The sequence below is a fragment of the Ipomoea nil genome, unplaced genomic scaffold, assembly GCF_001879475.1.
Source record: "Ipomoea nil cultivar Tokyo-kokei standard unplaced genomic scaffold, Asagao_1.1 scaffold0415, whole genome shotgun sequence".
In the NCBI taxonomy this organism is placed as follows: Eukaryota; Viridiplantae; Streptophyta; class Magnoliopsida; order Solanales; family Convolvulaceae; genus Ipomoea; species Ipomoea nil.
This window is the reverse complement of record NW_017616843.1, coordinates 3,064,186-3,135,719: the sequence shown is the minus strand read 5'-3', so window position 1 is coordinate 3,135,719 and position 71,534 is coordinate 3,064,186. Positions and strand designations below refer to the sequence as shown.

Genomic DNA, 71,534 nt, shown 5'->3' with positions numbered 1-71,534 from the left:
TATACCCTGTATGTTGGGTTAATTTATGTCTTTTTATTGTCATTCATATTTCATGTTTTTGAGTTAGATTAGTAAATTGTTGTAATGTTATCAAAGTTTTTGAGTTGTAATAATTACTTTATTTTAGAATTCTGACTATTAAAATATATAAATTTAATTAAGAGTTTGAGTAGATAAATAAAGAGATCTTAGCATTGCGGGTTTAGCTACCCGAAATCGAAGCAAATTGTTATTATCTTGGTTTGGGATTTGGGTACTAAAATTCATAACTTGAAAATTTCGGGTACTTGAAATTACTATAAAATCGAATCCGAACCCAACCCCTACCCACCCATAGGGACAATTAACTAACATAGTTGGGAAGAATTAACTAGCATAGTGATTTTTTTTTTTTTTTTTGAATACAGTGATTTTTCTTTTTAAGAATAAAGAAAATTGCAAATGTTTTTTTTTTTTTTTTGAATACAGTGATTTTTCTTTTTAAGAATAAAGAAAATTGCAAATGTTTTTTTTTTTTTTTTTTTTTTGAATACAGTGATTTTTCTTTTTAAGAATAAAGAAAATTGCAAATGTTTTTTTTTTTTTTTTTTGAATACAGTGATTTTTCTTTTTAAGAATAAAGAAAATTGCAAATGTTTTTTTTTTTTTCAAAATAATGTGTATAATTATAAATTATAATGTCAAGTAATCAATTACTGAATCTTTTCTTAAAATTGATTCAAATGAAATTCACAATACCAAAAAAAACAAAACAAACAAAGAAAATACCAACAAATTTAGTAATATATTAAATATCCACAACTTAAATACCTATAAATTTTAGTGCGTTACCAATAAAAATTCTTTGGTAAATTAAATATTTGCAGATTTTAGCAACCGACTTTTATAGTGTCATACTCAGGATCAAGATTCTAGTGTCATACTCATGATCAAGGTTCTAGTTAGCCTCAAGACTTTCACAATTTCACCAGTTAAAGATTTTTTTTTAATAATCATTTTATTTACAAATTAAAATTCACACATCCTATAATCTCATATAATTCCTTTACCTAAGCTACACTTGATGTTCAAAATAAAATGTATACCGATAAAGATGGAGCATTTTGACAACACAATAAAAAAATCAACGTTATTGTCAATTTGTTGTGTGTAGGGTGGTGTGGCCGTGTGGGCGTGGATTATTAAGCACGCCTTGTCTACAATAACATACAAAACCCATTGAAATATAAAAAGCTAACATCTTCAAAATTTATCCAAAAACTGGACCAACTCCAACAAAAATAGTTTGTATTGAATGAATGCATGATATACTTTCGTAAGTCTTGTCATTTTCACGTTTATTAATATATATATATATATATATATATATATATATATATATATATATATATATATATATAGAGAGAGAGAGAGAGAATCGCACTCTGGTGCGAATGCTTCGCCCAGGCGCGAAATAGGAATGAATTCTGTTCGTCCACGTGTCCAGATCTAATGGATGAGAAACACTGATTTTTAAAAAAAAAGCGGTGGCATTTTCGTAAATAATTGAACATCGAAGTGCAAGTAAAATGTATTACAAGTGCATGTAAAATGTATTATAGGTGCAAGTAAAAATTTAAACTGAGCATCAATACTTAGTTGCACCAATAGTTCTAAGTAGTTGCACTTATAGTTCTAAGTAGTTGCACACATAGTTATAAGTGGTTGCACCTAGGTGTATGAATGCTTGCGAGTGGTTTTCAGGGGTATTACTACCCGCTGAACTCAGATCAATGAATGTTAACAAGGCAAACTTACATGCACTTATAGGTGAAAGTAGGTGCACCTATAGTTATAAGTAGTTGCACCTATAGTTATAAATAGTTGCACAGATAGTTATAAGCACACCCAGGTGCATGAATGTTTGCGGAAAGTGAATGCTAACAAGGCAAAATTACATGCACTTATAGGTGAAAGTAGGCACACCTATAGTTATAAGTAGTTGCACCTATATTTATAAATAGTTGCACATGTAGTTATAAGCACACCCAAGTGCATGAATGTTTGCGGAAAGTGAATGCTAACAAGGCTGGTAGGGAATACCCCGACCGGCATAATGTTATCCCGACCCTCGTGCCTTTGTTCTTGTCTTATTGTTTTTGCAGGTTACAGGTCAGGTTTCTGGTGATGAACCCGGTCGGTTCCCGATCGGGTAGTGCCCGAATGGCGTTGCTGATCACCGAGCGGTAGCCCTTTAGCGAGAGAGCTGGTGAGAAACATGTGGCGACTCTACGCGTTGACAGGCAGGGCACCCGGGAAGGTGACACGTGGTTGCTACGTGGGATGCATGTCAGACGGCCGGACTCGTGTCTCCGGCCCAGCGGCTATAAATACCCACAGCAGCTACAGTGTGGGGGACTTTTGGACGATCGATAGGTTGTTGTTAGAGAATCCCGACCTCAGTCAGTCGGTACTCAGAGCAACCAAGTAGATTGTACTTAGGGCTTTCATTGTGATCAATAAGAGTTATTTATTTGCTTTAATTGGTCTCATATTTATTTAACTACCGCATTACGTGGCAATTAACACTATCATTTTGGCGCCGTCTGTGGGGTCCCGTGCAAGAAAGCTAACGTCTTGACGAGCACCCGGTCTTTTATTAACCATGTATCCGTGGGCATACAACAATTTCGCTGATGATCAGGCAGATGCGGCTAGTTCATCCGACCACCAGCCAACCCAGCAACAAGGTCAGACAATGGACCTTAATCTCAATCTCTCACCACCTCACCCATCTACTACATACCCGGCCGCCCAACAGCCGGTGAACTACATTCAACCGGGATATCCTCCACTCGGTCAGCAATACCAGCAGCAGCAGATGCAGTATCCCGGGCAGTATCCATACCCTGTCCCACCTCTTCCATACGGGTATTGGCCCGGTCAACCGATGTATTACACACCACCGGTTGGATATCCACCATATACGCCTGCGTACACGGCTCCAGCCGCCGCCCCTCCAATATAACTGCTCAGGCAGAGCCGCAGCATCAGCCCACTTCCCGGGCTCGACGCTCGGCTCGTTCGCGGTTGGGGTCGGGGGGTGCTGTTGCGATGGAGGTACCACAGCAGGTCCCTGAAGCACAGCCGGAGGCTCCGGTCCAAGCGGAGGACCCCGAAGATATCAACCGGGCAGCGGCCTTCCAGCGTCTCCGACCGGCGATGCGACAACGCTTGGGACCCCAAGACCCGAGCTGGCAGCCGGAAGATGTACAGATGCAGGAGGCCAGCCAGGAGGCTTCATCTGGGCATAGCGGGTCGAGATCTCACCGTCGACGACGCGCTCGGGAATCAGCCCAAGCCGCCCAGACGGTCGAGCTCAACGAGACCCGAGGATTGCTCTACAACCTCCAGGCGGAGTTCGCTCAGTTCCGGAACGAGCACCCAGTGGCACCCCCGGTCGACCAATCATCCTTGTTGAGGACACCCTTTATGGCGGAGGTGATGGCTCAACCGTACCAGCTCGATTTGAAGGTCTCCGGGGAGAGAAGTTATGATGGCCGTATGGACCCTGAGGTCCATGTTAATGACTTTTACGGCAACATGATGATGAAGGGCGTATCAGACGCCGTAATGTGCAGGACTTTTTATTTCACGCTCACCGGTCCGGCAGCGGAATGGTTCCGAACTTTGCAGCCGGGTTCAATTGCTGATTTCAACACCCTGGCGATCAAGTTCGTGAGAAAGTTCATCATCTCTAAGGTGGTGAGAAAGCCTTACATGTATCAGGAAAAGGCCAAGCAGCTCGAAGGGGAGAGCTTGACCGATTTCCTCATCAAATGGAAGGCGGCGGTCGGGGAAGTAGAGCCAATGGACGACGCCACCGCCACCCACATGCTCCACATTTCCCTCCGGGCGGGTTACTTATACCAGGATTTCATTCTACACCCCCCGGCCACGTATGAAGAGGCCCTTCGAAGGGTCACAAATTATGCCAACGCCGGCGAGGCGAACGCCATGAAACGCTCGCAGGAGGTCGGGTCCCGTAAACCGGCCGGCCGGGCGGAACATCGATCGGGTAACGACCATCCTCGATCCCGCACCAGGCCTGGTGAGTTTACGGCCTTGAACCGATCCGCAGCAGAGGCCATGCAGTACGCCCAGTCCTGCAATCTCATCAAACTCCCCCATCCCGATCAAGATGGCCCGGACAAGAGTAAGCACTGTGCTTACCATCGTTGTGCTGGGCATGATACTGAGGAGTGTACCCACTTGCGCCAACTCTTGGAAGATCTTCTCAGCCGTGGGAAGTTGGACAAGTGTGTGGGGAAGAGAGAAGACACCAAGAAGAATACCGATCGGAGAGATCATCGGTGTTCTCATCACCGCTCTGATCGCTCTGATCGGGAGGGACGTGCTGATCGGTCGAGTCAAGACCGAAGGGATGATCGTGGGGATGATCGTCGAAGCGATCGACGAGGTTCTGACCCCCCGTCAAGCAGCCGACCATCCACGTAATCTTTGGTGGATTGGATGATGCTTCTCGACCGAGGGAGAATTGCCCGGTCGCTATAGTGGATTCTCGAGACACCGGGAAGAAGCAGAAAATGGAGCCCATAACCTTCACTCTCGAGGATCAACCTAGCAGTGGTGATCACGGCATGGAAGCACTCGTGGTCACCATCGATGTAAACGGGACGGACGTCCAGAGGGTTATGGTAGACATTGGGAGCAGTGTCAACGTCCTTTATTTAGACGTGTTTGAGAAGCTTGGGCTCGACAAGAGGGAGCTGACTTCGGTCGGTGTACCATTGTCGGGATTTACCGGGGCTCTTATCCACCCCGAAGGAAAGATTACGCTCCCAGTGGAGATCGGCACCCCACCAAAGTCGATCAAGACCGAGATGGAGTTTGTTGTGGTAAACTTGCATTGCGTCCACAACATCATCTTGGGCCGACCCGCGATCATGAAGATTGGTGGGATTATTTCAATGCCCCACCTGTGTATGAAATTCCCCACTCCTAACGGGGTCGGTGTTGTCCGTGGCGACGTTCAATCCGCCCGGAAGTGTTACACCCGAGTGGTTAATAGGCGTGATTCTGGTACATCTTCCCGGGTGAACACGATCGTTAAGGAGGCTTCCCACGATCGGAAGGAGTAACCCGAGCCCTCCGAGGAGATAGAGGAAGTTCCCCTGTCCGAGGACCGACCAGACAGGAAAATAAAGATTGGTCGGGCCGTCACCCCCGAGCTCCGAACAGAAATTTTAGCGACCCTCCGGGAGTTTGCTTACATTTTCGCCTGGGGGCCCGAAGATATGCCAGGGATCGACCGGACGGTGATTTGTCATAAGCTAGCCGTCGATCCTGCAGCAAAGCCGGTCGTACAGAAGACCCGGCACCTTTCATCCGATCGCCGCGAGTTCGTCAGAGAAGAGGTCAAGAAGATGGCGGCGATCGAGCACATCCGACCGGTGATTTATCCCGAGTGGGTGGCTAATATTGTTCTTGTTCCTAAGCCCCCAGCTTGGAGGATGTGCATTGATTTCACCGACCTCAATAAGGCTTGTCCGCTTGACCCGTATCCACTACCGAGCATCCACCAGATGGTCGACGAGACGGCTGGGGCCGAGTTGATGAACTTCATGGATGCATTTAAAGGGTACCATCAAATAATGATGCACCATGAAGATGAGAGCAAAACAGTCTTCGTGACCCCAGACGGGCTGTATCGCTACCGAGTGATGCCGTTCGGCCTCCGCAATGCGGGGGCGACCTATCAGAGGATGGTTAATATGCTCTTCACCGATCTTCTAGGTCGAACGATGGAAGCATATATTGATGATATGCTGGTCAAGAGTCGGGACCGATCCGACCTCACTCGGGATCTCCAGGAGTGCTTCCAGATCATGAGGAAGTACCAGTTGAGGCTGAACCCAACCAAGTGCACATTTGCGGTCCAGACAGGGAAGTTCCTCGGCTACATGATGACCAAGAGGGGAATCGAGCCCAACCCGGCCAAGGTCAAGGCAATTCTGGACATGCAACCACCTTCTACCGTTCAGGAAGTCCAGTAATTGACCGGTGGGTTGGCAGCTCTCAGCCGGTTCCTCTCCAAGTTAGCCGAGCGCGCTTTGCCTTTCTTCAAGGTATTGCGTAAATTCAATGGTTTCGTCTGGGATGACGAGTGCCGAGCGGCTTTCGACGAGTTGAAGGAATATCTCATGTCACCAATTGTGCTGTCGAAGCCCGAGCTCAGGGAAGAGCTAGATGTGTACCTCGCCGTATCCGATAGAGCAGTAAGTGCAGTATTGTGCCGAACCGATCCGGAAGGAGTCCAGTGACCGGTGTACTATGTAAGCCACGCGCTACATGGTCCCTAGCTCCGGTACTCCCGGTTAGAGAAGGTAGTCTACGCCTTGTATATTGCTGCGTAGAAGTTGGCTCCCTACTTCCAAGGTCGAGCAATTCGCGTTTTGACCGATCAGCCGATCGGGCCAGTCCTCCGAACTGCTTCATCATCCAGTCGCCTAGTTAAGTGGGCGTTAATGCTGACCCAGTACGCGATAGAATACCGACCAAGACCCGTTATCAAAGGTCAAGCCCTTGCAGATTTCTTGGTCGAGTGCACCGCCCGGGATACCCGACCCCCGAGGTCGCGGATCCCGAGGCTGAGTGGTGGACGTTAGCTAATGATGGGTCGAGCAGCAAGAAAGGGGCAGGAGGAGGAGTGGTTGTCACGAGCCCGGAGGGATTCAAGGTCTACTTTGCGCTTATGTATCAGTTCCATCCGACCAACAATGAAGCCGAGTACGAAGCCTTTGTCAATGGCTTATAGTGTGCTCGGGACTTGGGAGCTGAATACATTTGAGCTCAGACGGATTCCGCGCTCGTGGTCGGGCAGGTCCTCGGTGATTATGAAGTGAATGGAGAACGACTGCAATTATACCGAGACCTAGCCATGGAGAAGTTAGCCCAGTTCCGGAGATATACCGTCCGGCACATACCCCGATTGGATAATGCCGATGCGGACATCTTGTCCAAATTGGCCCAAGACGCCCCGGAACACATGTCGAAGATCGCTTGGATTTTGGTGATCCCGAAGCACAGCATCGACCGGTTGCCGGTTAATCCTATCCAACCGGTAGAAGATAATTGGATCACCGATCTGAAAGAATACCTCGAGCACGGTCGACTTCCAGACGACCCCCAGCGTGCTCGGAAGGCCAAGCTTAGAGCCCCGATGTTCCAAGTCTTGGATGGTCGTCTCTATAGGCGATCGTATGGAGGTCCTCTTATGCGTTGCTTGACCGCATTTGAGGCCGATCTTGTAATGAAGGAATTGCACTCGGGCATCTGTTCGTCACATCAAGGAGGCCGATCTCTAGCTCGTCGAATCATGCTGATCGGGTACTATTGGCCGTCCCTCCAGCAAGATTGTGAGAAGCTAGCTCGGGAATGTGAGACGTGCCAATTGTTTGCCCGGATGCCTGGACGACCGGCCACTTTCTATCAACCGGTCACGACTGCAATTCCCTTCGCAAGATGGGGGGTGGATATCTTAGGCCCCTTCCCTCAGCTCTCCGGTCGGAGAAAGTTTGTTATTGTCGCCATTGATTACTTCTCCAAGTGATTGAAGCCGAGCTGTTAGCTACGATCACCTCTTAGCAGTGTGCTCGGTTTTTATGGCGCAATGTGATTTCCCGCTTTGGTGTGCCCGTGCATCTCATCAGCGACAACGGCCGCCAATTCATAAGCCAATATTTCCAGAATTTCTTGGCCACGATCGGGACGACCCACGTCCGGTCGTCGGTGGCTTACCCGCAGGAAAATGGACAAGTGGAGAATGTCAATCGAACAATTCTAGAGGGTCTAAAGAAGAAGCTACACTCTGGTGGTCGTAGTTGGGCTGATGAGTTGCCCTACGTTTTGTGGACTTATCGGACGACCCCGAGGGAGGCTACTTTGGAGACTCCTTTCGCCCTTGTCTACGGAGCAGAAGCCCGACTCCCGATCGAGGCATGGATCCCGACCGACCGAGAAAGAACCTACAATGCAGAGGAGAATGAACATTCGATGGTCGTAGATCTCGATGGGGTCGAGGAAAAGAGAGAGTTAGCCGCTCGGCGTATGACCGAGTATCAGAAAAGAGTTAAGAGTTCAAAGGACGTTTGGGTCAACCCTCGATATTTCCAGGTGGGAGATTACGTTCTACGTCGACGGGAGGCCAGTCAACCTTTGGAAGGCGGAAAGCTAGCTCAGAATTGGGAAGGGCCGTACATCATCGGCGCAGTAGTGCGGCCGGGAACATACCAACTGGAGACAACAACCGGTCAGGTGGTTGAGGGGACTTGGAATTCCGAGCACCTCGTTATGTTTAGGCATTAGCCTATTTTCTATTATTTTAGACGAAGTGGGGGCTCGGCCTGCGAGTCGGCCTCGTTCGTCATTTATTTGTAAATTACGAATATTATCTTAACCGCCTACGAGCGGGAAAATTCAATGTATATACGATCGTTGATTGTTCGACCGTTTGCACACGGCGGCACGATCGGTTTGTTCCTTATCTTCGTTAAATGTAGATTGGTTCATCACCACGTTACCTCGACCGGGCGGGTACGTCGACCGGTCAAACGCGCTTCTCTTCGGCGGACATTTGGGTCACGCCACCGATCGGGAAAGCCAGAGCTTCAGCATAATTCCCTGATCCGTCCAACTTCTTTCCACTATTGCACCCACTCGTGCCTCGAGCGCACAATAGTGTAGGGGCTAGGATTCAGGAAGTGCTACAGGTCCGTCGCTCGGGAATGCCCCGATCGAAGAGGCTTGATAATTTTCAAAAGTCGACAAGGCCAGGAGATCGGGTAAACCTGATCGTGCCGCGAGATTGAGCAATAGACTGATCGAATGATGCACGACCGGGCCATGAGGCCGCAAGGTCGGGCAATGAGTGGGCCGAAAAATGCATGACCAGGCCATAAGGCCGTTAGGTTGAGCATTAAGTGTTCGGCGCATGTGTAATTGAAGATGAAAGTGCAAATGAGGATGAGTGATACAAGTTGAACAAAAAGCTAATTTCATTAATATAAAAGGTGCCCGGTACAACTCAGGACCGGGCTCCCAATTAGGTCCATTTACAAAAAGAAGAGCCTATAACTATTTCTTCGAAGGCTCTGCCTGGCTCGGGTAGGCCGCAGCGGACCCGCATGGTTCGGCCGTCCTCGGCTTCGGATCAAAAGGTGCTGGCCCGGGGTCGGGAAGATCTGGAGGAAGTGTGGTCAGGACCAGCTGAAGGTCTTCCCCTTCGAGCGCCTGCTCCATGATTTTCTGGGTCTTCTCGCGCATCTTCCTTTAGCCGCTCTTGAAGGCCCACCGGCCGAACGACCAAATCAGCTCGTCCTCGGCCGTGGTACCCCGGACCGCTGTAAGGAACTGAGCACCTGATTCGTTGTCCCGGAAAAGGAACCGGGCCAGCTAGTCCGGGTTGTTCAACCGAGCCTTCAGCGCTGCGATCTCCCCGGTCGCCTGTTGGGCCGCTGTCTTCAACTCGGCGACCTCCCCGATCGCCTGTTGCGCGAGCTTCTCAGACAGCTCCCGGTCCTCCCGGCTCTTCTTCAGGTCCTCCTTCGCTTTCTTGAGACCCGCTTCGAGGTCCCGGATCTCCTGTAATCGCCGGTTGGCGACCTTCTTCAAGGCCTCGGCCTCATTGACCTGCAGAGCCCGTTGTTGAAGGAATTGGCCCGCTCGGGAGATCTACAATGCATACATACGATCGGGTTAGCCCGAGTGAGGATACTTGCATAAAAAAGATAAAGGAAGGAAACGTTTACCTCGGCCAGGTCGTAGCCAATCTTCTCGGCCACCTGGGTCGGGGTCAGCCTGCCCAGGTCTTCTTTGGCGGGCCCGGCATTGCCGATCCGGGCGAGAATGGACGAGCCGTCTTTGCTTCCCCCGGTCGAGGGGTTTGGGCTGCGTTGTTCCCGTCGGCGCTTCAGGCCGCCACTCCCGGCCACGCCCTTCTCAGGCACCTTCTCTTTGCCCTTGGCAACGGCCACCCGGGCAACCAATACATCCAACGCGTCGGCTACATACCCTTTGGGCGTAGTGACGGTCGAGGTGCCCACTGGTCGGGAAACCGAAATCTCCTTTTCCCCGGCCGGCTTGGTCTTCAGTTTCTTCTTGCCAAGTGAGATCTTGGCCACCGGGGGTAGAGGGGCATCATTATCTCCAAAACCAGCCATCTCTGCAAAGAAATAAAAGGTGGTTAGATCGGGATAAGAAGATGTTCGGGATGTTAAGATCGGGGAGAATTGGTTAATGTTAGACCTTTTCCCTTTCGCTTGCCCCGAGCGGGCATCCTTGCAATTGTTACGCCCGCCGACATGGGCTTGTATTTCTCGGTCAGATCGTAGACTGGCTCGGGTAGTTTGGCTGCCTCGTAGCTCTCGGGCGTCTTGAAGATCTGGTATTCATAGATCTCGCACGAGATCTTGGTGACCGCATCCTTGAGGGCCTGTGTCTCGACCAGAATAACTTGTTTCCGGAAGCGCTGTCTCCACACTCCCTCGACCGGGAGGATCCACGGATCGTATTTAACTGAGAAGATCTGGTTCTTCCACCCCCGGTTATTCCCGGGCAAGCCTTCGATCGAGCACATATCTGCTCGGGATTGGGTCATTAGGAACCCGCCCCCATATGTGGCCGCCAATACCTTTACCTGGTAGACGAATTTGAACAGTTCCATGGTGCAGGACAAGTTGTGCCGGCTGCAAATCTGGGGGAAGCACGCGATCATCCGATGCGCGTTCGGGCAGATCTGACCGGGCATGACCTGGTAGTAACCCAGGAACGCGGTGAGGAGGCCCGAGAAGGGGAAAGTGATCGGGGCCATAAGGGAGTCATAATGCATCCCGAGCCACTTTCCCCGATTCCGCTCGATGATATTCCCGAGCTGGCGGCTGGTGTTGAACTCGACCCGACCAACGAGTGTTGCCGTAATTCTGGCTGCCTCTCCTTTCGTCAGGAGGCTCATCTGGATTTCGATGCTCTCGCTGTTGAGGAACTCGAACCCGTCCCCGCCCGGCGCCGCCTGCTCGGCCGGGTCTTCCTCGACCGGTTCCGCGTCGTTTGCTCGATCGCCCTCTTGGGGCTCGGCTCGAGGGTAATCCCCAATTACCCTCGTAGGCGTTTTCCGAACGCCTTCGGCCGGGGAATTCCGTCCGCTCGTGGACGTTTCCCCGCTCTCTCCGCTCAAGCTCCCCGATCCGCTAGAGCTCGATCCCGATGTCCTAGACGAGCTTGATGACCGTCGTTGATCGGGGGCTCGCTCGGGAGACTGCTGTGGTCGGTGAACGACCTCTGGCGAGTAGGACATTATGTCCACCTCCTCGCTGACCTGCTCGACCTCATCGTCGTAATCTTCGACTGACACGTTCTGGCTGTCCGATTCTGACATTCTTTCTACCTAAAGGTCGGTCGGGATTAGTGTGGGGTTCGAGACGTTTGGGTCAAGGTTAGTCTTGCCCTACCAACCGCTATATGAAAATATAAAGCAAGTATAAAAGCAGAGGATTAGAGGGCTTACCGATTGAGGAGACTTTTGAGAAGCTTGAAGTTGGTTTGCTCGATTGATCTGCTAAGGTGCTCGCTCAGGACTCTCCGAGTATGCTGATCGATCCAGAAGATTGAGGAAAGTTCAAATGAAAGCCTCAAGGGCCTATTTATAGGAGAGCGTTTGGGCGGGAAACCACTTGCGTGACGCGACCGCGGCTGATTCCGAGGCGACCGTTGCAGTCGTAGAGGCCGGCAGTAGTCGACACGTGGCAAGGGAGGGAATGACAGCTGGCCGGTCGGTTTGGCGGCGGACGGTTGGGCTTCTTCATCCCGTCCCGTTTTTTCCCGGACGATCAAAAAGGCCCGGGCTGGGGGGCTCTTGGTAGGGAATACCCCGACCGGCATAATGTTATCCCGACCCCCGTGCCTTTGTTCTTGTCTTCTTGTTTTTGCAGGTTACAGGTCGGGTTTCTGGTGATGAACCCTCGGTTCCCGAACGGGTAGTGCCCGAATGGCGTTGCTGATCACCGAGCGGTAGCCCTTTAGCGAGAAAGCTGGTGAGAAACACGTGGCGACTCTACGTGTTGACAGGCAGGGCACCCGAGAAGGTGACACGTGGTTGCTACGTGGGATGCATGCTGGACGGCCGGACTCGTGTCTCCGGCCCAGCGGCTATAAATACCCACAGCAGCTACAGTGTGGGGGGACTTTTGGACGATCGATAGGTTGTTGTTAGAGAATCCCGACCGTAGTCAGTCGGTACTCAGAGCAACCAAGTAGATTGTACTTAGGGCCTTCATTGTGATCAATAAGAGTTATTTATTTGCTTTAATTGGTCTCATATTTATTTAAATACCGCATTATGTGGAAATTAACACTATCAAAGGCAATATTACATGCACTTATAGGTGAAAGTAGGTGCACTTGTAAGTGATTTTACTTGCACTTCGATGTTCAATTATTTACGAAAATGCCACCGCATTTTTTTAAATTATTAGATCTGGACACGTGCCGCACGCTGATTCGTTCGCATTTCCCTCCTGAGCACTTATTCGCACCTGAGTGCATCCCTATATATATATATATATATATATATATATATATATATATATATATATATATATATATATATGTATGTATGTATATATGTATGTATTTGGCAGTAGTAAAGAGAAGAAGAAGGAGCAAAGCTTAAAAAACTGTTTGAAAAAGTAAACTTTTGAAAAATAAATTCTCAAAACAATGCCTGCGGAAAAGACAATTTGTAGGAAAAATTGAAAACATGGACAAAAAATTTATTCAAGACTATTTTGGAAACAATAAAAATTTTCAAGTATATATATATATATATATATATATATATATATATATATATATACACACACACGGAAGGGTTCAGGTGCTGGAAAGGGTTCCGTGCAGTTGTGCGAAGATTTTTAGAGATAAGAAAGAAGATTTTTTTTGTTTGTCGTATTTCCTCCGCTTTATGGAAATTTTGTTGTATGATCTCCGTGTGGGCTTATTTGGCGCCTCCCCTCCTTGCGAGTTTGCCAATGTTGTTTCCTGAAAGCTTGCGGGCCTATTGAGACGCCTTCCCTACCTATGAGCCCAACAAGAATTTTTACCGCTTTCCTTCTATGCGGGCTTATTTGGAGCATTGTCACCTTGAGGTGCCTCCCTTCCTTGTAGATCCACTAAGATTATTTTCTGGTCACTTGCGGGCCTATTGGGCTGCCTTTGTTGCATGAGGGCCCAACAATAATTTTTGTCGTTTTCTCTCAATGTGAGCTTATTTGGTACATAGCCACCTTGGGGGTGCCTTCTTCCTTGTGAGTGTACCAAGGTTGTTTTTCAATTACCTTCCCTACATGCGGACCTATTGAGCTGCCTTATGTGGTTTTAGGCTTCTTGGCTACCTTCCCTACGTGCGTGCATGTCCGGTTGCTAATTCTTTTTCTTTGAGGTGCATTGTCTTTTTGGACCGTCTTCTCTACATGTGAACTTATCGAGTTATTTTCCCTACTTGTAGGTTACTTGGGCTTTCTTTTCTGCATGTCAGCCTATATGATTGCTATTTCTTTTTTACTTTTCTTTTTTTCTTTTGAGGACCTCATAGATTGATATTGTAAAAAAAAAAAAAAACATAAATCAAAGGATTAGTTTTTTTTTTTGAAAGCCAACCAAATGGTATATTATATCAAAGTAGAAATAGAGTCAGCAGGGACAGAGTCCCAATACAAAGCACTAGTCTGAGAAAAAGCTTAAGAAGCAAGAGTATGAGCACCTAGATTAGCAGATCTAGGGACCAAACTAACTGAACAACGACTAAGAGACGACATAACAGACCTACAAGCATCAATAGTAAAACCAATATAAGAAAAAAGATTGACATGAGCTGAAGATAAAATATGCTGGAGGTTGGAGCAATCAGTGAAGAGTTCCACAGATGAAACACTACGATCCTTAATCCAAGATAGCTCCTCCTTGCAAGCTAATGACTCGGCCATGAGGGGGGAGAAGCAGTGAGGTAGCAACCCATTGAAAGGTGTTGTGAAGGAGCCGTCCGGTGATAGCATTATAGCACCGACCGTAGATTTATTGGTTAACAGGTGGAAGCTTGCATTGCAGAAGCACCTGACTGGCTGTGCATCCAAGCCCTCCACTGCAGCAGTCTGTACGCAAATTGGTGAAGAAGCAGCCAAGGTGTTGCACTTGGGATGCACTTGCTGCCAAGCATGCACCGCTGCATTTGCCGACAGCCACACTCTCCTTGGTAGCTGTAAAGACCTCTCCCATACGGCTGAGTTACTGTCGTAGCCACAACAAGATCCCCCTCCGTAAGAACATTCATTGAATTACTAAACCACATGAAAAAAGTGTTTCCAACCAAATTAGAAATAGGAATAGAGGATTCATGTCAAACTAGTTTTGAAAAGTCACACAAGATGATGGCACGCATTGTGCTTTCATGATCAAGACCACACATTGGGCATGAGGGATCAACATCCAACTCTCCTTAAAATCAAGTTCGTGGTAGTGGGAGGATATTATTGAGGGCTCTCCATAAAAAAAAGTCCTCCACTTGGGGGGAGGGGGAGGGGGGGCTTTAATTTTTCACAAGGGTGGCCATTTATCAAAAGCTCCGGGGCTACTACCATAATTTCCAATAATGTGTGATGTGTCTATATCTATCTTTCACTGTGTAACAACCTCTTGGATCCCCTTGCCAATACCAAGAATTCTCACAATCTAGGCTAATGGGGATCCTCAAAATACGCTCCACATCAGTAGGGATAAAAATATCAGTCAAAATAGATTGATCCCACGAATTAGTAGCCTGATCAATTAACCTAGAAACCAAAAAGCCACTTAACTCATGGGGCATAACAATCTATATCATTGGGCTAAGATCATCTGGTAGCCAGGGATGCCCCCATATCAAAGTTGAATTACCGTTCCCAATCCTCCTCCTTATTCCACTACAAATCAATTCATGAGTTGCTATAATACTACGCCAGTAGAAACTCGGGCAATTGCCTACAGAAGCATCAATAAAAGAAGACTTGGAAAGTACATTGCTTTATAAACCCTTGACACTAAAGATTGGGGCTTGGTTAGGAACCGCCAGACCTGCTTTCCTAACATGTAAATCAAATTGAACGCCCTAAGCTTTTTGAAACCTAAACCACCAAACTTTTTAGGCACACATAAATGATCTCAGGCCTTCCAATGGATCCCCCTCTCATTACCCATTCCCCACCAATAGTGATTCATAGCCCTTTCAATTGACAAACATACAGACTCAGGGAGCAAGAAAACACTCATAGAAAAGATAGGCATAACTTGAGCCACACTTTTCAAGAGAATTTCCTTACCTGCTTGCGAGAGAAACTTCTTATTCCATGACTCAATCCTCTGTTTGATCTTATCCTCAATGTATGAAAAAACTTCTCTTTTGTTCCTTCCCACAAAGGATGGTAAACCCAAATATTTCTCAAAATTGGGAGCCTGGGTAACCCCCATAACTAACGCCACCCCCTCCCTATCAGTTTCAGCCGTATTCCTGCTAAAACACACACTTGACTTGTGAAAGTTCACAACCTTCCTAGACATATTTTCATACATACTAAGACAGTGCTTGATAACCATGCTTCCTAGGCATTTGCCTTAAAAAAAAAAAAGACGCTATCATCTGCAAAGAACAAATGAGAGATAGGGGGGGCCCTCCGGCCACCCTACAGCCATGAAAAGAACCCTGAGACTCAGCCTGTTGTACCAATAAAGAGAGCCCTTCTGCACAAATAATGAACAAATATGAAAGGGGATCACCATGTCTAAGTCCATGAGTAAGGGTAACCTGCCCAATATTTTCACCATTAACCAGAAAGCTATATGAAACCATGGTGACACAATTTATAACCAAATTCACCCATCCATCAGCAAAACCCAATGCCACAAGCACCTTACGGAGGAAAGAATACTCCATATGGTCATAAGTCTTAGCCGTCTAACTTGAAGGCCCTCCAACCAACCACCCCACATTGCTTTCTATTCAGATAATGACTAATTTCCGCATCAAGAAGAATATTATAAGTGATTAGCCTATCAGGAATAAAAGTGCTCTATGATTCAGAGATTACATCCCCTAACAGAGGCTTCATCCTGTTAGCAATCATCTTAGCCATAATCTTATAGACTATATTACACAGGGCAATAGGCCCGAGGTCAGACACTACTTATGTGTTTTTCTTCTTAGGGATAAAAACAACATTAGTATCGTTAAATCCACCTGGGAAAGAACAAGAACTAAGGCAATTTAACACAAATGATTAAACACCCACCTCCCCCCCCCCCCCACCACATCTCAAAAATGCTGATAAAATTCTGGATTCATCCTATTTGGGCCAGGTGCTTTATTAGGGAACATGGAAAACAAAGCAGTGTTAACTTCCTCTAACTCAAAAGGCCGAAGGAGGGCGTCATTTTGACTTTGTGAAACACGGGGGACTATAGTACCAGTAAATGAATCCACAGAGGAAAAGCAATTAGAGGAGAAGATATCATCAAAATAATTAAGCACAACAGACTTCAATTTATCACCCTCCACCCAGGCACCAGACTCATTCTTTAATCTATAGAGAGTATTTTTCTTTTTACATGCAAAAGCATACCTATGAAAAAACTTAGTATTGGCATCAGCACCTTTCAACCAATGTTGTTTGGCTCTCTGCCTCTAAAAAACATCCTCCTAGGCCTCCAACCGGCACAGTTGTGCCTCAATGCATTGGAACTCTGCCAAAGATGTTGGGTCCCTAAGCCCCCTCAGGTTCATCTGATCCCTACAGAGGCTCTTGATCTGTCCACCAAACATCTGGAAGTGATCCCCTCCCCAACGTAACAATCGGCCCCCACAGTGCTGAAGACAATCTAATAAGCCACGTTCCTTGCCCTCTTGCCACACATCCTCCACCACCCCTCTACAGCCCTCGTCTAGCAGCCAAGTCATCTCAAACCTGGAGCCCCTTCTAATGTTCCCGGCCCTAACCCGTGCATCCTTGACCCCCAAGAAGAGAGCTGAGTGATAAGACGAATGAGTCAAGATGTTAACCACATTTGCCTCTGATAGGCTACTACACCAGCCCTCACTTGCAAGAACCTTATCCAACCTATCCTCCATCCAATCCATAATACCTCCCCCTCTCCCATGTAAATTGGTAACCCACCATGGGCAACTTAACTAAACCACACTCATCCACCGCATCCCTAAAACCGCGAAGGAGACTATTAGGATAGGGGTTTCCCCTACGCTTCTGATTTTGAAATAGGAGATCATTAAAATCCCCTAAAATCACCCATGGGAGAGAGCATCTACCAGCTAGGGACCTAAGCAAATCCCAAAAATCTCTTCTCCTACTTCGCTTAGAAAAACCGTAAAAACTTGTCATACGCCAAACACCACTACCTACTAAACTAACTTCTACCTGCACATGATTTTTTTTAGAAACTCAACAGTCTGGTCGTGTTTTTTTCCTCCACAACAGAGCCAATTCCCCACTCAGACCAACACTATCAACATAAAATAAACCTTCGAAGCCAAGCCTAACGCGGAGACGTTCAACATGTATCCGCCCCACCTTGGTATTCATAAGAAAGTCAAAATCGGGCTTCTTGCGACGACAGTTCCAGCTTAACGTTCTCATGATGATAGGCAGGTCTGGGAACCAGAACCTGCTGAAAACAAGTTTTTGGAGCCTCAACCATAGCAACATCGCCACTTCCACTTTCCTGCCTTCTACCACCGCCCACCGTCACCTCCCTTTGTCGCTTAGAAGCTGCCACCACACCTACCTCACCTTCCCGTCGTCCATCCAAAGTCACGCCACCTGCAGCGTACTCCCGCCCCTCCTCGGCTAAGCCCGACTCACCGTCTGCACGAGCCTGACTACCAATTGACACCAACCACCTCTCCCCAATAGCTCTCCGCCCCCGGTTCGTCCCCGTGCGCAGGTCAGCCCCATACGGGTATTGCTCAACAAGGATGGGTGCGTCCTCGCCTTTAAACAAAACTTGTACGAGTGTCCAAATAAACCACAGAAGAAGCAAAATTTGTGGAGGCGCTCGTACTTGAAAGACACCCTACAACTTGTCTTGTCACGTTTGATGAGTTTCATGCGCCGTTTGATCGGTTTGGCCACAGGAATTAAAACATGAACACGATAAAAGCTTTTCCACGGAACCCTGGTAAACCTGTCATCACACTTAACAAAGGAACCAATAAAGTTCCCAATCTACTCTCGGATCACGTACGATGTATAACCTAGAGGGAGACCATGGAGTTGAACCCACATGTCAACTGAGTCCAGAACCACGTCCCCGGGTAACACACCGTCTCCAACTTGCTTGCAAACTAAGGTACTGTTCTCGAACGATCATGGCCCCTCATCGAGAACCGGTTGCATGTCCGTCTTGTGGTAGAAGGCAAACAAGAACAAGTTCGGATGGATTTCAAAAATCTAGGCACCCTTCACCGGAAGCCATAACTTGCCTCATGTACTCCACTTTAACCATCTTGTCCGTCAAGAAACGTCCTGCCAACACCCAGGTCTCCCCTGCACCGCTTGCAATGACTCCAACACCCCCCCAACTGGTTCGAACTCCACAGCCTCGTCTTCAAGCACCATATCAGCCCAAACGGGCAGTGAGCCCTGCAACACTACCTGTCAACGTCGCTGATGCCATGCAAGAACAGGAGCAACACACAGACCAAGCGGATGCCTAATCACAACAACAAGAAAGCAAAAAACGCCGGTAGATCGCCGGGAAGAAATGAAAGAAATGCACAGAAACCTAGGAGGGGAAGCTGAACCCTAGACACGGCTAGAGAGAGAAATTAGGATTAGTTTTTTTATTTTTAAATCAAATATTTCTATAATTGTTTTGGTTAAATTGGCCTAACCGCCTAACCCAACAAGTTCCATAAAAGTCGTTAGGCCTTTAATTAGGCAGTCAAGGAGGCTAGACTTGGTCTCTAAATCAAAGAGGTTAAATTGGCATAACCGCCTAACCCAACAAGTTCCATAAAAGTCGTTAGGTCCTTACTACTAATTCTGTTCTCTGTTATGTTGTATTTGTTCATAACTACTCTCTTAACCTACTGAGAGGCTAGTCCCTACTAAAGCACAAAGAGTGTCAATACCGCTCCTACTGAGGTTCGAACCCATGACCTCTCATTTGGGGAGTCACTTCGTGTCATTAGACCACAAGGTCATTGACATTATTATTATTATTATTATTATTATTATTATTATTATTATTATTGGAAAAACCAAATATTCTATAGGAGTTATGGTCAAGTCACACCAACGCAATCACAACCAACAACGACTTCACTGTATTTAGATGGCTCTCATACACTTGTAAGTCCAACAAAACACTACCAATTATTGATAGCATCAATTTAGTACAATAATTCGCTTCTTTATGGCTTATGCACACGTCTCATCATTCATTACCAACTTCTCTTAAGCAATTATGTTATAGTTTCAACAATATGAAAATGGGGATCCCATTATTCTGAGAAAATTATTTATCTGTGTGATTGAATGAATGAATGTTCATATCAACGGAATATATTGTTTATCTGCACAATTACTAAAAAAAAAATCATTATAATATAAGATCAATAATTTTAGTGGGCCAAACTATCAAGCCCAATATTGGGCTCGTACTTGAGAATGTTCACCAATGTTTATTCCTGGAAACTGGATAGTTTCGTACTGCTATAGATAATTTAGCAGTTGTTATACCGTGGACCATGGTCCGAAAACGGTGCCATTTCTTTTAAGTAAAAAACAACCGTCGTTACTTTTTAATAGATTTCATATATTTTTTTTTACGTTCATAACAAAATGAAACTACAGTGTAGCTAAAATATAATGAAAATGTGTCGCATATTGTGTTTATATTATCAAATGAAATTATAATTGAATTGAAATGATACTTTAATTGTGTTGAAATGAAATTGCGGTATGTATAAAATGAAACTGAATAACATGTCTCACATATTGAATGTATATTCTCAAATAGAACTGTAGTTGAATAGAAATGATACATATTGACTGTAGTTGCTAAAATGAAACTATAGTATGTATACAAAGAATTTGAATAACATGTCTCACATATTGAGTGTATATTGTCAAATGAAACTGTAGTTATATCAAAATGATACTGTAGTTGTATTGTAATGAAATTACAGTGTATATAAAATGAAACTAAATAACAGTTTCACATATTTGAGTGTATATTGTCCAATTAAACCGTAGTTGAATTAGAATTATAATTTAGTGGTGTTGTAATAAGACTACAGTGAGTATAAAATAAAATTCAATAACATGTCTCATTGTAATAAGACTATTGTATGTATAATGTCGAATGAAACTTTAGTTGAAACAAAATGAAACTTTAGTTGAAACAAAATGAAACTTTAGTTGTGCTAAAATGAAACTACAATGTATATGAAATGAGACTGAATATGCTATACAAACTGAACTAATTACATGGAACAGGTGGAATGGGTGCCGTTTCTTACCTATTTCATCGTTTGGTTGGATCATTTTGTCATAAGAATAACATGCCTAGGAATCATATGAATAACATGCTTAGCAATGAGCTATTACCTTTGCAAGGGGAATAGCCATTCCTAGGGGGGGGGGGGGGGGGGGGGTGTTTGGTATTTATTAGCTATTCCCATGCCCTTGGGAATAGTCTTTATATCACAAATATCAAAAATACCGTTTGCACATTATATAATATTTATATTTATTTAATAAATATAATGTATTATATAAATGTTTATATTTAATTAATTATAATTTTTATCTATCAATATATATATATATATATATATATATATATATATATATATATATATATATATATGTATGTATGTATGTATGTATATGTATATGTAAATAAAAAAATTAACTGTATAGACTCCTTAATTATGGAGTCTTGGCTCCTAAATTAAGTAGTCTGTCCATCTGCATGCCTAGCGGATGGGCATTGCAAGCTTGCCTAGCGGATGAGCATTGCAATTGAAATTATGGAGCCTTGAGGCTCCTTTAGGCTCCTTTTATAGGAGCCTCAAGGCTCCATTTCTTACTTCTCCAACCGATGTGAGATAAGTGGGAAAATAAATATAAATATAAATATGTATTTGTATAATAATAATAATAATAATAATAATAATTATTATTATTATTATTATTATTGTTATTGTTATGCTCTCACACACACATGCATATAGATGTATATAAATATATATATATATATATATATATATATATATATATATATATATATATATATATAACATTCAGTATATCATAATCATATTCATTATTATTATTATTATTATTATTTTGTATAAGAGTATTTATGTCTTTAAAACCTATTCCATTTTTATTCCTTTAACCAACCAAACACTGGAATATAATTATTAAAGTTTATTCCTTTAGCCAACCAAACAACAGAATACAATTTATATTCTATTCCTTACATATTTCATTTCCTGTGGTATAGCATTCTTATTCCATCCAAATTCATTCCGTGAACCAAACGTGCTGTAAAAGAAATAGCATCATTTTGGACCATGGTTCAGAGTCTGATTTGCCATAATTTAGCGGTTCTGTTTGTTTTCCCAATAGTTAACCTATACCCAATGCATGTGAATTGGCAATTTATTTCATGGATTAAGGGTCCACATAGCATTATAGATCCTGGATCAAAACGAGTACAGAATTCATACACGTAAGGTATAAACTTTTATAACATGAGACAAAAAATCACAGCACAAGACGCATATACATGCTATATATTTACTTATTTTTCAAATTTGATTTAGGTACATAATTTGTGCTCATAGAATCATAGGTAGAGAATTTCACAACACAAGACACATAAATTCATAACATAAGACACAATTACTAATTTGTTTCAGGTATAGAATTCATACTCTTAAGGTACAGAATTTCATAACACAAGATACAAAAACTCACAACATAAGACACATACACATGTATCAAGGCTCACATTGCATTATGAACCCTGGTCCATGGTATAAGGATTGATGTGAATTGGCAAATTTTATTGTGAAACATACATCAAAATACTTTTTCATAAATAATGTACTTTATGAGTACAAATAATAAACCTTATGCATACAAATAATAAACATTAATTCAGTGAATATTATATTTCTAAGTAAAGGGAATGGGATGTGTTGAATAAGTCTAGACATTTTTGTTAGTTAAAAATACAATACATAATGTTCTAAGTCTCATATACAACTTTGAAAGCATAAGGAAAACGAACAAAAATTAAAGCCTTAAAGGTATCACGTACCTTCCTTCATAGTTCATACACATAAGAGTTCTAAAATTGTAATATTTTACAATGGAATTGGAAATTTAATTTGTACATTTAGTTTATATTTTAATAATTTTTAAAATTTATTTATTAAGATAAAAAATATTGAGTACATAATCACATCTAGTGTGAATTAGATATGACAATTTATGTAAATGCCTTTGTTAATGATTTGACATGATAAGTTGATAACGATACAAATATGATAAATCTAAATAGAGTTAATATTCAATTTTATTTTATTTTTTTGGGAAAAAAGGAGGTTACCCAACTAACGCTAGTTGTTAACGTCAGCGGACACAACAGTCCCAGTGTTCGCGCATAGAATGTCGCAAACTTCCTTTAGAGGGTGGTGGAAATCCATCCAGTCGCAGTGCCGTCGAGGAGCTTCTCCGGCTAGCTAGTCCGCCGCAGCATTTTCTTCCCGGGGATGTGTTCCACGATAATTGACCAATCTTTCTTTATCCAATCCTTGCACCATTTGATTAAGGTACTGCAGTCACCAAGAATGGCATGTTGCTCATTTAGCCATTCAACCGCCTGTTTCGAATCGCTTAAAATGTGTACCTTCCTGTTGCCTTGATTCCAAGCCCACTTTAGACCCAAGTAGATCGCCCACAGTTCTGCCTCTGTTGCATTGTCAGTCCTCGTCATGCAACTAAAGCCCTTCATCCAGTTACCTTTATGGTCTTGCAACATTCCCCCGCAACCGGTCATATGGCTTGAAGGGGAGAAGGAAGCATCTGTGTTTAAGATAGTCCAGCCTGGCTCAATGTTACGTTTCTGCGCATCCGTCCCTTTGGGTATCTTCTGCCGAGCAAAGGCAGTAGTTACGGCTTCCACTTGCTCCTTGATCTAGCTGACTCTCTTTTCTAAGCTCCAGCTATCATCATTGAAAGTTTTATTGCAGCGCCACTTCCAGTTCCACCATGCAATTATCGCAAATTGCATTGGCCAATCACATTTTCTCCCGCCATTGGATTTACCTGTAACATTTCGAACAAGCCAAGTATCAAAATTCAAACAATAAAACCACTTTTTAGCCTCAGAGGTAGAAATACTTCCCATATATCCTTCGCAGCGTTGCAATCCCGTAGGCAGTGCAAGATATCCTCCTCTTGTGAGTGACAATTCCCACATCGTGCATCAGCCGTGAATCCCCTCCTTTTGCGCTCCACATTCGTCATTAATTTATTGTGCTTTAGGAGCCAGACAAAGGTGTTGATTTTCCTGGGTAACTTTAGTTTCCAGATTCTTCCCCACACGGGGTCACTAGCTCCAGTATTTGACTTGAGAGCAACATTGTACGCAGTGGCGACCGAGCAACAACCACTCGGTTCTAGCCTCCAATATATATTGTCGCTATCGTGGTTCATGTTCACTCCTTCGGAAAGAATAGGGTAGGCATCACAAACCCCTCTCCAAAGGTTTGAGCTTTTGGTTTTCTTTATAAAAACGCTATCCTCTGATTTGTTATGCATGTATTTACCCATAATGACTTTTACCCATAGATGTTGGCTTTCCGTGCGAATTCTTATTACCCCACCTTCGTTAGGAAAGCAATATTCATTTCCTTTAGTCTTCTAAGACCTATACCTCCTTGGTCCTTTGGTTTCGTGACGGCATCCCAGCTTACTAAATGCACACCACCCCTCTAGATGAACTGACGTATTCTCTTCTCAATAGCATCACAAACCCCTTTAGGGAGAAGCATAGATTGCATCATATAGTAAGGTGTGGCGTTTAGGACACTTTGGGCCAGAGTAATATGACCTGCCAGCGTCAAGTTTTTCCCTTTCCAGCCCTCCAAACGCCCATCGATCTTTTCAAGTAAGGGTGCAAAAATGCCTCGTGTCACTCTACCGTGGATCGACGGTACACCCAGGTACCGCCCCAGGTCTTCTATGTGAGTAAAGCCTGCTACATGCGTGATGGCTTGTGCCAGGCTAGGAGCAACGTTTTTCCCAAAGTAAATTTGGGACTTCTAGACACTAACTTTCTGGCCCGAAATATCCTCAAACTTCTGGAGGCAGTTTTTGATTACCTTCATTTGCTCTAAGGAGGCTTCTGCAATTAAAACGATATCGTCAGCGAAAAAAAGGTGAGTGAGCTCAGGACCATACCTTGAGAGTTTAATGCCCTTCCAGTTTTTGTCCTTTACTTCTTGTTTTATCATCTGGCTCAGACGTTCCATACAAAGCACAAACAAGTAAGGGGAGATTGGATCTCCTTGTCTGATGCCTCATGTGGGCGTGATCCAATCCAGTTGTGAGCCCTTCCAGAGGATAGCGAGCTTTGGAGTCCGAACACACTCCATGACAATGTCAATCCAATGTTTCTCTAATCCTAAGCCTTGGAGCGTGTCTTGCAAGAAGTCCCAAGAGAGCCTATCATAAGCTTTCTCTATATCAATCTTAAGGGTCATCGCTTTTGTTCCCCCTCTTTTTATCCTCATGGTATGGAGGAGTTCTTGGTACACTACAATGTTATCTGTGATCTGGCGATGTGGTACAAAGCTGCTTTGCTCCTCTCCCACTACTTGATTCATAATATCCTTCAATTTGTTCGTGATAATCTTGGTAACAATTTTGTACTTGACATTACAGAGACTAATAGGTCTGCAATGGGTGACAAACTCAGGGTATTGCACTTTTGGAATCAAAGCGAAAAGAGTGTCGTTCCAATCTCTTGGCAGTTTTGCCGTATGGAAAATTTCCAGGATAGTGTCGGTTAAATCTCCTTCAATCTCCTTCCAAGTTTTTTGGTAGAAGCCAGCATGGAATCGGTCTGGACCTGGTGCCTTGTAAGGGGCCATTTCGAAAACAGCTGCTTTTATTTCCTCCTTCGTGACATTCCTACACAAAATAGAGACATCAGTATGTTCAATCATTGTTAAGTTTGGGCATTCATACCTTGAATTTGCCGTTGTTGTTTCCCTCATGAAAAGGGCCCGAAAGTGTTCCGGTAACATTTTCATAATATGCTCCTCGTCAGATGTCCAGTTTCCACTGTTGTCCTTTAAACTTGACACAAGGTTTTTTGCTTTTTTGACCTTCATTATAACATGATAGTATTTTGTGTTGCGGTCCCCGAATGCAATCCACTCCTCTCGCGATCTTTGAAACCAGATAAGCTCCTCTTTATAAAGGATGTCATCCAACTCCGTCTTCAACTTGGCTTCTAGTTTTATTAGGCCTCCTTTCTTACCATAGTTCCTGGCTCTTTGGATACCATCAATCCTGGCAATGGTCTGTTTCCTTTTTTTCTCTAAGTCTCCAATCGCCACCTTACTCCACGTCTTTAAGCTCTCTCTCATAAGGTCCAGTTTTGAATCAAAATCAAGTCCAGTGTTGGTTGAAATCCTCCAAGTATTAGTAACAATCTTACCAAAGTCTTCATGCAAACCCAAAGCTGCTTGATACTGGAATCTCTTCGGCCTATTATTATTAGCCCGGTTTTCCAGATTTAGTAGGACAGGGTTGTGATTCGAGGTTAAGTTCGGTAAATGCGTTATGGTTGCGTTCGGGAACTTGTCAATCCAGGCTTCCGTACATAGGCATCTATCCACGCGAGCAGCTTTAAATGTTTCTACGGTGGTTCCACGTCTGTGAAATGCGAACCGCTAAAGCCTAGATCAATGAGATTCTCTCGGCTTATCCATTCTATAAACTCTCTACTTTGTCTTTCATTTAAACTCTCAGGGCAATTGACTTCTTCAGAGTTTGTAATTGAGTTGAAGTCTCCAATAGCAATCCAAGCTTCATCCAAACCACGCTGAGTTCTTCATAAATCCGCCCATAAGTGGCGTCGTAGATTATAGGGGGGGGGGGGGGGGGGGGGGGGGCTTGCATACACAACCGCAATGGACCACACCATATTCCTACTGTTTGTTATTTCCAAAGTAACGAACTGGGGGTTGGTGTTTAGAACATCCAGCTTAAGAGAGTTGTTCCAGAGGATCCATATGCCTCCGTTCATCCCCACAGTTCCTACGCGAAGCCATTGATCAAAGCCAAGTTTGATACACGTCTCGTCCGCCCCTATACCTGATGACTTGGGCTCAAGGACACAAAAACAATTAGGCTTATGTTGCCTAATGATTATTAGGGTAGCTCTAATAAATATCTTAGAAGCTGCACCTTGGCAATTCCAAGTTATAATCTTCATAGGAAGACACAACAGGGGCAACAAACACACAAAAAGCGCAAAAACAAACAACAAGCACGAGACAGAAAACCTAGGCAGCGACCTCTTCCGAGGTGCCACCACGGCCATTGTCCTCTGCACACTCATGCCATGGTTCTTCCTCCATTAGCTCATCATTGAGGTCGGGAGGATCACCATGGTGTTCCAGAATATCCTCCTCCATACTTGTCAGTTGAGGGGGGATATCAGCATTGTTTAAATAAGTGGTACTAACCGACGTTTTCTCCGATAAATTACCCCTTGCTACTGTATGTGTGTCTCCTGCAGCTGCTTGGTTGGTCTTGCTAGGCTTCTTGGAAGTGCTAGCTTCAGTTGAAGCTGCTGCATGGTTTTTCCGCGTAACTTGCATGGCCCCTGGACGCACATTTTTTCGTTTGCTATTTGTTTTACAGAGATTTGCACATTGGGTCTTCTCGCTTTTTCCTTATTTTTCCCTACTGATTTCCCGACTTTCCTTACTTGATTTTCGACTTGATTCCCCACATTAGATTCCTCAGTCGGTTCAATTGTTTCTTCCACATTATCCTCACTCAAAGCCGCAAACATAGATGTTGATCCAATTCCTTGATCTACTGCTTCTTTCCCTTTATTCTTTCCATATTGCGACCCCTTCTCTCCACTCATAGAGCCGTTAGGGCCTTTAGCTCCATCCCAATCCTTTCCTTTCTGATCTTTATTCTTTCCATTATTGGCGTGATTTTGCCTGTACGTTTTTTTGGGCGCAATCATCCACGTACCATATCTCTCCACGATTTCCGGTCTAATGATCACCAGTTGATCTCTTTTCTTATTTGGTTGCCGTCCATCGTTTCCCTGAGCACCGCCTGTTTCCGCCGTCGTGTGTCCTTCCTCCGCCGATTTCCGGGGACAGGCTTCTGCCGCATGGCCATAAAACCACAGTGGAAGCAAATTTGATACATTCCCTCATATTCTGTCCTTCAAACCTTCATCTTGGCTGTGAACTTGGAGAGGAGCAGTTTTGTGAGGTCGACTTCCACAAACATTCTCGCAAAACGCCCCTTTGATCCTACACTTGTGGCTTCATCAACATATTTCGCTTCACCGATTTTCCTTCCCAGTTTCATAAGGTAAGGGTAGTCGTAGTACTCCATCGGAAGATCGGGAAACCTCACCCAAACTAGAACACGTTCCGTCCTGGCCGACTTAGGGTCGAAATTTGGCTTCCAATCCTGGACGATTAAGTAGTGTTCCATTACCGACCATGGCCCTCCGTACTTAGCAAATTCATAGTCATCAGCAGACCAGAATCGAACCACATGGTAGATGTCATCCAGTGCCACCACTTCCATCCTCGATTTTGGCTTCCATATTGCATTGAGTCTTCTGGTTAGGTAGGTGTAACCCACTTTTCTACCTAAAACCTTGACTATTAAGGATTCGCGCCAAGGTTTTCTCATTCTGATCTTGTCTTCTCTCGTTAGGGGAATCTCTGGGCATTCTGGATCTTCATCTAGGTCTACTTCATCATCATCTGAGTCCAAATACTCTGGTTCCTTCTCAATGGGTGTTCCTCCTGCCAGCATGTCTCTGAAGGATACGGCCTTTGGTTTCTGCATGGATGGATCTGCCTGGTTGTTTTCCTAATCAAGCCCTTCAGTTGGATCTCTTCTTTCATATGTCTCAGTCCCAGGGACTTGATGCATCTCCGCTTCATTGAGTCCTAGTGTTGCATTCAAATGGTGGCTTTCGGGAGATGGCACTTGATCGTTTCCACCACTTGATTGCTCAATCCCTTCCATCACGACTTGTTCCTCTTCTAGCATCAGGGATTTACCGTTGGTTTTTGGTTTCTTTGTGCTTCTTTCCAGGAGATCCTGGACCTCCGCCGATCGTGTTGCCGTCGACAAGGCTCTTCCTCGGTTTTCCGGCGAGTTCAAGCTAGAGAGCATTTCTTTTTTTACTTTACATACGATCATTGATTATATAAGACACCCGATAATCCGCGTATATTTATTGCCTTTTTTTCTTTTTCTTTTTACAACATAGAGTTAATATTCAATTTAATTCTTGATTATAGTGATTTTTTATTTAGTCTTAAATATATATATTTTTGTGTGTTTAATTAGGTATTCGACTTTGATTATTTTATCTAATTGAGTTATTTGTTGTTAGAATCAATGACTAAATCGAGAAAATCACTTTAGTGAAGGACTAAATTAAGTAAAACCACTATAGTTGAAGACTAACTTGCGTAAACTACTAAATTAGATATTAATAGAGATGAAATTACCAAGCTATCTTAATAAATGATTCAATTGGGTAAAATAATCAAAGTCAAAGACTTGATTAAGCACAAAAGACGTTTATGACTAAACCGAGAAAATCACTATAATCGATGATTAAATTGAATATTAACTCAATCTAAATATGAACATGCATGACTTATTAATGTTAACATGTTAGAGTTTTAAACATTAAAATGGGCATAATTTTTAAATATATTGACATGATAAACACATTTAGTTAATTGATTTTGTGTCTACACGACACAATATAACACAATAACTCATTATACATGTTAATAAACATTTAAGAATAAAAATAAAAATAGAACTTTTGAAGAAATATGTATAAAATCTTCTATTAAATCCAACAAAGTAGAAAATATATCTGATTCATAAAATAAACAAATAATATATAAACATTATAACTAATAATGCTAATATTAATAAGTTAAATGTGTTTTTAATATGTTAAGTAAGTTGACCTGTTAACACACGACTTGAAGGAATTCTTAACGAGTCAATTAGTTATTGACACAGAATACATTAAAATTGAAGACCAACTCATTATTTTTAGAGTTAATACCATAAATGGTCATCTAACTATTTGACTAATACTTATTTTAGTGCTCGACTTTCGATTCGATCAAAAAACATATATCAACTTTTATTTTTTACCACAAATAGTCTTTCGTTAGTCTTCTGTTAAATGATGTTAAATTTAAGGTTGTAATCGTCAAATCAAAGCATACACTAGTGAAAACCCGTCATGATGTTTAGCGGTGAGTATCATGAGAGAAATTTTGACCTGGACCGCCGTCTCCAACCATTGATTAGCGTCTAGCGAGGTTGAATTGAAGATGGTGGGATTTTTGTCGATAAAGATAGCGATAAAATGTTTATTAAATGAAAGGAAACGCAACATCACTCCACTCACCGTTTAATGTTAAAACTAATGCAATCACTAATGGGCGGTGATGCAGAAACACGCTTCCATCTCCTCCTCAGCTCCTTCTTCTTCATGGCATTTAGGTAATTTATTTTAATTTTAATTTTAATTTGTACAGACATCTTTGTTGATATACAGTTTTCAACATTGTATCAACAAATCAGCTTAGTTTGGATGGACTTGCTGTTAACTATTTGATTTATTTAATCTTTGATTTGACGGTAATACTTTTAAATTTAACATTCACTTAACAAAAAGACTAACGAAGGATTATTTGTAGTAAAAAATAAAAGTCAAGGTATGTATTTTGGTCGAATTGGAAATCAATAACTAAAAGAAGTACTATCCCAACTGTCGGAAAACCATTTGCGGTATTAACTCTTATTTTTATGTCCAATTTTGTATTGTTTGGCCGTTGGGTACAAAATTGTCAATTTTACTGTGAATGTGTGTATTAAAAAAAATATAAAATTTTAAAATTATGAGCATCTTAATAGGAAAATTTTCAATAGTTTTTACACCATTTTTTTGTCATGTGGAAGTGAGAGAGAGGTTTGGGTTGCCCTGCAATAACATAATTTTTTGCGCGTTTCGCAGAAGAGAGAAACAACATAAGAGAGACACAATGCTACGCATTTGGGGCACATACAGTGCCCAGCCAGGTGCGTGCAGTGCATGCGCCGACTAGCGCACTAACTGCTTTGTTTTTTTCTTTTCCTTTTTATGTCAGATTTACTTTTTCATTTTTTCCTTCGTTTTTCTTTTTCTCTTTCCTACATGGCATGCAAAAATCAATGCAAAATTCAAACTAATGAGGATGGCAACCACACCAACACATTTTTGTTGATTTTTTGTGGAGCCCACTATGATATGGATGAAAGAGAAGAAGGAGAGAAAAGTAATTTTTTCCTCATGTAAGAAAAGAGTTTTTTGTGGGTCCCTAGGAGAGAGAAGAAGGAGATAAATGACCGCATGAGATCGCATGTTGTGTACAATATGCACTTAGCCGGGGCGTGCACTGTGCGTACCCGCCAACATGTTAAGAGACAATTTTTTTCATAACGCTTAGCGTGTCAAATTTTAACTTTTTTTTTTCCCTTTTTTTTCTTACATCCTCTCTCTCGTAAGTGTATCATAAAAACCGAGTTTTTTCCCAAAATGGTCCCTCGACTATCGCTCATTCTCAATTTTTCATTCTGACTTTCAATTGCACCCAATGTGGTCCCTTGACTTTTAAAAACTACCCCAAATTGGTCCTCCGTTAGATTTTGCGTCAACTTAGCGTTAAATGTGGGGGTATTTTCGTCCATTCACAACACTCGCGCATATTTCAAATGTTCTTTCAACCTAGCATTCCAGAAACGAATGTGAGCTACTTATTCAGCCAATTGACCTTACCTCTCTCTTTTTTGAAAACCATTACCTCTCTTCTCCCCCGCCGTTACTGCCATGACTGTCGCTGCTTCGAACCCTCTCAGAAATCTCAGACCCAGTCACGATTGAAATTTTTATGTAAGGTCCGAATGAAATTTTAGGGAAGAAAAATTTTCATTTTCAGCTTACCTTTGCACTATTGATAATTACGAATTCTAGACTATTTAAATTTGCATCTGGGGCTCTAAGCTGGTGTATTATGTATAATAAATATATATAAACTCACACTGGACTTGGAAGAAGAACATAAAATTGATGTTGATAGCGGAAAACGAAGGTGGGCGACCAACCACGACAACTCGCCAGTGAAGGAAACCAGAGAGGTGGGATGCAGTTTCTCGCCATCATCGCCTTCGTCTACTACTGGAAGTTACCAAGAGAGAGAGAAAAGGTTGCCAGCCCGCTGTCCAAGTCATCGGTGGTAGTCGGATTGCCAAGCGAGGGAGGGAGATGGAAGCCGATACGGAGGGTAGCGTGGTGGCTGCGTTGGTTGCTCGCCATTCTTTCTGAGCTTCTTTATAATTTCATCAATTTTGCCTGTTTATGTCTTTTCTTTCTGAGCTTCATTATAATTTCATCAATTTGATATCTTTTCTTTCTGAGCTTCTTTATAATTTCATCAATTTTGCCTGTTCTAATGTCTTTTCTTTCTGAGCTTCATTATAATTTCATCAATTTGATGTCTTTTCTTTCTGAGCTTCTTTATAATTTCATCAATTTTGCCTGTTCTAGTGTCTTTTCTATCTTAGCTTCTTTATAATTTCATCAATTTTGTCTGTTCTGAAGTCTCTTTTGAAGATGGCAGTGACGGAGGTGGAGGTCACGATAGTTGTGGCGGTGGATGTGGTTGGTGAGATTGTGGTGCATGCCGGCGATCTTCGGTTTTTCCAGCGAGCTGACCGTCGGTGTCGGTTGGATTACTTTAGTGGCGACGCAAATGGATCCCTCCGGTTGCATGGATCCGAATCGGATCACCCCAGCGCTGATGGTGGGTTCAAGTTCTTCTTGAGAGCCAGCATCACAGAGACTGCGTACAAAAAAATTTGGGAAAAATCAACAATAACATTAATATTGGGTTGAATTGACTGAGATACCCCTACATTAACGCTCAGTTGACGAAAAATCTAACGGAGGACCAATTTGGGATAATTTACAAGGGACCACATTGGGTGCAATTGAAAGTTGAACTGTAAAATTGAGAATGAGTGATAGTCAAGGGACCATTTTGGAACAAAAAAAAAAAAACCTTTGTAAAAATTTAACAAGTGTGGATGTCCGGATTACTGGAAATGGCGAATATAATCCTACTGATCCATTCCTGTCTCTTCCTAAAAATACGACTACTTATTAGGTGGAAAGGAATCTTCAGACTAGAGCTAGAAGCGGATCGCTCCCTCCGCTGCCACGTCGGACCAATCATTTCAACGCTTTCACAAACTCTGTGTGGCTCAAGGATAAACACAACACGCAATACGCCAGGTGTCTGCGCTCTAACTTACACCGCCTCTGCTGCTAACCTGAGCCGCCTTTCCTCTTTCTCCCTTAGCTTCCTCCACACAACCAAACCGTTTCCCTCCATCTCCCTCCGTCTTCAGCTCTCCAAGTTTCGTGTCCATACACGCGCGTAGTCGAGATCTCAGAGAACCGTCAGATGTATGTGCTCGGAGAGAGATGTGAATCATGGCGTCGTCAACCGCTCTGAAAGCCAATCTCTCTGCGTCGTCTCCTCTCCAACGCTCTCTGGTACCCCTCTCTATATATATATATATATATATATATGTGTGTGTGTTTTTTTTTTTTTTTTTTTTTGAATCTATGGAGTATTCGTTTCTCCGTAACTGTACAGCAAACATTAGTGGTGTGTTACTTGTAGCAATTTTGGTTTTTCCCTCGTAGATTGATGCTGGAACTTTTTATCTGTTAATAATCTTGTACTCTGTATTTTTTGGCATGGGATATTAGGATGAAATTATTAATTAACATTGGATTAATTCAAGGACTATTCAGTAAATGAGTTGATTTTAGGATTTTTTAAAGCAAGGAAAAGTTGGAAATTAGTTTGATGAGGAGTTAACCCTACCTTTTGTTTGGAGTTAAGTAGTTATCCCTACTTAAGGTTCTAGATGGTTTTCTTCTTTGATTTTTTTTTTTTTTTTTTTCTGCTTTTAGTCACACAACTATTGTACCTCTTCTATATTTGATTTTTTATTATTAATTTTTCACTTTTAGATAATTAGAGTAGACATGACTATCAAGTTCTGCTATATTTAAACTTTTAGTCCTCTGGTCAATCTTTTCTCCAATCTTGTTTGATTTTCATAACATTAACTCCAAAATGACTATATTATACTATGTCCTCTACATGTTGCTTAAATTCAAATAATATAACTGTCACGTGGAATATTTCAGCTAAGGTTGGTAGAAAAATAAATATAAAGGACCAAATGCACAAGGAATTTGATAGTCATGCGCCTAATGTGAAAAAATTGATAGCTAAGGACCAAATGTGGGAGATGTACAATACGAATGGGACCAAAAGTGGAAAAATAAAAACTCTTTTTTGGTGTGGGGTCCGGGGGAGCACATAGAGAGATTTATTTTAATCATTATTACTTTTGTCCATATATGGTAATGATGATGTGAATTTGTGATATGCTTGAAAAGCTACTAAATTAGCAGTAAGTGACTGCATTTGTCAAACAAGTTTGTTCAGTGGTCAGAAGCTAACTGTAGTTTGGCTTTTACTGATATATGGAAGTTTTGGTTTTGCTTCATTTGGTGATGAGAAGTTTAAGCTGATATCTATGGTGCAGCAGCAAATAAAGTATTACAATACCCTTTTCTTTTCTTCCCATTCCAATGAAAATGATGGCTAAGCCCATTTTAAGCTTGTTAAAATGTGAGATAACAGTTTCTAATCCACATGATAAATCAAAGACCTAAATCCTATCCATAATGTTAAAGAGTTGGTGCACCAGCCAGTAAACTCTCACAAAACCCTTTTCTCCCATACCAATGAGAATGAGTACTAAACCCACTGTAAGCTTGTTGTAATGTCAGATAATTTTTCCAATCCACTGGATAAAATGAATAGACTGAATCCTGTTAATGGTGTTAAAGAGCACTGAGTGCTTCTTCTATTTGCCTCTAAGCTTGTCAAGGTAGCTTACTGTAATTCCAAACTTGGTGATGGAGAAAATTGATTTCTCCATAGATAAAAGATGAATGATATAAGGTGTCTGCATGGAAATAAATAAGTATGACACAAGATTTAATGTGGAAACCAAAACGGTAAAAACCACGGGCCTTTTTAGGCTAAGCCAAGCCAAGCCGAAATTCTTCATTATGTATACTGTGGGTACATGTACATAGGAAACCATGATAATGGAATAGAAAGGAGGAAAAAGATTATACTAAAAGAGTTGTTTTCCCCGTCCCTTTGTCTGATTCTCAGGCTCCTTTAACAACCCATATATCTCTCATCTGATCTTTGACTAATACGGAGTATTATTTATAAGTTATAACACTGGAATATTATTCCATCAGCTGGGAAAGACTGTTGTGTCCCTTTAGAGCCTCTATTTCTAATTCAATTCTTTAGTTGAAGCAGTAGAAGTGGTCACAAAAAGGGAACATAGTGATAAAAAGTTTAGTGGCCTAGTGGGAATGTTGATCTGTGATACTGGCAAACTAAAAAATTTGAATGCTTGATGGTATATTTATTTTATATTTATATATGCAAGGGATAAGTGAGGACTAAACACCTTAGAGAATAGAGAGTTAGAGTGGTGGAAAGCATTGTATTTTCAAACTTATAAGCTTATGGGAAACTATGCGTCACATTTTATTTCGAGACCTGAAGATGGTAGAAATAATATATAATATGCAGAATGTGGTGCATTATTTTGATCTTTTGGCATGTGATTTTTGCCCTCCTGTTTTCTTAGGTAAGAACTATTACAATAGATTTTCTCTGTAAAACAAGGTTAAACAAGGAAGAAATAATAAGGAAATCGACTTTAAGATGTGAAGGAAGAAGTATTGACATTTAGGCTATATTACAGGAAATATTATGTGAGATTCTCCATGCACCATGCTAGTTTAGTAGTTATTTTTATTGGAGTAAAAAGAATACAACCTTGAACATCTTATTTATTCCAGCATTCTTTCATACTTCCCAGGTTGAATTTCCTTTCATGTATATACTAGACATCATCTTTTACCTATGTTTGGAAGACTGGGATTCTAGTTGTAGAAAAGACGATGAAAATCTAAGCAAATTTAGTTCATACCCCTTTAAGCTTTTGTTATATGTTGACTGTCCTCCCTATTTCCATGCAGATATGTAATATCAGGCCCAAATTCAAGCATAAGAGATTAGTTTCTATTGCAGTAAATAAAAGAAAAGGCCCATTCTCATTGACTGTGAGGTCTGTCTTGGACAGCAAGAAGTCAATCATTAATGGTAATGGGGCCACTGAGTCTGCAGGGATTCTTTTGCAAAGGTTGTTTGCCGAGAAACAGAAACTAGAAGAACAGATAGGCAGAGATCCAAATCTAGCTCAGGTTGCTGAATTTGGGCAGAACCTTGGCAAGCTTGAGTCTGATTTGCAGGCTGCTCTGGTATTCTTGAAGAAGAAGGAAGAGGATCTACAAGATGCCGAGAGAAAAGTGCTGCTGGAGTACAATGAATTAAGTCGTGCAAGAGTGGAGTTAGAGAACCGAGAGGAAGAAATTGCTGCTGCTAGTTCTAAGCAGGAAAAACTGGAAGATGAACTACGACTGGCTAATCTTTCTCTAGCCTCTCGAGCTATGGAAATCGAGGATCTAAAGTTTCGTCTCAAGGATAGAGATCATGAGATTGCTGCTGCCCAGATGGCTTTATCGTTGAAAGAGGGTGAACTAAACAAAATGAAGAATGATTTGATAAAGAAGAGCGAGGAAGCTGCCAATGCTGAATCAGAACTTAGATCCAAGTCTCAGCTTCTTGATGAAGCAAATGACATCGTCAACAGACAAAAGGCTGAAATTCAAGATCTCCAGATGATGATTCAAGAGAAAGAGAAAGAGTTAAACGTTTCTTTGATGATGCAGAAAACTGAAGAGGATAATCTTAAAGTTTCTGAGGCCAATTTGGAAAAACAGACCATAAAATGGCTTGTAGCACAGGAAGAGTTGAAGAAATTAGCAGAGGCAACATCAAAGCATAGTGGTGAAGGAAATGAAACGTTCGAGGATTTTAGAAGAGTGAGAAGGTTTCTTTCTGATGTTAGGTCTGAGTTGCTATCATCACGGCAAGCCCTGACTTCTTCAAGGCAGAAAATGAAAGATCAGGAAAGACTATTAGAAGAGCAGCTGAAAGAACTTGATGAACAAAGGAGTGGTGTCATGTCTTACATGACAAACTTGAAAGATGCTCAAATTGAGGTAGAGAGTGAGAAGCAGAAACTCAGTCTCGCTGAGGCTCAGAAAAAAGTACTTGAAAGGGATTTATCCCGTGAAAAAGAGCTCGTTCAAGAGTTGCAGAATGAATTGAATAAAGAGAGATCATCTCTACAAGAAGCAATTGAGGAGATGTCTTCTATGCAGCGGGAGCTAGACCTAAAGAAGACGCAATTTGTGGAAGTTCAGAATCTTCTTCAGGTTAAAGAGTCAGAATTAGTAGAAGCGAGATTAGAGATTCAGCACTTTAAGTCTGAGCATGCCTCTCTTCAGCTTATGTTGGAAGAAAAAGATTCAGAACTATTAAACACGAGAAAAATGTTTGATGAGCTAAAACGGGAGATCACTGAACTAAGGATGCTTTTGAAAAGTAAAGAAGACAAACTAATACAGGCAACGACTGTGCTAAAGGAGAGAGACGAAGAAGTCCAGACAATGCACCATGAATTAAAGGACACTAAACTAAAATTTTCAGAAGCTGAAACCGTTGTTGAGCGCATCTTGGAGCTGACAAACAAACTGGTTATTTCCAGTAAGGACGATCAATGTGATTTGTTGACCCAAGTCAGTGACATTGATCGGAATCACTTGCCCCAGCTACTGGAGAAACCTGCAAATAGTTTTAAGTGGCAGAAAAGGCATCTCGAAAATGAGCTTGAACTTACCAGGGAAAACCTCAGGACTAAAGATATGGAAGTTCTTGCAGCACAAAGATCTCTTAAACTCAAGGAGGAGGAGCTCAAATTGGCTCTAGAAAAATTGGATGCTCGAGAGAAGGAACTAAGAAGAATGAAGGACGAAATGACACAAGAAAGTGATGAACTGAAGCAGCTTTACACTTTGGTGCAGGAAAGAGTCGGTGAAGGGAGCCAAGGAGACCTTGCAGTTGATAAACTTCAGCTAGAAGCAGCTCAACTCGAAGTTGAAGCTGCAACTAGCGCCCTGCAAGTGCTCTCAGAAATGAGTCGGGATCTCTTGAGTAAAGCCAGCTCGAGTCTTGACACCGACTATTCTGGTAACGGTTCACTGCACCATACCTCTGAATCTAATCCAATTCTAATCAACAATAGCGAGTGTCTTGCTGAAGTTCATGCTGAAGTTGCTCAGCTTTCAGCTCTGACAGAGCAGCTTGTACGAGAGGCAGGTATTTTAGGTAAAGTGCACTAATAATAGAGGCAATAGCATCCATCCTGGTTACTTCTTTGTGTATATATCTATGGTTAGCACATATGCATGGAGTTTTCCTTTTGTAGTTTTTGAATGCAGTCTTGTTTGCTATTATGCCACTTGACATACTTTATTTTGTTCCTAGTTTGAGGTGCCTGATTATATCATACAAGAAATAACGTTCAAGTATTTTAGCTCCAATATGTGACAATCAACGACAATTATGTTGAAGAATTTTCTTGCAAGGCTCTAGGAGCAGGGTTCTCTGGGCTTAGGCTTAGTTTGCGAAGCTGGGATCACATAAGTTTAATAAAAAAAAAAAAGGATTTTCTAGTCAGCAATAAAAACTTTTATCACTATATATATATATATATATATATATATATATATATATATATATATACACACTCAAAAAGTACTGAAAAGAGTTACTCCTACTACATATCTACACTTTCTATATACACTCACAAAACTTTACCTTTTGGGGGGGGGGGGTGTCGGTTACGCGGATTACCAATCATTATTGTGTGGATTATTGTTCACACAATTATGTAGACTATAATATACATTTGGTATACAAATAATGTATTTTTAGTATATTAAAAATGTATATTATATTCAGAAAAAGTACATTATTTGAGTATTAAAAATATATTATATTTTTAAAAAAAAAAATACATTATTTTGTATATATACATTCAGTACACAAATAATGTACTTTTAGTATATTAAAAATGTATTTTTTATTATGATTTACATAACACTATTTGGATCATGATCCATATAATAATTTGCCGCGGGCTACCGAAATGCTAAGTAAATCCTTTCATTATTTTGTATGAAATAATATGAAAAAGTTTAAAACTTGATTTTTTACAAAACAAATTTCAACATTTCAGTTCATCATTTTTGTTCATTGAGCAGAACCCTAGAAATTTATTCATATTACTAAATTAATCCTTGCCCCTTTGTGTTTACTATAGAAATTAGAAATAATGATGAGGAAATCAAAGGGCACGTTTACCTCAAATTTTAAAATTTTTATTCGCAGTTTTATATTTTCCAATATAAAAATGTGTTAGAGGTATTTCCTTTCCCGTGTGTTTGGTTGTATTTTGTAAAACCTGCTGTGTTTAGTTTATTTTTTGAAAAAATGAGCAGAATTATATATTTAAACATTTTGGCGGAAGCCATTTTTCACCAAAATAGCTTCATTTTTCTCGGTCAACGAAAAATATTTTCCGTTGACTGGATTTTCCTATTGCATCCAAACACTGAAAATTCAGAAAATATTTTTCAAAAGTCATTTTTCGAGTTTTCAAACGGACCCAATTCTCAGTTTTGTGATTCCCAACAATAATAATAAGAAAACCCTATTATATTATAAAATTAATTACAAATTTAAAAGTTTGAGTTATTTTTTTATATTTGATATTTTTGAAAATGTTCTATTTGAATGAAATATATACAATTTTTTTTCTTTTCGATCTAATATAGATAAATTTAATAATACCTTATATTAAGGCTAAAATTATGTCCATATATACCATAATTAAAAAAATTTAAACTAATAATCTATAATTTCACCTAGATGAAGCATTTGAGAGGATGCAAATTACGGTGGCTCAGCAGACAGAGCCAAATACCGGTGTAAAAGGGATATGATCACTTTAAACATAATCCTCACAATGTCGCCGTCGAGGTTCGAATCTTGATCTCTTCTCCCAAATACTATTTACTGAATCATTGAACTAAACCCGTGCGGGTAAAATATTCATATCCTAATGTTATTGCAAGTTATTATTATTATTATTTTTATTATTATTATTTCACTTTTTATTTCTGCTATTTAATTATTTATGTATTGCAAAAAGTGATTTAGAAGTTATTAAATATATTTTTAAAAAAAGTTGACTGTATAGCATACACTTTAATGTCTATGATACTATACAAGATTATGATTTTTAGTGTATTTGGTCTTGTCGAATGAACCTTTTTTTTTTTTTTTATGGGAGAGGCACTCCAAAGTTACATTGGGAAATCTAAGCCCCTACCAGAGCTTATAAGACTGTGGAATCTGTGTACTGGTTATTAAATTACCGTAATTTACTTCCTTTCACAGTTTCACATGTTTTATTCAGTCGGCGTGTGGGACCCTTAGGGTTGGAGATTCAGCCTTTTAGGAAAAAAATATTAGAATTTTTAGTACTTGCATAGGCTTAGTTCAATAGTTCAGTAGACAGTATTTGAAAAAATTGACTAATGTTTGAACTCCGATAGTAACCAATGTGTGGATTATGTCTAAAGTGGACAGATTTCTTGTGCCCACCGATATTATTTTGTTAAAATGGATGGTCCATGTGGTTAGTAATAGAAAGTTGAAGGGATCCAAGTGCAATTGTCATTTTCCTTTTATACTTTTTCGAGATGTGGGTTTTGCTTGACAGCCCAGAAGCATAGAAGATCGGGCACCGGTGAGTCAACTCGGGCCCAAATTCAGCTTTCTTTCACTCACCGAAACACAGCACGTTGATCACCAATCATACTACCCATCTCTTTAACACCTCCTTTTTCTCTGTAAAATTCAAACTGCTCTATACATATTAAATTCCGCCAAACAATCAAACCCTACCTCTATATATCATGTATATCTGCATCTAATCATATATTTTGAGAGGGAAATATGGCGATACTGTATGCGTTGGTGGCTCGGGGATCGGTGGTGCTGGCGGAGTACAGCGCCACGCCGACCAACGCCAGCGCAATCGCCAGGCAGATACTGGAGAAGACGCATAGCGACAGCGACAGCAACGTTTCCTACTCTCAGGATCGCTATATTTTCCACGTCAAACGCACCGATGGCCTCACCGTTCTCTGTATGGCCGACGACGTCGCCGGAAGTAAGTCAAACCTAAAAACCGCTATTTTCTTAGAATAATAAGAAATTGCTTTCTGATTTGGTTTTGAAATTGATCGCAGTTCTTTTTTACTTAGTTTTGGATTTTTCTTAACTTAATTTCGTTTTCAAGCGAATTTGGACTTGATGTTGACGAGTTGGGAGAAGTCTGATTTGAGTTCCACTGCGATTTTGTAGTTTTAAGTTAGATATTTGGTTTCTATATTCGTGTATATGAATTTTGGCTTGCTACAAAAAGCAATATATGGAGTAATGCTTTAAGGATCAAAGGATCAATTTAATTGTCATATTACACATGGAGAATTTTAGATCCAACACCGAATGTTCACATTTTGCACCATAGTTGGACTCCAAAGCATAGTGTGTGGATAGGATGTGTTTTCTTTCTTCCTTCAATGTTCATTTTTATTTGACTTCATGTAGGTTTTAGGGTGCAACCTGCAATTACTCTGAAATGAACATAGAGTTCAATTGAAATGTACATAAAGTTCATATGAAATGAACTTCCAAAGTTCCAACTCATTTGAGAATGAACATGAAGCTTGAAAATAGAATCTAAATTTCAACTGAAAAGAACCTTCTTTACAATAGAAATGAGCATGGAGTTTAATCAATTGAACATTATGCACTTGAACATAATTACATGAGCATGTGTGCTCAAATGTCATCATTCATTTCTTAGCCCGGAAGCTTCATGCATTTTGCTCTTGGAGCTAGTGTCTTACAGTTGAAACTTGAAGCATGGTGGGTTTGAATCTCTTAGCTGTAGTGAGTTAATTGGTATTTTTGTTCCTTTTAGGGTTGCAGTGAGGAATATGGGACATGAAAATATAGTAATGGAATTGTTAGGTTTGGGGGTGAGCTAAAGTAGAGCATGTTACTTTGTCTATTCTTCTGAATGATATTTGCATTGGCAGTTTTCTAACTTTCTTTGGTTAGAGTTGGAGCAAAAGCTTGAACTGCTAAATACAGTACTTTTATATTTTAATAAACCAAATTGGAACATAAGCAAGATTTAAAACCCTTCTTATTTCTAAAACTCAAAGTACTATAGTTCTTATTCAGTCGTTAAGTTAAAGAGGTGTACATTATTGGTTACATGCCAGATTACATACAAATGGGAATACTTCCAGTTAGATTTAACTAAAAAATAAATTATGAGAACCCAAATTTTATTCATTCTACCTTTTTATTGAATGAATAAATTCTGGATTTACCTCACAATTAGTCCAAATCTTTCCAAATTAACTCTTTATGAACTATAATTTTGAGTTGGACTATTTCCTACTAGATCCAGATGAGTGAGAATACCTATATCGTTAATTATCCATGGAAGTCATTGCTTTTCATTGTTTGAGAGGTCCTTAAGATATTTTCCCTTAAGTGGTGTTCACCTTCCATCTCACTGTTGCATTATTGCTATTACTGTGTTTCTGTCTTCAATTCAATCATCACGTTCTACATCTGTCTTAAGGTATGTAGAGTGTAGACATTATAGAATGGCCATTGCATACATATAATATTTATTTTGGCCTATTTTCTTGCAGGAAGAATTCCCTTTGCTTTCCTTGAGGACATTCATCAAAGATTTGTGAGGACATATGGCAGAGCTGTACTTTCAGCACAAGCATATGCTATGAATGATGAATTCTCCAGAGTCATCAGCCAACAAATGGAATATTACTCGAATGATCCAAATGCAGACAGAATAAACAGGCTAAAAGGTGAAATGAGTCAGGTAAGTTCTGAAATGTTTCGTTGAACTATCACCTCAAAACCTTTTTTGCTTTCTAATTTGCTAACATTATTTTTAATACATTCTTGTTTATGCATCTTCTTTCTTTCTGATTGTAAATTTCTACCTAGTGGTTAAGTATAGTTTAAGATGATTAGATCCCCCCTCATTATATTCACCATATGTGCATTAAATCAGTTGCTTAATTTATACTCTTCTTATAATCTCCATATCTACAAGTTTGTCTGACCAAACCAGTTTTCTTCCCTTGGCCATGTAATAGGTGCGTAATGTCATGATAGAGAATATTGACAAAGTTTTAGACAGAGGAGACCGTTTGGAGTTGCTTGTTGATAAAACTGCCACTATGCAAGGGAACACCCTTCGCTTCAGGAAGCAGGCCCGACGATTTAGAGGCAGTGTATGGTGGAGAAATGTGAAGCTCATGTATGCTACTTAATACTCTTCTCCAACCCCCCACCCCCATACACACACACACGCAAACACAAAGACACACACACCACACACCCTCCCTCCCTAACTTTCACTCCTAAGTCACTTCCATTGGTCAACCATAGGGTGTTGTGTATCAAATCTATGTCACACAGTCAACCTGATTATCTGTATTGTAACTGTGTTACGGCCAAAATTAAAATTAATGGCTTCTTAGATTTTAACTTCTGGTTACAATCTTCAAGGCTTATATCTAAATTCTACTGACATTTATTTGGGCCTTTTACTTGAGATCCAATTAGGCTGGCAAATTGTTAATACAAAATAATCACTCCATGCTGATGCAGCTTATTAAATGTCGTATTAAGCTCTCACTCCTTTCTCCTTTGTACCCATGTAGGCTTAATTCAGCGAAAATGTCACTTATTCTAAATTTAAGCATTTTACTAATTCTAGTTGATTTGCAGTTATTATGTTAAGAATTACTTCACTCATTTTTCTCTGCATTGAACCTTGAATATGCTGGTTGATGCTTTGCAGAATTGCGCTGATAGTCCTTCTCCTGGTGATAGTTTATGTCGTTTTGGCCTTCGTCTGTCATGGCCTCACACTCCCATCTTGTCTGAAGTGAGAATCAGCATCTAGTGTACACAACAGCTATTCCTGGCTCTATTGATTGTTTTGCATATGTGTGAATTTTTATTTTATTTTATCAATTTCTGCTGAACTTCTTGTGTTCAGAAAAAAAGGAGTTAATGATTCTTGTTATTGCAAGGTGTCCAGGGGTGGGGGACGGGGGGTGTGAAGAAAGAAAAGTATTTTGTGCATGTATTTCGGGTTTCAAAAAAATCTGTAGTAACTGAAAATGCTATTATACAGGCAATGTGTTATTAATCCTCTGGATTGATCACTCGACGAGTTGAGTTTGTTATTCCACGACAGTTGAATTGCCAAGTTCTTGAACACTGTTGTATAAGTGTTTAATTGTAGATGATTGTAGGGTTTGATGCATGAATTTGAGGGTATATTAGTATCTCTTTTCTTAGACATACAGCTAATCAAGTGGTGCAAGGCCACCGGTTTAATGCATTCTTATTGAATTGAAACGAGAACGTGTTACAAGCTCGATGAAGTACTACAACATATGGTCGGTACAAGATTTGGTAGAAAAGATATAAATAGCGTTGTCTTTTTCAAGAGTTATCAATTTTTATCTCTAAATTTCAATTGGATCATAAGTGTTTGGCATTTACTAATTTTTATTATTGAATTTCAATTTAAATCTAAATTTTCTCTTAACTATTAGTTTTATTTCAAATTTGATCCAATTAAATATCTATTTAGTAAACACTAAATTTAAAAGCAATAATATAAAAATTGACTTTTGTTAAGATTATTATATTTGATTCGTCACTAGTGGAAATATGAAAAATTAAAATTCTACATTGTCATTCTTAAATTTAATATTTATTGAAATAATATTTAATTGAAGGAGTAAATTTAAAACAAAATCAATAGTCTAAGAATGAGTTAATACTTAAAATGATCTTTAACTATTAGCTAATACTCGATTCGATTTTGTCCTGAAGAATTAAAAGTATTCAATTTAGTCCTCTTAGTTTTCAATTCACTTACAATTGCCGTTTATCCACCGTTATTTTGAGGGTAAAAATGTCAATTTACTTGGTCCAATCTGTTTCTTCCTCTTCTGGTCAACGTCCATGGAGGCCCTCCTCCACGCTATCCACGCTTCTACTGCCCAGCCACCTCTACGCCTTCAGAACCTCCGTTTGTTTCTTTGAGAATTCCTACTCAGTTGAACACTCTATCGCGACTTCAGAACCTCTGTCGCCCCTCCGCCTCCTTCAGTCACCAGTCGCCGATGAGTGGTAGGTCCACTGATTCACCCGACATCATCATCCAAAATATTCGACAGATGTTGGGAAGGTTACTCGCGAAGGCTATGTCTTCTTCCAGGAGGCGATTGGTTGTATTCTCGCCGGTGAACCACTGCCTAGGCCATCCAGAGCCTTCGTCAAGCCTCCCCCAGGTCATCGCCATCATCAATTGAGTGATCGGCCGACCCCTGAGACCAATCGCGATCGGAGATGGTGGAAATTCCGGCGACTCAGCCACTGCATGGGGAATCGGATGGTAGGGTTGATGTTGGGGAGGGGTTGCAATCAACTGGCTCTGGTTTGATTGACGATCGACGTCCACCAATTTGCGAGAACCGGCGTCCACCATGTCCCAGAATTTGCGAGAACCGGCGATTGCGTCTGGTACTACAGTCTATTGCACGGCTGTAATCCACGAGCGAGCCCGTGACGAGGAAGCCATCGCCGTTTCTACAGCAGTCCAAACGGCCATGGAGGTATTCCTTCCTACTTCCGGTGGCGTGGGCCTCGGTGTGGTGGAGGCTTCTTGTTCGCTGAGATCGACGGAGATGGCGATCTTCCTTTGCGCCCCGAAGATGGGCGTCCCGGAAGGAAAGCGAGGGGAGGTTGGCTGGTGCATGATCGCCGTCGGTGGCCACTTAGGCGACACCATCGCAGTATTTCTATCTCTATTGTGTAGAAACCAAACAAACGATAAGGAATTGGGACGCTGAGGAATTGAGAAATACGATGATGATGATGATGATGTTTTGATTGTTTGTTTGATTCGGGTGTTCTTCGTGTTACAACGACGATTTTCCGAGTATACGATGGTGGCGTTACGCCGACGGCGTCGTTTGGCTAGATTAGGATCCCCTAAGCTCTTGCAGCTTCTATCAACAGAGGGTGGAGATAGATGAGACCGACGTCGTTACATTAATATGGTTTAACAACTAAAATGACGGTATTGTCCTTCAATTTAACCCATATTAATGAAAATTCTAACACCAGACTACATTGAGTACCGTTTGAAAACTAAGAGGATTAAATTGAGTACATTTAATTCTTTAGGACAAAATCGTGTATTAGCTAATAGTCGGAGGGCTATTTTGGGTAGAGTTAATACCCAAAATCGTCCTCGACTATAGTGGTTTTTCTCAATTTCGTCCTAAACGACTTTGGTGACCTAATATCGTCCCAGACTTTTGTGTTTCGCTCAATTTAGTCCCAGACTTTTGTGTTTTTGCTCAATTTAGTCCTTCATTTGTTATTCTGTCCATTTGGTGTTAAATAAATAGACAATTCAGTAATTTTAATATTGGCATCTCTTTACTCATAGACATGTGAACTGCGAAATTCTTTTTTTTTTTTTACGAATTACTCCCAGAATTACTCCTAAAACTGCGAATATAAAATTTGATTTGCAGGTCCGGGAGTAATTCTGGGTGTAATTCGTACAAGAAAGAGGAATTTCGCACTTCACAAGTTGAAAGTAAAGAGAGATCAATATTGACATTACTGAATTGTCCTTTATTTAACATCAATTTGACGGAATAACAAATGGAGGACTAAATTGAGCGAAACACAAAAGTCTGGGACGATATTAGGTTACCAAAGTCATTTAGGACGAAATTGAGAAAAACCACTATAGTCGAGGACGATTTTGGGTATTAACTCATTTTGGGTATTAACTCGTCTAAGGATTATCAAATTTAAAGGTAATAATTAAAATTGATAAAAATCAATATTTAAGACTTAAGACCTAAGGAAATATTTATAATTCAATTGAAAGTCAAAGATACATACAGATTGGTAAATGTCAATAGTGAGATCATTCTTAAAATTCTCTCTTTTCAAAATTAAGAAATTCAAAGCTAGCAAATCAGGTTTTGCAGTTTAAACTACTAATCCAGTTAACATTCTAAATCCCAATCAGCCTATGATGTACATAAAAACATATATATACACATTGTATACAAAGTTGTCACCTTTTTAGTGTTAGAATACATCAGTTGTGAATTGTGAAAGTCAGACCAAATTGTCTTGTACAACCGAAAACTTGTTCAATAAAGTTTCCAGTTCCTGCAAAACAGCCTGGTAATGTTCTTGTGATTGTGTCCCTTCTTCAACAACTTGAAGGGCGCGTCCATAAAGGCTAGTATACAATTTTGCAGGGTCATCCAGATCAATATCACTCAAACCGAAATCACCCGGAAACTTACGCTTAAAATCTCGATGCCAACGGGGTAGGATATACTGCGACGGGATTTCTTCCACGCCATTGTAGTTAAGGACATTCAATGCGTGCCTGCACAAGTAGCCTTTGAAATTGAACAGACTGCATATGCAACGCACTTCCATCCGTGTTGTCTCATAAAGAACCTCGTACTGCCTCACCTCCTTCACGCCTCCTTCAGCTTCGACGCGTTCTTTCACAACAAATGTCATTATTGGCCCGTTAACGCTCACTTGCCTTGTGTGGAAGCAAGAGAACATTCCTTCGACTTCGGTTTGGAAATTCTTGAATACGTCCTTCGTGTACACCTTCGAGAGCTGCAATTCGAAATTGCACTTCGTCTTCAATTCAAAGACGGGGTTTCTGGACTCGTGATCTGCCATTGCTTCCTGTAGATGCTTTCTCTGCAACGCAAGATCATACCTGTCGACGAATTCCTTAAATGTGGTGTGTTTATGCACATAGCCATCGAAAAATGCACCAAGGCTCTCGTTTTCTTTGATGGGGATCATTCCAACGGAAAAAACATCTTTCAAGTAGACTGGGACCCATTTATGCCGATCCTCGTACAACAACTGAAGCCACTTATTGTCATTGAGCCCATGCTGGACAATCATTTCTCTCCAGAAACTCTCAAACTCAACTATTTTCAACGAACTATAAACTGCTTTATTTAGTTGCCTTTTAATCAACTCATACCCTTTCAATCCTCCCAGTTTCTCGGGAACACGCCGCATGATATAGGACAGACAATAACAATGGCGAGCTTGCGGGAAAACCTCAGAAACTGCTGTCTGCAAGGGTTTGGACTGATCGGTAATGATAACCTGTGGATGCCTCCCTAGCATAGATGTGAGCCATGACTTGAACATCCAAACAAAGTGCTCTACTGATTCATGTCCAAGGAAACCGCATCCTAGTAAGACAGACTGCCCGTGATGATTCACTCCGATGAAAGAAATGAGCGGGATCTCGTATTTGTTTGTCAGGCTTGTTGTATCGATCGCAATTATGTCAGAGAAGTAGTTATAAGCAGCTCTGGACCTAGCATCGGCCCAGAACACATTTCTAAGGTGTCCTTCGTCGTCAAGATCCATCAAATAAAAGAAGTTTGGATTTGTCAACTTCATGCGACAGAAATAGTTATACACTGCATGGGAATCCCCGTCTTTAAGCTCCAAATGCTTCGACAGATTAACAGGGTTTCCAGCATCTCTTTCATTCACTTCTGGATAACTGTCACCCGGAGCATCAATAACATCTGTACGGTATAACTTAATAGTATGTACTTCTGTAACAGGCTTCGACTGACCCATTTGCTTCGCTGCAAGAATCATTTTCTTATGTGACTTGTAAAAACGCTTTATTTCTGGGTTCACTGGGTGATTGTGTTGAAGTTCAACTTCAACGATTCTCCACCTTTTGGAGTCCACAAGTTTAATGACTATCATTGCAGGACAGCCGGTCCTGGTTTCAGGTCGGGGATGATTTGCCCCGCTTTTTTTCTTGAAACCAGCATTGCTACAGCTAAGTTTTGCTCTATACCGTTCTTTCCTTTTTGATCTGAACCATGAGTTACTCACTCTTATTCCAAAGCCTTGTTCCTTAGCATAAACGTTATAGAAATCATAAGCTTCATCAAACGACACAAATTCCAAACCCACCGTGGGTAGTGGTGGCATCTGTGTTTCATGAATTCCATTTTCGTGTTCCACTAAGGTGCACTCTCCTTCATCTTCATATTCATCACCATCCTCGAATACTGGTTTGCTGTTTAGAGAAACTGCCTCCATCTGAAATACAAATTGAAACCAGATGGAAATGTTATTGGCTAGAAATAGAATAAGAATTGCAAAAGTTACATACGATTAAGTTTGACCCTAAATGAATTTGTAACAAAAGAGGGGTGAAAAAAGGACATGTTGGTTTTTGACAAACACAAAGAACACATAAAATGAGACTAAAGTTGTCAACTTTTCCATCGATCAAAGCTTCTATTTATACAAGAAAAGAAGCCATATAATCCCAGAATCATTGCTAAAAATATGTAGATAATTCGATTTGAATTCAAAAAGGGGGAAAAAAAAACTCTGAAAAAAAATTTGAAATTCACATTTAAAAACCAGTTAATAGGCTCCTAACTTGCAGCAACAGGTGCAACGATGAACAGGACAGCATGCACGCTTCAGCTTAGATTACTATGCTTCAGAATGCATAGATGAGAACTGACAGTATAAGGTGTTACAGCAACCTAGCTTCCGAAATTGGGATATCAAATAGAAAATTTATTCTCAGTAACTAAACAAAAATGGAAGGTAAAAACTTAGCATCTGGAAATTAAAGGAAAACAGTAAGCATGAAAGAAATGGAAGAAAGATGTCAAATTTGAGGAACAGGAAACGGAAAGGAGCTTACTTAAATGACAAAGATTGCTTCCTTATTCCTGATAACTATAATAGCAATGAAATACAATGCCTTCAAATTGGCAGCAACTAATAGTGAATCTCAGTCAAATTGAAAGCCATCTTTTAACCTGTAAGACCCTGGATCACCGTGGGCACTTCAAGGGACCAGCATACTTTCTTGTGTGAATGTAGCTGCCCACCTACATAAAATGTACCAGTCCCAAGTTTTAGTTTACATCAATAAACAAGTCATTTCCACACCACATAGATGAACAAATACACATCCTCGTGCATTTAAAATCTGTTGCCGCAATGAAAGGTAAGAAATAATTCCCCTTGCATTGAGAAGTGACAAACACCATTTGCACACTTTAAACGATTTAAAAGACATTTTAATCATATCATTTACTGTCCATAAAAAAATAGATTTCCCTAAAACTTTGGGCAAGATGGCAAGGTGACAAATTTTGGGACAGATTGGGTAAATCCACAAAATAAAGGATCTTTAATCTGATCAAAGAAGAATATCCTGGAATCAAAGTGATCTTTAACATGATCAGAGAAGAGTATCATGGCAGCAATCACATTAAATAGTGATAATCTTCAAAGTCATTACAATGTCCTCAATGTAAAGAAATCAACACATTTTGATTTTTTTATCAACTATAGCTGAGCACAAGAAATGGAAACTTTGAGGCTCCTATTAGCCTGTAATAGCAGTATAGCACCCTCTGATATCTTGAAAACCTTAAACACTTAAGAAAGTATCAGTTTCAACTCAGGAAGCGAATTGGCAAAACGCAAATGTCAACTTATGATGCGTCTACTACATTCATTCACCATGCAGACAAAAGCATCAAGGTCGCGGCAAATACATATTGCCATTATTATAAGACAATCTATATATGCTCAGTTGATGTTTGGATCAACCCATTAGGGAACATTCATTCCAAATTTGGGGGAAAAATCACCAAACTCCTAAGTCTATGGCCTTTGTTTTCTCCCAAGCTTCTTGGTCCACACCCTGCCATTACCCCACCACTTCATTCCCTATCATTTTCCATGGTTGAAGACCTTTACAATGTGGGAAAACATACTAAACCAAAACTATTTACAAAACAAACAATTATATGAAAGAAAAGATCAATCTCACATCAACCAAATGGTTCAAATGGAGATCAAGATTTAGTAGCTAGCCCTTCAAGACAAGACTTCAAGTCAACAACTGCACATAGTCTGCACTTCCCAGAAGCATTAGCAAACATTGGCCATCCAGTAAGAAGTTCACCTATCAAAATCTTAGAACAGTAACCTTCGAAATATTTCATTTGTAGTTTGATTCTCTCTGATTATTTCGAGATATATTCACAAATATGTGCGTGCATGAATGTTTTATACTATTTGGGGTTTAAAAAAAAAAAAAAAAAAAAAAATACCTTCGGTAGAATTTCGTCTAAAATTTAACCTTGATCCCACGTTGGATGATTCTAAGCATGATTATCATCAATTGACATTCAAGTCAACATTTTCAATCAGAATTTTTACCAAAACCTTGAGAATTTTCCTCAAAATGAAGAAGTGGAGGGTAGAATAAGGACAGACGGTGGCAAAAACAGTGGAATGGTTGGAAACGCTGATGTGTACGGCGGCGAAAGCCACCTGCCCCGACCGGGGGTTTAAGGGCAGGAGATTGGGGCAGCTTAATTGCACTGCTCGTCCTCTCTCAGTTCGTAAGTCGCATTTCAACCCCAAAGGCTTTTGAAAATTGGAATAGTGATGAAATAAGTTATGAAATTATGTGAGGAAGTGCAATTAGGTTCTTAAAGCTCTTGCAAATGGAGTGCTATGTGACAACCCGCTAGATTTGTGACTTCTAGTTAAAAGTTGATAGTTTATGTATTGAGTTTTTGAACCATTTATCATGATTTGTAGTGTGTTGGGATATGTATTATAAGTTATAACAATGTCAAATTGTAAAGTGATTCATTGATAGTTGTGGAAAAGATTAGACATGGGAGGTAATGACAAGGACTCATTTTTACATTTCATTAATGCCATTAGGGAGGCATTGAACAAGGATGGGAGGTGTTGCATTTTTCAAGGTTATTATCGGAATTGGCAAAATTTGAGAGGAGTGGATAAAAATGAACATGTTTTAAAATCTTGTACATCTTTAGAAAAATTTCATTAGAACTTGCATTTGTGGTAAAAAAAAAAAAAAAAAAAATGCAAGTCCCAATGGGATTTCTTAAATTAATGAAAAGTATTTTTTTTCGTGTGAAATACGAGAATGCAAGTACAACTTGCATTTCTCGTATTTTGCATCGTATGTGAGAAACGCAAGTCGTACTTGCATTTCACGTATAAATACGACAAACGCAGGTACAACTTGCGTTTGTAAAAAAAAAAAATTATTAATATATTGTGAGCAATGTCAAATTTTACAATTTTATAATTTAAAAATAAAATAAAATATAATAAGTATACATCACGCTAGACTGACGTGACCATCACGTTAGTTTGGCGTGACATAATCACGTCAGCCAGCAGACTTACGTGTCACGTCAATCTACTAACTGATCACGTCACCAGTCAGCAAATTGATGGGTCACGTCAATCAACAGATTGAGGTGAATTTTTATTTATTTTATACTATTTAAACCATGAAGAGGACGAGGAGGGACTCAAGGTACTGAGGAATGAGTAAGCTTTGACGCTCTATAGTAATGAAGTCAATATGCAATAATCTTCCACTAATTCCTCTCACCACTTTGATCACTCCAAATTCAGTTCTCACCGGCTCTTTCTCTTCATGCAAAATGAACATCTTTTTTTCCTTGCTTCTCTCTTATCCTTCAAACTCTCTTTTTCCTCTCGCTTCATGCGCACCGCCAACCGTTAGTGTACAATACGCAACCAAAACCAACACCAAATGATATGTTGCTTTCCCATTTAATTTTAATTTGCACTCACTCTCCATATTTAATTTGCTTTTCTGATGAGTTTAATTTTTTGTTCTTTTTCTTTGTTCGGTGTGGAAGGTTGAAACGGTAAGGAGATGTAGGTTTATGTAGAGTTGGGGAGACAAGTGTAAGCGTTTAACACTCCATTTTTTTGACAAACACAAGTCTACTTGCGTTTGTCATATTTATATGAGAAACACAAGTACCCACATACGATTCGAAATTATAGAGACTTGTGTTTCTCGTATTTTGCACACAAAAATATATTTCATTAATTTAAGAAACTCCATTGGGACTTGCGTTTTTTTATCACAAAAGCAAGTCCCTATGAAGTTTTTCTTTTAAATGTACAAGATTAAAAATATATATATCCATTTTGATCCACTCCTCTCAAGTTTTGCCCATTCCAGTCAATAATCTCTTTTTTCATATCCATAGTGAGGTAAATTATTGTATGGGTCGAATTTGATGGCAACATATTTAAAGAGGGGGTGGGAAGCCTATTTTCAAAGGATATCATTGGAGTGGCATGGCCACATTTGTGTAATTGTTGTTGATTCTTTCCCTTGCGTTAACAAATGAATAAATAAGAGTTAATTTCACCAGAGGTCCCTTGTCTTTGGTGGCAATTCCAAATTTAGTCTCAAACTATCGTTTTTGCCATTTAACATCTCTAGACTATTATTTTTTGGACACTTTTAGTCCTTCTAATCGCTTTTCCTATTTTTAGTAAGGGAATTTTTGTTTTCATATTTTTCTTTTATTATTTTCCGGTTTCAACCGGTCTCTGATTTTTAGTAATCATATGTGTCCAAAAAATAATAGTCTATGGATGTTAAATGGCAAAAACGATAGCCTAAGACTAAATTTGAAATTACCACTAAAGACAAGAGACCTCTAGTAGAATTAACTCAATAAATAAGTAAGCATCACTTTTAGTTGTTTACTACGGAGTATCAAATAAATTATGTAGGATATTTAAGTACAAGCAAAATTCAGAATGGTCAAGGTAATACAAATTTGAGTCGTGTATAGCACACATTGTCCTTAAAACCTATAAAACAAATTTTGACATTTCAAACTCATTTTGAAATTTGATTTGCATCCCTTTAACATGCGTGAAAAAATCTCTATGTTATACAATGCAAATTCTCTTTAAAAGAGAATTGTATTTATACTAGTGCAAATATCACCCCCATTTTTCAATGTGGGAAAAAGGGTTTTTTCAGAATCAATTTCTCATTACCAATTGTCCATTTTGAGCATACAATATATCGATTCATTCGTATCACTTAAGAGAACCTAAATTCAATTTAACCCCGGTCCAAATTGAAAATGACATCCACTAATATTTGTACCACAAGATAACCACTTAAAATATCATATTTTTACTAAAATTTCCAACAAATTTTTGAGTTGGCATCCTACATATCTTTTGAAGACAATGTTACAATGTCTAAATTTCAAAATATTATTTTGTTCCAAATTATAATAAAAAAAACAATTATTATCACAAAAATAAAAATATCATTATAAATTAGAGTGAAATATGGAAGATATAATATAGCAAGTCAATGATTGACTTAATTTGATAAATGATCAAATAGATCCCTAAACTTTATGCGGGAAATTAATTAGATACTTGAACTTTTAAAAGTTACAATTTAACATATCAACTCGTAATTTTTTAGCATTCAAGCCTAAGAACAAGATAATTTTTGGTAAACAATGGTAACCTCCTACGTGGACGCTGGCATGACAATCTTATCAAATGAATAATAATAATAATAATAATAATAATAATAATAATAATAATAAAATTAAAAAATAGAGATGGTAACCATGGCCAACGGCCATGGCTGTTTTTTTTTTTTTTTTTTTTTTTTTTTTTTTTTTTTTTGTGAAAGCCATGGCTGTTTTCTTCTTCTTCTATCCTTCGCTCCTAGATCTGAAGACGAAGAAGGTCCGAACAAAAACCCTTCTTCATCTCCAAGAATGTAAAGAATTTAAAAGAAAAAAAAAAAGTTGAAGGAAGTCATGGCTAACTACCATAGTTGCCTTCTTCTTATTCTCTCCCTCTTCTGTTGAAGACAACAAGGATCCATTACGAGTCCTAGTAGATGGTCCAATAACAAGGGCAAAGGCTAAACAATTACAAGATGTTGTTGGAGGGCTGATTAGCGCTCAATGGGATATGGATCAATTTGATGAGGACAAGGAGCGACCAGTTAATCTAATTGGAGGGCAATTAATTTAATTGGGCTAGGCTGATTACATGGATAGTAAATAAACTCATTGGACTATCCATTAGTCTTCAAATAATGAGTAGCATATTATTTCTTTTGTAATAAGTAGTCTAGTTATTTGTTTTAGTTAGACTTTAGTGCTGAGTTTGAATTCAAACTATCCATGTCCTAGTCTTTAGGCAAGAGGCATGCTATGACCCGAAAGTTTATCTAGATTGGAAAATAGCTAGGGTGATGAGGTCATTTGAATGTCATAGGTATTCAGAGAGGAAGAAGTTAAGACTGGTAGTGCTAAAGTTTACAGACTATGCTTCTAGCTGGTGGGATAAGATTATAACTGAGAGAAGGAAGTATGGAGATGATCCTATAGAGTCTTGGAGGGAGTTGAGAATTTTAATGAGGAGGCGATTTGTACCAAGTTGGTACTAACGTGAAATGTATCAGCGGCTTGAATATCTTTTGCAGGGTGCTAGAAGTGTTGCTGACTACAATCAAGAGATGAAGAAGCTCATGATTAGGCTTAACATAGATGAGAAGGCCGAGAGGTCCATGGCCCGGTTCCTTAGAGGCTTGATTGCAGAAATTCAAGAAGAAGTTGAGAGGCAACGTTATGTGGAGTATGATGAGCTAGTACAAATAGCCATGAAGGTGGAGCAGTATTTGCAAAGAAAGAAAAACCGATTCCACATGAGTTTATCCTCTTGGAAGAGTAAGGAGGGTTCCAAGGAGAGATTCCAATCAAGGAATGACAATGGTAGACCCAAGGAGTCTAGAGACCAAAAAGGTAAGGAGATTGCCGAAGGAAACTCTGGGCCGCGTAACATCAAGTGTTTCAAATGTCAAGGAAGAGGCTTTATTACAAAAGTTTGTCCAAACAAGGTAAATATGACAATCAAGAAAGGGAGGATTGTTACTGATTCTAAGCAAAGTGATTCCAAGGAGGAGACCGAAGAGGAATCTGAATCACGTGAGGAGGAACTACTTGAAACTGATAATGAAGAAGTTTTGGAGGGACCAGTTGAGGGAGATGCCTTGATGGTAAGGCGCATGCTCAACCTCCAAGCCACCGAGGATGAAAGTCAGCGTGAAAACATCTTTCACTCAAGGTGTTTTGTTCATGGTAAGGTATGTAATTTAATAATTGATGGCGGGAGCTGTACTAATATTGCTAGTACAAAAATGGTGGAGAAGCTAGGCTTGAGCACACAGATCCATCCTATACCCTATGCGCTGCAGTGGCTAAACAAGGCGGGGGATATCAAGGTGAATCAACAAGTTTTGATTCCGATCAAGTTGGGACACTATGAAGATGAGATCCTTTGTGACGTAGTGCCCATGGACACTACTCACATTCTTCTAAGGAGGTCGTGACAGTTTGATATGGAGGTGTTCCATAATGGTTATTATAACAAGTACCTGTTCGAGCACTGAGGCAAGAAGATCACCTTAACCCCAATGACTCCGCTGCAAATTTGATGTAGCAAAAATAAGATGTGAGCTCGGGTGTGTTATATCGTCCTCATGGGATTGGGGGATATGGCACGCAATATGCAATCACAATAAACTAGGCACTAGCATAAGGAAATCAACAAGAAGCTAAACAAACTACAAGTTTAAGGAAATGATAAGACTAACACATATACACAAAAATAAACACAAAATAAAGAAATAGGATTCAAGCTAGGGAGCATTATCATCTAGATGCTTTAACAACCTAAGGGATTAGGGAGAACAAGTAACTAAGGAATCAAGCGGGAAAGCACGTAGGTATTCTAGTCTACGAACCATTCTCGTGATTAATAAACAAGGATTAGAATAAGGAATTGTCCCACCTTCGTGGTGAATCAATTCCAAGTCCATCAAGCATACAAAGCATCTAAAACCCCCAATTTTCTCTATTTTCGTAGGAAGAAATCGTGTCTATGCAAGGGGTGACTTGAATTCATCACCCAACTCTCGTTGAGGTAAAGAATCCTCCAAAAACAAACTAATGAATGTGTACATCAAACATTAACAAGATATAAATACAAAACCTTCACAAACACATGAACCCTAGGTTGAAGTTCTTCCCCTTTTTTGCAATAATCACAAATCAAGCATCAAGATAGATAATACAACCCTAACTCAAGTCCATAGACTACCTACTCATGATTAAATAGCATAAAGAACACTAGAACACAAGTAATAAACATAAATCTTGCAAAATAAAAAAGATAAAAGGAAGAATACTTATGTATTGAAAATGGAAGAACAATCTTCAAATGTTGGAATCCAAGCTTCAAAAGTGTTAAGAAACATAAATCTAAGCCTATTCTAACCTAAAAATATGAAAGAGAATGAAAGAGAGAGTCTAGGGTTCTAACAAGAGTCAAAACCAAGTAGAAATGACCAAAATCGGACTTAAAAAAAAAAAAAGAAGACAGAGCATAGTGACACGGCCAGGGACATGGCCATGTCCCTGGCCGTGTCCAAAACGGCAGTAGCTACTGGAATGCACAGAAAATACACGGCCACAGACAAGGCCGTGCACTTGGCCGTGTCTTTTGGCCTTCAAAACGTCAGAATTTGAAACTATGGTCTTCATGAAAGTTGTATTCCTTCGAGCCTTCTTCTCAATGGAGCACGAATCACTTCATTTGGACATTCCTAGGCTGAGATATGGTCCAAAAACCAAGCAGTGGTCAGTTTTGAATTGTAAGTTTAGAACTTCAACTTCAAGGGCAATTTTGAACCCTGTGGCTTCCTTTTTAGGCTTTGATGTCTGAATATAAGTTGTAGCTCTTTGAGTCTTCTTTCCAATGACACAAGAATCACTTAATTTCAACATTCCTAGGATGAGATATCGTCAAAATACCGAACAGTGGTCGAAATGAGCGAAAATTGAAATGCATTGATCTTTTGCTCCTCTTTTGTTTTAGTTTGCCCAAATGACCAACACAATTGAAACCATCACTCTTAGGCTCACTTGGAAGTGTTTTAGCCATCCTCTTAGCTTTCCTTGGCTCCCATGGACTTCTAATGCATCCAAAACGCTCTATTTTACTCCAATGTCCACCAAAATGCCTGAAAATACTCAACTTTGCTTCCAATGCTTTTCAAACCAAACTCCTTGCAAAATAACACAATTTAGTCCTAACCTCATGAAATTTGGAATAATCTATGAGCAAAATGACTTAGTGTAAGTGGGGAAAATATAGACAATTAAGCACTTATCAAAATTCATGATGACCTTCAGAAAATGAGGGAAAGAGAGAAAAATGAGAAAAGAATTGGAAAAAATAGTGAATAGAGGGTTGAACAAGAGAGAGGAAGCACAAGAGAGAAACATAAAAGTGAGGACAAAGAAAAAATAAAGAAAAATTTCATTGGAAAAAATAGAGATGTTGAAAAAGCAATAAGAGCGGGGATGCAAGTTTTTCTTTTGTTGTATAAAGGACCCAACGGGGGTACTACTAATCCTAGTCATTTGCCCGAATCAATAACTTCTTTAATGCAAGAATTCAAAGATGTTTGTCCGGAGGAACTTCCCGCCGGTTTACCACCGTTGAGGGGGATTGAACACCAAATTGACTTGGTGCCAGGAATTCCATTACCGAACAGGGCTGCCTATCGATGCAACCCGGAAGAGACTAAGGACATCCAAAAGCAAGTTAATGAACTCTTGGCCAAAAAGGAAAATCCAAGAAAGCCTAAGCCCGTGTGCCATTCCTGTTTTACTAGTACCCAGAAAAGATGGGTCATAGAAAATGTGCGTTGATTGTCGCACAATTAACAAAATAATTGTTAAATATCGTTTCCCTATACCCCGTTAGATGACATGCTTGATGAATTATTTGATGCTTGTTATTTTTCTAAGATTGATTTGCGTTCTGGGTATCATCAAATAAGAATTAAGGAAGGGGACAAATGGAAAACAACCTTCAAGACTAAACAAGGTCTATATGAATGGCTTGTTATGTCGTTCGGCCTTATTAATGCACCTAGTACCTTTATGAGACTCATGAACGAGGTTTTACGAGATTTCATTGGGAAAAAGTGTTGTTTATTTTGATGACATACTTATTTATAGCAAGAGTCTTAATGAGCATGTTAGACATCTTAGAGAAGTGTTTTCTGCTTTGAGGAAATATAAATTGTATGCTAATCTAAAAAAATGTGAGTTTTGCACTTTGTCGGTACATTTCCTTGGCTATATTGTCAATGCCAACGGGATTGAGGCTGATACTGCTAAAATTGAGGCTATCCAGCAATGGCCTACACCCAAGACGGTTAGCGAGGTAAGAAGCTTTCACGGATTAGCGAGTTTTTATCGCCATTTTGTGAAAGACTTCAGCTCAATTGCTGCACCGCTAACTGAGGTGATTAAAAAGAACGTTGGCTTTGTGTGGGGTGAAAAGCAAGAGAATGCCTTTAATGAGTTAAAAGAAAGATTGTGTAAGGCACATGTTCTTGCTTTGCCTAATTTTGATGTTGTTTTTGAGATAGTTTATGAAGTTAAATGAATGAAAGAAATGCTAAGACATTCTTTATTGTCTCTCATGTGATTTGAGAGGTGTTCTTTTAGTCTCATCAAGATAATACCAATCTTGTGGTGTTGTTCATTCCTTATCACCTAAGACCAAGTGTGGTGGATATATCCTTATTAAAAACACCAAAAATAATCCCTTAACCAGCCCCCTACATCAGCCAAATATCATCTCCTGTACCCCAAACCTTAGTTCTTGTTGCTGCTGTTTTTGTGAGGAAAAGATCGGGCCAACTTCAGATTCTTTAGAGTATTGATTCTCGAATTCGTCCCCCGGGGATCCGTATCATTTGATGTTGAGGACAACAAGGATCCATTACGAGTCCTAGTAGATGGTCCAATAACAAGGGCAAAGGCTAAACAATTACAAGATGCCGTTGGAGGGTTGATTAGCGCTCAATGGGATATGGATCAATTTGATGAGGACAAGGAGCGACCAGTTAATCTAATTGGAGGGCGATTAATTTAATTGGGCTAGGCTGATTATATGGGTAGTAAATAAACTCATTGGACTATCCATTAGTCTTCAAATAATGAGTAGCATATTATTTCTTTTGTAATAAGTAGTCTAGTTATTTGTTTTAGTTAGACTTTAATGCTGAGTTTGAATTCAAACTATCCATGTCCTAGTCTTTAGGCAAGAGGCATGCTAGGGAGCTATATATAACACTCATAATCTCTTTGTAAAGCAGCAAATCATATTTTGGAGAAATAGCAAACAAGAGCACTACTTGTGCCTTGCCTTCTCTCTTGAGTTCTTCAAGACTTTCCGACTTATCAAGGACTGATTTCTTCCTTGTGGCGTCTCCTTCGTCGTATCACCTTCAAACCAGGTGTGGGCGAATTCCAATCTTAGAAAACACCATAACCCTTCCCACAACACAATCCAAACCCATCTAACAGAACCATAATACAAACCAACCGAGACAATTCCAGCTCCGTTCTACTAGAGACGTGGAAAAGCTCGAGGACCGAACGAGAACTCAAGGTTTCCAAACTCCGTCTCCAGCCCGATGATCGCATCATCTTCGTCTCTAGATCTGGAGACAAAGAAGATTCGAAGAAAGACCCTTTTTCGTCTCCATGTCTGAAGGAAGAAGGGAAATGATTTATATATTAACAATAAAGGTTGAAATCCCTAAGCATTCCCCCGAGTACTCTACAATCCCCATCTCCTCTGTGTAGTTTAGGATGGTACTCACGGGCTACATCAACGGTGTCAAGTAGCGGAGGGGGGGGGGGGGTGTGAGTCTTGGGTCCCTTTAGGGTAGCCGTGGGTACGACTCAATTAGGGCTTGGGGCACCCTGTCCCTCCGACTTCTTCATTCTTCTACTTCTTTGTCTCCTTTGAATCCACATACCTGACTATCGGGTCCATCAACTCGGAGTATGATTTTGGTGGGTATTGGTTTAATTCGTTGTGGAATGAGCCTGACCTTAGGGCATTGGTGAAGATTGAGATCGTGGGCTTACACTTGAAACCTTGGATAGTAGTTACCTCCTTCTTCCATCAGGCCAAGAATTTAGCTAAATGCATAGAGCCTTTTTGCCTTATGGAACAGATATAGGCGAAATGTTTCTTCTTCTGAATGTTCCCGGTGAAGTACAAGATGAAATTCTTTTTGAGGTCGGCAGAAGTGGTGATTGATCCCTCCGGGAGCAATCCAAACCAATCTTGGGCATATATTTCAAGGGTTGTCAGAAAACCTAGACACATTATCATGTTGCTTGACGAGTTGTGAGTTTATCGATGGATGGAAAGTATGGTGGAGAATGAAGATTCCCCCGGATGTCGTTCTCAACAAACACACATTTGTGATAGAAAGTTAGGCAAAATGATGGTAACAAGAGCAAAGAATAGAGTGGAGAGTGAAATTTAATGTAAACTAAAGTAAAAAATGTAATATGAGGTGAATTGGATTGGCATTCCCTTGATCATATGCAATGAAAAGGTCTTGGTGAGAATTGAAGTTATGTGATGAATTGTGGTCTATGTGAGGTGACTACCATTGCCAAGGTCATTCTCGGTCTTCGTGGACTATCATGGTGTAGTAGAGCACCCAAGTGACAATGTTACACCTATGGAACATTTCATCAAACACCTTGTTTACACCTCATTCCAGACTTTGCCATCTCGAATCTAAGGCGGGAATTGCAAGTGGAAGAAGACTAGAATATACCTCAATATTTTGTAAGCATACTTATCCCTAAGCATCTTGCATGATGTGCACATCCCTCATACAAGAGTCGATACAAATTCCACTTTCAACAAGAAATCAACACATAGTCAATTCTACCTTGATCAATTCATACACAATCATAAGAGAATATAATCCAATTCACAAGGTAATTTTAGCCAATCATGGTCTAGATTGAAAGGCAACAACAATTGAGCATAACAATGGAGATGGATGATGAAATTAAAGAGAAAAATGCAGGAATTATACTTAGCTCAAATGCAATTCACAATCAAACCATAAGATGAGTCCAATCAAGCAAGAAGAAGATCAAAGATTGAAGAAGAGTTGTCAATTCCTCTTGAACCCTAGAATCTTCTCTCTCAATTGGAGAGAGTTTGGAACTTGGTCTAGAAGTGAGAGAAAGTAAATCTAAACTAATGGAATGGAATCTAAGAGAATGTGATGCCCCACCTACCCCCCACCCCTAAACAATCCCGCCAATCTCCTTTTATAGTCGCGAATCCGAGACCATCACAAACCCTGCATGATCATGCACGGGTTCGTGCACGCCTCCATTTTACTTGGAAGCTACCACGATTGTGCCCCCTTCGTGCAACTGTCGGCCTCCATGTGTACAAATGTACAACTACTCGTACAGTCCCAGACTTCATGCTTTTCCTCACTTTGTCCTTTGATTGCCTCCAAATGTCTTAAAATCACTCAAATGCCTTACAAGTGTTCAAATGTTAGTCCTCAAATTCAACTTATATGAAAATAAAGCAATTATGCACACAATTCAACCAAAAGGACTCACACAAGGTAATAAAAACAACTAAAACACCCCACAAAAACTAAGGTATATTTGGCACTCATCATTGCTCGCCCCGGTCATCATCATGGCAGCTCGGTACCAGGTGACGTGGGCTTTGGGGTCGAACGATCTATTGTACGCATTTATGATTGGGAATCGAAATTCGTGGGGTAACAGAGTTGCCATAATAGCTTGGGTGAAATGGGTGGATAAAATGTCTCACAGTTCTAGGGAGCCATCCCGTGCGTCCATATTCCTTTAGAGCTCTTCCAGCCTCCTTTGCAATTCCCCTACCTCGTCATTATATAAGCCTGGGCCTGCCCATTAGTTTTGTCAGATCTCTCTATGTGCCCGCGGTGATCCGAGGCTCAGGGCACCCAACCCAATTACCTCATTGAGGATTCACCTTGTGATGGGGTTAACGTCATTGGATTGTGGCCCCAAGCGATCTTAGGCCTACACCTGGGTACCCAACTGGTCCAAGGCGGACCCTACCTATGTCAGATGTTCAGTTGTACGCCCTTGGTGCCCCCAGCTCATATCCCCGACACCTTGCCATACTTACCTTCTAGGTGAATTGGCCTATGCATCGGCTCAAAACCAGTTCGTGTGTCTATTGTTGGTAGGTGGTGGGGTCGGTGTCACCTTGGGTCGCAAATAGGTTGCTCCCTCCAGAACCCCTACAGTGATTCGTCCTTGGTAGAGTAGTATCGACTCCTAGATCATCGCTATAAGGTTGGTAAGGACAACCACAACTTGCTGGATGACGATCATGCTGGCTTGGACGCTTGAAACCCTAGGCGCTGGCGGAACATGGGTGCCGGGGCCATTTTTCTACCCTGTTGATTGGTCATACGATCCCTTAGGTCCTCCCCTCCACAGGCATACTAGCACAATTTGCCAGCTCGCGGTCACGTTTAAGTTATTATCGACCAGGGTGAGGTTAGTGTTGCAAGAATCGTGGGTGTTGCGAGAATGAAACCTTGCCATTGTCGATTGGGATGGTTGTGGACCGAAAAACGGAAAGCACACTCGAGCTTGGACGTCAAACTCTTAATGAAAACACTAATGATGGAACTAATTGACTCGGGGTATGCATGGATCAATAAGCTTGCATAAAATATAAAGGGTAAAATGGAAAATGATAAGATTAGTGGTAATATTGAATGGATTAATGTAATAACATTACAAGAGTGTTGTAAGAATATAACATGATTTGTAATAACTAAGCAATGTCAATTTATATAAGAAGGTTCCAACTGGTTTAGCTAATTCCATTGTGAGCCACAAGACCAAGTCAAAGCTAGATGGTAGGCCATGGGGTTGGGCCAAATTCGGCTATCTTCGCATCGGAGACAGGCTCTAAGGAAGAATGGCGATTGCCTTAAGTCGGCTGCGGTGGTCGGGCATCGGGTGCCACTCGGGTAGCCTCATCTGTGTTCCCTGCCTTGGGCCTCCAGATTTCTTTCGTTAGGCTTGGGTTTTCTATTTATCTTGGGTCAGTTCAAATATCTCCATCATAATGCTTCGACCTTCTTTGTATGTATAATAAATTGGAGGATCAAAAGACTAATTTTTCCTAACAATTCTTTATATTTTCTACAAAATTTCTATTTCGAAGTTCTCTAATTTGATTTCTATGAAGGATTAAGCAAAGAAATGACAACATAGAGCTAGTTTTTTTTGTTTTTTTCTTTTGTTTGTTTGTTTTTTTTTTTCCAAACCAATTTTGATGACATAGAATTTGGAATATGCTAGCATTAAAAGGTAAAATGGGCTTAAGAACATTAACCATTATTTGAAATTGTGCCCAATAATAGAAATAAGATAAAAAAAATTAAAACTAAACATTTTATCTTTACTAGTAGTCTCATTAGCGAAACAACGATCCATAATCAAAAAATAGGGATTAGTGGCTACAAATTTGACACCTTTCCCCAAGAGTTCATCGACCTTATCAAATAGAAGTTGATTATCTAACGATAGATAGTTTGGGTTGTAGTTGGGTTCAAGTCATAGTATGTGGGTTCTATCGGAGTAAATAAGAGTTGTTTTCCCTTTGATTTGCAGGGAAGATGATTAGGGTTAAATGAATAAGGGAATATTAGGATTAAAGGAAGATAAGGGGAGAAGGGGGAACATTAGACATATATATAATAAGGAGGAGAGTCCATAAAGGGTACTCAGATATAGGCCAAGGAAATTAAATAGGAAGGAGAAGACGAATATGAAACAACTTCGTAGCTTTTAGTAATTAAGAGACGGATTTTGACTATTTGTATCACTTATGAATAGAGGAGGGAGAAGAAGAAATACAAGGAAAAGGATGAGGTATTTTTGGAAAATATGGAGCCCAATAAGAAGCATGAAGGAGTATAATGTACTCCGTATCACACAAGAGAATTGTAAGGACTTGAGAGTAGTGTTTATACTATGTGTAGAGGATTCAAAAGTGTTTTAAATAAGCCTTATATAAGAAAATAAGGAGTGGATGCTCGAGGGATGTGTTACTCGAGCTAACAATTACCCTGGAATTAGCCATTAGATAGTAATAACATTTTCTTTTGAGTATTATAAAGAGAACCATTGAAGGTGCAAAAGGAGTAAAAATTGGCTCAACACATATAAAATGAGGTAAATAAGTGCGTTGGGTAACCCAAAGCATCTTCACCAAGCTTAGGCTTGGGGTCAAACCCCTAAAGTAGGTAACAAGAAAATGGAATACTAGTCAATGGGGGATTAGGGAACTCATTATGGAAATAATGATTCATATAGCAACACATATGCATCACGCAAGGCAAATAAAAAAAATATATATATTATTTACTCTATAAATCAAGTATAAAAGGGAATCGTTACTTAGACTATTGCTCGAGATTTACCTAGAATATTACCCTTCTTCTAAATTTCTCTAAGGGAAAGGAAGGGAAACCATTATTGCTCACTTTCATTAACACACTTAGTTGGGGGGGGGGGGGGGGGGGAGGGAGGTGGTTCTGATGCAATTTGCCTATATGGGGTTGTGTACCTATGGATGGGATGGGGGAGATACGATTAAGTCTCGAGGGTGCACAACGTTAGAAAAAGAAAAGGCAATTTTGGTATCCTAGGAGATCATGGTTTCAAAATGGCTATGCAACTTCTTTTGGCTTTGTTGGGTGTTGCAAATTGAGGTGGTCACATGGTAGAGTTTAGATGAGAAGGGATGGTGACCAAGATAGGATTAGTTCCTACCCCGAGTAGTGCTCCCACCTACCCAACCTCATGAGGAAACGATGGTTGATCTCTCCATAACCTTGAAGAATTGCTTAAGGGCTTGGAGAATGGAGATTGGATCTTCAAGATACGAAGTTTGGAGGATTTAGTCTCAAAATACAACCAAGGGGCCATAATTCATGGCATATCCTTTGTCAATTGTAAAAAATGTTAGAAAACTTTACTCAAGACAAAGAACATAGGCTAAAGATAAGTAGTTTTCACATAGGGGAAGATTTAGGGTCACGTATGACAAACATAAAGGGAACTAGCAAAGTTGATAAGTAAAGAAGAGACTAGCCAGTAAGGCAGCATGACAAATGTGGAGATACCGTATCATCCTTGGCCAACATATTTATATAGGTTGAGTAAAAAAAGTGATATGAGTAGTTGGTTAAGGATTCGAAGGCACATGGATGGACCTAATGAGTTTGCCAGCTTGTGCAGTAAAAGACATTTCTTAGAGCTTAGAGTAGTATAGATTCACGAGAAAGCTTGGTGTATTCAGGTAATTCAACAAGGTTCTAGACTTTGTTACCATCCATGGATTTTAGCTCGTATTTCATGACATCTAACCACATTTTAAATTGTTTCTTTCAATGGTTTTGTAAAAAACACTCTCGATCACTTTCATAATCATAACATTATTTTACCTTCCTTAACATTTCTTGCTATTCAATCTTTGTATTCAAAGCTAATTTACTGACTAATCATATAGTTGGGAAATCAAGCGTCATTAGTAATGCTTCAATCTATAAAATTTATGTCATTTAGTAGTCGAAAACTATCTTAATCATTTCAAAAAATGAATTTATATTTTCAATCATACTCATAGACGTTTAGACGGAAATTTCATCCACTGTTTCATGGAGCACGTAGTAGTATTTTAAAAAAAATATAAATACTATATTTAAAAGCATAGTTATTTTTTTTCTGAGAAGAATAATCAGACCTTGTAAAGAAAGTAATTAAAATATTAATATAAAGTTACCAATTTCAAATGGATGGTCACATGATCGAATTTTAACGGACCTTATAAAGAATTATGAGTATTTAAAAAAAATTAGTTAGAACAAATATAACATAAGAGTAAGGTTACTACTTTTTTTGTCAAAAAAGGAAATAAAGAAAAAAAAATGGAAAGAAAATCAAGTGAGCAGGAATGAAACACATAAAAACGCGAAAAATGAACAGACAAAAGAAAAAAATGAAAAAAGCGAAAATAGTAAGGGCGTGACCACCTTAACTGTGGTGCACCCTCATTTCCAAATCCCTCTCCCTAGAGTGGAATGCTATGCTTGCTCGCTCGCTCCTTACCCTCTCACCTCACCTCTCTTCTCAGGCTCTCTCCATACATACATACACAATAGATACAACGCAATCACCCCCCTACCCACTACCCAACCCCCACTCCCACCTCTCCATCTCCATTGTTTCACTCCATCAACAACAAAATTGATATACACACACATACGTATATACGCGCAGGAGAGGAACGGACAAATTGAAGAAAGAAAGAATAAATTTCGATAACGAAAAACGGGAGAAATGAAACACCATCATCACCAGAACCTATCAGCTTCCGCCGCGGAAACGGCGGTGTCTTCTTCATCGGCGTACCAATCGCAGACGCCCGTGCAGCCTCCCTCATCGGCGACGTCGTCGTCCTCCGCCGCGGCGGCGGCATCGTCGTCATCCTCGACGTCGGAGAAACCTATGGCGGCTGCCGAGGATGTTGCGGCGGCGGCGTCCAGGGACGCGGTATCGGTGACCACGGCCGCGTCGGAATCTGTGACCGTGGAGAGGCGGGGGGAGTACGCGGCGGTGTGCAAATGGGCCATCGCGAATTTCCCGAGAATCAAGGGGCGAGCACTGTGGAGCAAGTATTTTGAGGTCGGCGGCTATGATTGTCGTCTGTTAGTTTACCCTAAGGGTGACTCTCAGGCGTTGCCAGGGTACATCTCTATCTACCTTCAGATTATGGACCCTCGCAATACGACGTCGGCCAAGTGGGACTGCTTCGCCAGCTATCGCCTCGCCATCGAGAACCCCAGCGATGCCTCCAAGTCCATCCATCGAGACTCCTGGCATAGGTTCTCCTCCAAAAAGAAATCCCATGGTTGGTGCGATTTCACACCCTCAAACTCTATCCTAGACCCTAAGTTAGGGTTTCTATTTAGCAATGATTGCCTCCTTGTAACTGCTGATATACTGATTCTGCATGAATCTGTTAGTTTTTCTCGTGATAACAATGAATTGCAGTCTAGTTCCTCGTCCAATGTGGTGGTTACTGGACCCGCTGGGGATGTTTTGAGTGGGAAGTTTACTTGGAAGGTGCATAATTTTAGCTTATTTAAGGAAATGATCAAAACTCAAAAAATCATGAGTCCAGTTTTCCCAGCTGGGGAGTGCAATTTGAGGATTAGTGTGTATCAGAGCTCGGTGAATGGGGTAGAGTATTTGTCAATGTGTTTAGAGAGTAAAGATACTGAGAAGACATTGATCTCAGATAGGAGTTGTTGGTGTTTGTTTAGGATGTCTGTGCTTAACCAGAAGCCTGGTATGAATCACGTGCACAGAGACTCGTATGGGAGGTTTGCCGCTGATAATAAGAGTGGGGATAACACTAGCTTGGGATGGAATGATTACATGAAAATGTCTGATTTTGTGGGTTCAGAGTCAGGTTATCTAGTGGATGACACTGCTGTTTTTAGCACCTCGTTCCACGTAATTAAGGAGCTAAGTAGCTTTTCAAAAAATGGGGGAGTGATTGGAGCAAGAATAGGGAATAGTGCTCGGAAATCTGATGGGCACCTGGGAAAGTTCACATGGAGGATTGAGAACTTCACAAGGTTGAAGGATCTTTTGAAAAAGAGGAAGATTACAGGGCTCTGCATAAAAAGCAGGAGATTTCAAATTGGAAATAGGGATTGCCGGCTTATTGTTTACCCCAGAGGTATGTAACAATACTTTTGATTAAATCTTTGTATTCCCACTGTTCTAGTTCTGTTTTCCCATATTATTTATGCCTATTTTTAGTTATGTATTTTGTATGCATTAGTCAGGCATTTGTGGATCATTTTTTTTTTCCACATAAGGTTATTAGAACTCAATGTTTCACAAGTATATAAAACTGAGAAAAGCTCTGTTTGTGCAGTATGTCATTACATTTCTGAAATAAGGTTCAGCAACACCAGCTTCTTGGTATACTTGTACAGTTTTAAATTTAAGATAGGTATGGAGAATTGGTCAAGTCCTCAGGTGCTTGGTAATGCTAGTGTGTGGGTTGGGCTTGTTGTAGTGCCCATTTGCTCGTAATTGATCATGTTGAAATTGAGGGATTGAAAGGCCTGGCGGGTGGAGAATAACAACCACCCGCCAGTTAGGCGGAAGCAAAATATGTGAGAAACCAAAGAAGAAGAAGAATAGAAAGAGTATATTATAATGAAAGATTACAATAGATTATGTCTCTCTGTGTGCACTATACTTCTATGTACCTCTATATATACTAAATCAATCCTAATAGGAATAGGAAACTAAGCCTACTCCTACTAGGAGTCTCCTAATATTCAATAAAGGTTTCCTAATATTCAACAGATCATTTGGTCAAATCTCTTTGAAAACAAGGTTTAGTTTTGTACATTTTCCTACCATAGATTCTGAAATCTGAACGATGCTGGATCTCTGCAGACTTGCTCTGACTTGCCTAAAGTTGGCCGATTATTAAAGTGCTCAGTTGTGCATTCGTTATGTCATGGATACATTTATTGCCAAGCGCCACAAGTTTCGTACTGTTAGATGCATAACTCATTCAATAGTGTTAGTATTTATTTATTTATTTATTGTTTCAGCTGAGTTTTTCTTTTTCCTTGTGGGGTTGTGATGAAGATCTGTTGGGTTTTGTTTTAATTATGCTTCTCCCCCTGAACATATAGTCATGCTTATTGTTTATTATACCAGGGCAAGCTCAGCCACCTTGCCACCTTTCAGTATTTCTTGAAGTCACAGATTCACGAAATACGAATAATGATTGGAGTTGTTTTGTGAGCCATCGGTTGTCTGTTGTGAACCAAAGGATAGAGGAGAAGTCTGTCACCAAGGAATCTCAGAATCGCTACTCTAAAGCAGCTAAGGACTGGGGTTGGCGCGAATTTGTGACCCTTACTAGTCTTTTTGATCAAGATTCTGGGTTCCTTGTTCAAGACACTGTTGTATTTTCTGCTGAAGTCCTTATTTTGAAGGAGACATCTATAATGCAGGACCTCACAGATCAGGATGATGAGTCAGGAGTCACTGGTTCCCAATTGGACAGGGTTGGGAAAAGGAGTTCATTTACATGGAAGGTGGAAAACTTTTTGTCTTTCAAGGAGATAATGGAAACAAGAAAAATATTTAGCAAATTCTTTCAGGCAGGTGGATGTGAGCTCCGAATTGGTGAGTTACCATTTTCTTGTCATACTTGAATATATACTTTTACGTTGGTGTTCCATGATTGATGCTAGCATTTTTCTATACTACAGGTGTTTATGAATCCTTTGACACTATATGTATATATTTGGAGAGTGATCAGTCTGGTAGTGATCTTGAGAAGAATTTTTGGGTTAGATACAGGATGGCTATTCTGAACCAGAAAAATCCTTCTAAAACTGTATGGAAGGAGTCTTCAATCTGCACTAAAACATGGAATAATTCTGTACTTCAATTCATGAAGGTGTCGGATATGTTGGAAGCAGATGCAGGATTTCTTGTACGTGATACAGTTATCTTTGTTTGTGAAATCTTGGACTGCTGCCCTTGGTTTGAGTTTTCTGACCTGGAGGTTAGTGATTCAGCCATTTATCAAATGTGTGTTTTGTTTTTTTCTTGTATCATATGCTTCTCTCCATGTTGTGTAATGGCTGTAAAGAATTATTCTTCTCTATGTGTGCAAATGGGTAGTTGTGAAGATTCTATATACCTTAACTGATGTCCTTTTCATGTGTTGCTATAAAATTGTCAAGTATACTAGTCAACCACCCTATCCTACTTTCTTTCAGTAAGCAGTGTGAGTTGGGGCTGATGAAGTTTGAGTCCTTTTGGGTTTTTAGTCTGCCTGTTTGGAATAGTGTGTGTGGTGGAACATTTTAAGTGTTAGCTTTGTTTCTGATTTAATTGTGATATGTGAGTAGCACTTATAAAGCTGATAAATCACTTAAGAAACCTCTTGAACCTAAATATGGTTGATGCTATTGCTATTCTTTTGATAATATACTCATACCTTAAAAAACTTTATTACTTTTATTGTCGAGGTGGTGGTACTTTTGTCATTCTAAAACTATACTTAATGTCCCCCAACTTTCAGTGTTTTTCTCCTTTTCCAAATTGATACAATAATCAATATACTGAAAAATGAGTTCAAATTTTCCCATCAAAAGTAATTCTAAATAAGGGAGCTTGTAATGATTCTCTATTTAATTCTATATTATTTGTAATTATCATTACTGATGTGGGACAGCTGTACCCTCCTTCAGTGCTTTAGCTTTTTATGCAGGCCTCTGCCTGCTTAGGAGTAGTTAGGAATGTGGAATTCATTTACTGTGAGCAACTTATGGAAGCATGGCTTCTCATTTGATGTAAAGAAAAGCCTATACGATTAAGGGGAGTGGTCCTGGTTTTCTATGTATATCAGTATATGCAGTCCACTGGAGATAGGCAATTAGACAAAATAGGGGAGAAACAATTTGGATTTATTGATCATGGTATAATGCTGCAATTCCACCATTTTTTGTATGTTTTGTGCCTTTGGCTGAATATGTATATTGTCATTAGGTGCTAAACTGCTGATGAAGATTGATTATCTAAAGAAGATAGGAAATAGGTTTGGAGGTAGGTGTGGGCATAATTCTCTTTTATACATTATCTAGCGGTTGAAACTAGAAAGGGTTGCTCTGTCAAGTTTGAAGTTGAGGGGGACTTGATGGTGGGCTACTGGGCTGAATCGCATTGCTGCGGTGTAGGATGAATTTATATATAACCAACCATTGGGATCTTTG

The 71,534-nt window shown here is 40.3% G+C and overlaps 6 protein-coding genes across 10 annotated transcripts in view; 4 read left to right on the top strand and 2 right to left on the bottom strand.

Moving 5' to 3' along the window:
* Positions 1–27,602: 27,602 nt before the first annotated feature.
* LOC109172219 lies at positions 27,603–28,208 on the bottom strand. Its single transcript, XM_019321367.1, has one exon. It carries the CDS (start codon positions 28,206–28,208, stop codon positions 27,603–27,605), a length of 606 nt encoding a protein of 201 aa, XP_019176912.1.
* Positions 28,209–32,678: 4,470 nt separating this feature from the next.
* On the top strand, positions 32,679–38,090 carry LOC109172319 (myosin-9). Its single transcript, XM_019321502.1, has 2 exons — positions 32,679–33,033; positions 35,632–38,090. Exons 1-2 carry the CDS (start codon positions 32,971–32,973, stop codon positions 37,897–37,899), a joined length of 2,331 nt encoding a protein of 776 aa, XP_019177047.1. The 5' UTR covers positions 32,679–32,970; the 3' UTR covers positions 37,900–38,090.
* A 2,259-nt stretch (positions 38,091–40,349) lies between these two features.
* LOC109172311 (vesicle-associated membrane protein 711-like) lies at positions 40,350–43,969 on the top strand. Its single transcript, XM_019321487.1, has 4 exons — positions 40,350–40,799; positions 42,364–42,554; positions 42,835–42,998; positions 43,545–43,969. Exons 1-4 carry the CDS (start codon positions 40,583–40,585, stop codon positions 43,633–43,635), a joined length of 663 nt encoding a protein of 220 aa, XP_019177032.1. The 5' UTR covers positions 40,350–40,582; the 3' UTR covers positions 43,636–43,969.
* Positions 43,970–46,718: 2,749 nt separating this feature from the next.
* Positions 46,719–51,353, bottom strand: LOC109172309 (protein FAR1-RELATED SEQUENCE 6-like). 5 transcript variants are annotated; one of them, XM_019321483.1, is made up of 4 exons: positions 50,959–51,353; positions 50,676–50,810; positions 49,533–49,722; positions 46,719–48,910 (listed from the first exon to the last, which is right to left on the bottom strand). In XM_019321483.1, exon 4 carries the CDS (start codon positions 48,908–48,910, stop codon positions 46,910–46,912), a length of 2,001 nt encoding a protein of 666 aa, XP_019177028.1. In that variant the 5' UTR covers positions 49,533–49,722; positions 50,676–50,810; positions 50,959–51,353; the 3' UTR covers positions 46,719–46,909. The 5 variants fall into 5 exon arrangements, with proteins under 5 accessions (XP_019177028.1, XP_019177029.1, XP_019177031.1 ...); XM_019321484.1 differs by lacking the exon at positions 50,676–50,810 and having other exon boundaries at positions 49,533–49,567; positions 49,651–49,722; XM_019321486.1 differs by lacking the exon at positions 50,676–50,810 and having other exon boundaries at positions 46,719–48,645; positions 48,841–48,910; positions 49,651–49,722.
* A 3,041-nt stretch (positions 51,354–54,394) lies between these two features.
* LOC109172218 lies at positions 54,395–59,233 on the top strand. Its single transcript, XM_019321366.1, has 6 exons — positions 54,395–54,482; positions 54,576–54,729; positions 54,911–55,142; positions 55,197–55,856; positions 55,968–56,095; positions 58,801–59,233. Exons 1-6 carry the CDS (start codon positions 54,395–54,397, stop codon positions 59,231–59,233), a joined length of 1,695 nt encoding a protein of 564 aa, XP_019176911.1.
* A 7,526-nt stretch (positions 59,234–66,759) lies between these two features.
* The window catches only part of LOC109172306, an 11,283-nt gene continuing 6,508 nt past the window's right edge, over positions 66,760–71,534 (top strand). The window contains exons 1-3 of the mRNA XM_019321480.1: positions 66,760–68,458; positions 69,463–69,936; positions 70,023–70,321. Of these exons, the coding sequence (XP_019177025.1) occupies positions 67,051–68,458; positions 69,463–69,936; positions 70,023–70,321 (2,181 nt within the window). The 5' untranslated portion in view covers positions 66,760–67,050. The remainder of the gene's footprint in view (positions 68,459–69,462; positions 69,937–70,022; positions 70,322–71,534) is intronic.

Coding starts and splice junctions, on each gene's coding strand:
- LOC109172219 (XM_019321367.1), bottom strand. CDS start 28,208: ATGCTGGCAGGAGGAACACCCATTGAGAAGGAACCAGAGTATTTGGAC.
- LOC109172319 (XM_019321502.1), top strand. CDS start 32,971: ATGGCGTCGTCAACCGCTCTGAAAGCCAATCTCTCTGCGTCGTCTCCT. Junction 33,034..35,631: donor CTCCTCTCCAACGCTCTCTG/GTACCCCTCTCT, acceptor ATTTCCATGCAG/ATATGTAATATCAGGCCCAA.
- LOC109172311 (XM_019321487.1), top strand. CDS start 40,583: ATGGCGATACTGTATGCGTTGGTGGCTCGGGGATCGGTGGTGCTGGCG. Junction 40,800..42,363: donor GGCCGACGACGTCGCCGGAA/GTAAGTCAAACC, acceptor ATTTTCTTGCAG/GAAGAATTCCCTTTGCTTTC. Junction 42,999..43,544: donor TGGAGAAATGTGAAGCTCAT/GTATGCTACTTA, acceptor GATGCTTTGCAG/AATTGCGCTGATAGTCCTTC.
- LOC109172309 (XM_019321483.1), bottom strand. CDS start 48,910: ATGGAGGCAGTTTCTCTAAACAGCAAACCAGTATTCGAGGATGGTGAT.
- LOC109172218 (XM_019321366.1), top strand. CDS start 54,395: ATGGCTGTTTTCTTCTTCTTCTATCCTTCGCTCCTAGATCTGAAGACG. Junction 54,730..54,910: donor CCAGTTAATCTAATTGGAGG/GCAATTAATTTA, acceptor CCTAGTCTTTAG/GCAAGAGGCATGCTATGACC. Junction 55,143..55,196: donor TTTTAATGAGGAGGCGATTT/GTACCAAGTTGG, acceptor TATCTTTTGCAG/GGTGCTAGAAGTGTTGCTGA.